The 71906-nt window shown below is 46.8% G+C and overlaps 1 protein-coding gene and 1 long non-coding RNA gene across 2 annotated transcripts; one reads left to right on the forward strand and one right to left on the reverse strand.

Annotated features, from left to right (window-relative positions):
* The first annotated feature begins 10011 nt into the window (after positions 1 to 10011).
* LOC143845122 (uncharacterized) lies at positions 10012 to 28456 on the forward strand. The gene is made up of 3 exons (XR_013234286.1): positions 10012 to 10200; positions 14330 to 14368; positions 28247 to 28456. It is a non-coding gene; the product is annotated as an uncharacterized LOC143845122 (long non-coding RNA).
* Positions 20730 to 47511, reverse strand: ADTRP (androgen dependent TFPI regulating protein). The gene is made up of 6 exons (XM_077353205.1): positions 47089 to 47511; positions 44695 to 44829; positions 34223 to 34324; positions 27676 to 27791; positions 23947 to 24098; positions 20730 to 23309 (listed from the first exon to the last, which is right to left on the reverse strand). Exons 1-6 carry the CDS (start codon positions 47248 to 47250, stop codon positions 23263 to 23265), a joined length of 714 nt encoding a protein of 237 aa, XP_077209320.1. The 5' UTR covers positions 47251 to 47511; the 3' UTR covers positions 20730 to 23262.
* Between the last annotated feature and the right edge of the window lie 24395 nt (positions 47512 to 71906).

A 71906-nucleotide genomic window follows, 5' to 3' on the forward strand; every position in this document is an offset into this window, starting at 1 on the left:
CTCCTTCTCCTTCTCCTTCTTCTCCTTCTATATATTTTTCCCCACTGGCAATATATGTCTTCAACAGCAGTGAGTTAAACGTACAGAGTGAGTTAAACGTACAGATACACTGTCATGTACACATGGAGCATGAAATTTATTTTATTGACTCCTATTTATAGTCTGTCTTTTTCACTGAGACTCAAGTCCAACTGCACAGTGCGAGTCAATACAGTCAAAGAGGATGTGACGTCTGAAAAGCAACATGACCTGACTATGATTACAGAAATTTGAAACAAAGCACCAAATAAATCCAAATAGCTAATATCTATTGATGGAAATACAGCTAGCTTTGACCCCACCCCGGTGAGCTTTTAAAATTGGGCTTCAATTGTGCTGAGCAAGCCATTTTCCAGAGAATTATGAACAAATGGCTCTTTCAAGATCCCCTGAGTTTTTTGCATCTCCTGTTTCCAGGTATATCCCAGTTCCTGCTGCCTATCTCTTCCTCCCGAAAATTCCTAGCCATAGGTGGGCTTACATACTAGCCAGATGCTCCATTTTGCCATCTGCAATGTTGGAGGGTAAATCTAAGAAGATACCTAGAGAGGCGTTGCTGTTGCAAGTCAGGGGCAACAGAAACGATCACATTTTCTTTCAGTGCCCCTTTTATAACTGTCCATCAAAAGACTACCAGTTGTCTTCTGGAGGAGTCTATTTTTTATTCGGAAGCAGTTTGGCTGAGGAAACTGCCCTGGGACTCACTAAGATGGGTGCAAAATTCTGTGCAACAGCAATTAAATTATATGAATGAATATAAAATCCTAAACGATTTTAAACAAATTTAACTACTTCTATTAGTTTTATTAAATCATATTAAATTACCCAAAACCAGGTAATTCATATACATGTTTTTTTCCATTTTACCTGTTTTTAAACCATTTTCTTTCAAAATCTGTTTAAAGGTTTTGTGCTATTCCCCATTATTTTCCCCTCTGTTTACAAGTGGTTATTGGATTATAATTTTTTGAAACTATTTGCAGTTCTAATTAAAAAGGTAAAGGTAAAGATATCCCCTGTGCAAGCACTGGGTCATGTCTGACCCTTGGGGTGACGCCCTCTAGCGTTTTCTTGGCAGACTCAATACGGGGTGGTTTGCCAGTGCCTTCCCCAGTCATTACCGTTTACCCCCCAGCAAGCTGGGTACTCATTTTACCGACCTTGTAAGGATGGAAGGCTGAGTCAACCTTGAGCCAGCTGCTGGGATCGAACTCCCAGCCTCATGGACAGAGCTTCAGACTGCATGTCTGCTGCCTTACCACTCTGCTCCACAAGAGGCTCTGCAGTTCTAATTATAGTGCAGCAAACAAATTTTTTTGTATCCCTTTTCAAACTGGATAGACAGCTGCAATAACCTAAACTGGACGAAGCTGAACACAAAGCATTAGATACAATACGTAAAGCAATGTAGAAGGCGGCATTGTGAGGGGGACATAATAATACATACAGCAGAAAGGTGCATCATGTATACAGTGGTCCAGTCTACTGTTAATCTGGAAGTGGGTCTCAGGTCAGCCCTCTCCCGTGGCTGCCCCTGTCTTTCCCCCTGTTCTCTTTTGCATTCTGGAGACCAAGACTCGACACTGGAAACAGTATCTTCATTAACTGGTATTTTTTCTTCACTGTATATATGTGTCAATAAAGCAATGGTTCTCAACCTTCCTAATGCCACTACCCTTTAATAAAGTCCATCTTGTTGTGGTGACCCCCAACCATAAAATTATGCAAGTGCTCTTTCACAGAAATTAAACCGAAACTGACCAATGGTGTGAAGATCCATTGTCCACGATTGCATATATTTTTTTTTCTGGGGTTTCTCAGTTCAGTTCTGCCTCTTGTCCCACCATGCCGATCTCGCTCTTTTCCATTGTTCCAGACAGACGAACGCTCTATCTCAATCTACCCCGCAAGGCTGTTGTGTGGATGGCATCCCCTCCCCTGGCCAAGCTGCTTGCCCAGCCACAACCCCTGTGAAAGGGTTGTTCGATCCCCAAAGGGGTCCCGACCCCCAGGTTGAGAACCACTGCGGATAAAGTAAACATGTCCCGATGTTTACTAGAGTGAGTTTCTTAGAATCATAAGAGAGGAACGAGAGGGAGAAATGGAGAAGGAAAGGATGGTCAATGCCTGAAATGTCACCTCCAGATGCAAATTGTTTCTCGTTGGCAAGTGTCAAGATGACTGAGGCGTTCTTCATAGAAGTGTTCAGAACTGTTTGTTGTGTCCAAGATAGTCATTAAAGCCCCGTTCCGGGTGAAGAGAGAGGAAGGCATCTTCAAGGGTGGTCACTGGAGCTGGAGATCTGGCTTCTTTGGTAATGCACGTGTCTTTTGCTCCTGGCTTGCTGGCTGCTCTCATTATGGTAACACTACTTGGCAGGGGTCATCCAGTTTTGTGGATTTCCTTGCAAGCGCTTTAAAATGGAGGATGTAGCTGCCGGTTTGCAGATGTCATGCTGGATGTTCACGATGTCATGCAAAACGGCCAAAAATGACATTTACCAACGGTAAGGATTTCATTTTTTTTAACGAGTGCCAAATGGCCCTATGTTTTTACACCGAGTGGCCAAAAGGCAGCCAGAACTACTCACTAAAGTCGTAACGTGCAGAATAAGAGATAGCATTGTAAAGGACATTCTCTACCTCCTGGGAACAGACGACGGGGTGCAGATGTTGAAACCTACATGAGGAGAAGGGGTGGAGGGGCAAAAACTGAAAACAAGAGTTGAGCCCAGTAACTCCTCTCTACCTCCTCTTTTCCAGGCTGAACATTCCTAAGTCCCCCGGTGTTTCCTCCTAGGGCTTGGTCCCCAGGCCCCGGGTCATCCTTGCTGTTCTCCTCTGAACCTCTCTAGAAGTGAGGCCTCTAGAACTACCCAAGGTACTCCAGCTGAGGTCTGGACAACACAGTATACAGTGGGGCTGTGAAATCTCGCAATTCTGATGTGATGCCTCTGTGGATTCAGCCCAAGACCGCATCCGCCTTCTTCACTGCCGTATCACACCATCTGCTGATATTTAGCTTACGCTCCACATGTACCCCCAAGATCCCTAACGTGCGTTGTGGCTATTGTGGGGAAGATATGCCCCTCTCACCCCCATTCCAGGATTGCTGCCTGGTCAGTACAAGGACGGTGTTATTTAGGCCAGGGGAAATTACCCCCTAGCCCCTCACAGACAGACTTTTCTCTTTTTAAATAAGAGCTGTTCCCTCTCCCAGCTGCCCTGAATATTAATACGCAGGGCTTTACAAACTGGCTTTCTATGTGGGTCAAGATGCACAGAGGCCTTCCTCAATAGGACCACACAGCTCTGGAAGCTGTTTGTTTTCGGCAGCTGTCACTGTGCCAGGAGTGGGTGTGCGCACACAGCAGTGCCTGCCAAATATTGTTTTTGGCAGTGCTCGGAAACATGCACAAGGGCAATTGTTGGCTTCCCGGTAACAAAAGGACTGTTTAGAAGAGGTGGCGGTTTAGAACCAGCAGGAGGCCTTGTCTTGCCAGGTCTACCCCCGGGGGCAAAAGACCTCTGTCCAGGACCCACACCCTGCCTGGACTTTGCCCTCCGGCCTCCTGCAGCTGTGGCCAGGCTCTCTTGGTGGCCTCAGGATCTGCTCGCTCTTCCTGGGGGGCTGGAAGGAGTGTCACAGTGACATGGAGTCTACTGGCCAAATGGCATGTGGGAAGCAGCCAGAGACTTCCCTGATAACCCAGTGAGGAGCAGGGCAAAATGTCTGAAGCCAAGAAGGGCTGCAAGGAGTATCAGGAAGAATCTGCAGCTAGGGATGCCCTGGAATTACAGCTACTCTCCAGATAGAAGAAGTATAATAAAGTTTGTTCTTATACGCCGTTTTTTCTCTACCTGAAGGAGCCTCAAAGCCTTCCCTTTCCTCTCCCCACAACAGACACACTGTGAGGTGGATGAGGCTAAGAGAGCCTTGATCTTACTGAAGAAGAGTTGGTTCTTATATGCCGTTTTTCTCTACCGGGAGGAGTTTCAAAGCATCTTACACGGGTCTTTGCTTTCCTCTCCCCACAACAGACTCCCTGTAAGGTAGGTGAGGCTGAGAGAGCCCTGAGATTACTGAAGAAGAAAAAGAGTTGGTTCTTATATGCCACTTGTCTCTACCAGAAGAAGCCTCAAAGTGGCTTACATTCACCTTCCCTTTCTTCTCCCCACCACAGACACCCTGTGAGGCTGAGAGAGCCCTGATATCACTGCCCAGTCAGAACAGTTTTGTCAGTGTCGTGGGGAGCCCAAGGTCACCCAGCTGGTTGCATGTGGGGGAGTGCAGAATCAAACCTGGCATGCCAGATTAGAAGTCCACACTCCTTTGTTGTTGTTATGTGCGAAGTCGTGTCCGACACATCGCGACCCCATGGACAATGATCCTCCAGGCCTTCCTGTCCTCTACCATTCCCCGGAGTCCATTTAAGTTTGCACCTACTGCTTCAGTGACTCCATCCAGCCACCTCATTCTCTGTCGTCCCCTTCTTCTTTTGCCCTCGATCGCTCCCAGCATTAGGCTCTTCTCCAGGGAGTCCTTCCTTCTCATGAGGTGGCCAAAATATTTGAGTTTCATCTTCAGGATCTGGACTTCTAAAGAGCAGTCAGGGCTGATCTCCTCTAGGACTGACCTGTTTGTTCGCCTTGCAGTCCAAGGGACTCGCAAGAGTCTTCTCCAGCACCAGAGTTCAAAAGCCTCAATTCTTTGACGCTCGGCCTTCCTTATGGTCCAACTTTCGCAGCCATACATTGCAACTGGGAAGACCATAGCCTTGACTAAACGCACTTTTGTTGGCAGGGTGATGTCTCTGCTTTTTAGGATGCTGTCTAGATTTGCCATAGCTTTCCTCCCCAGGAGCAAGTGTCTTTTAATTTCTTTGCTGCAGTCCCCATCTGCAGTGATCTTGGAGCCCAGGAAAATAAAATCTGTCACTATCTCCATTTCTTCCCCATCTATTTGCCAGGAATTGAGAGGGCCGGATGCCATGATCTTTGTTTTCTTGATGTTGAGTTTCAAGCCAACTTTTGCACTCTCCTCCTTCACCCGCATCAACAGGCTCTTTAGTTCCTCTCCACACTCCTTACCACTACACTAAGAGATCAGTTCCCCTGGGGGGGAATGGCTGCTTTGGACTCGGTGGTCCTGTACCCCACAGCGCTTAGCTTCCAAGTTCAGAGGCGATCAGCTGTCGAGGTCAGGGACAAAGTATGCCAGAGTACAGATGAATGCAGGAGTTAACTTCCTCTGAAGTTAAGTGCACTCCCAACAGAGGCCATAAATTCTGACCCTCAACTCTTATAATGAAATAAATTCTCATCAAAAGGGTATTGGGTTGCTGGATTTTTAAAAGAAGCATGCTTATCCCTAGCATTCCAATTGGGGTGGTGAAACTACAAGATGTCTCCATTTGAGCCTTATGTCTGTTAAAAGAAGGCACACACACACACACACACACACAGAGGTCCATAGGTGAAAGCCTATTATCAGATCTAATTTGTTATCAGGCAGAGAAGAACGGCACAAGCTCCTTGGGGTCTCCAAGTGAAATGTCAAGGAGCAGCCAGCCAGTTCTTCGAGGAATGTCACACTCCTGGCCTGTAGATGGTGCTGTGTGCTTGCCAGGAGTAAAAGAGACCTGCATGGTGGTCTCTGATAACAGAAGGGGGGGGGGGGGACAGAACGGAGGCCTCTTGGAGGCAAGAGAGGTCAGAAATGAGGGTTCCAAGCAGAGGAGGAGATGAAAGAAGCAACTGATGGCGGCTCTGGATCTAATGGCCAAATCTGTACCAAGTTACAGCTACTGATGTTTGATTGCTATTCCTAGTTTTTGCATAAGTTCCTTTTAAAACCTGCAGTGTCCTTGGCCTTTGTTACTGTGTTTGATTTCCATGCTATTTTTTTTAATGGAGTTTTAAGACGGGACACTTCTCTGATGCTACATAACAAACTTGAAACCTGGGAGTGAGGTGGGGGGGGGGACAAACCCTTCCCTGTGTCCATGGTACATAGTCTCCGTTTCTGAGCAAAGTTTGTCCTGGGTCACCTTGACAACCAACACATTTTTATGCCTGGTTTAAGCTTTGAGGTGCTCACACAGCTGCACACAAAAGCTCCTACCTTGAATAATGCTCCGTGGGTCTTCAGGGTGCCGCTGGACTCGAACTTTGTCCTGCTGCTTCCGACCCACATGGCCAGGGGTAGTCAACCTGTGGTTCTCCAGATGTCCATGGACTACAATTCTCATGAGCCCCTGCCAGGGGCTCATGGGAATTGTAGTCCATGGACATCTGGAGGACCACAGGTTGACTCCCCCTGCACATGGCGACCCACCTGAGTCTCTATTTCAATTAGGGTTGTCAGGTCTGGATTGGGAGCAGTGGCTGAATGGGGGTACGGTGACCAGGGCACCAAGGATACTGACCCCCCCTGCACACACCCGGCTCAATACCGAGAGTCTAACGTCTAAGAACAAATGCCTTATAAGTTCCTACTGGCTCTTTATTCTCTCCCCTCACCCCAAGGAAGGCTTGAAGCTCCAAGCACATATGAGCTACCGCCAGAAATGTGAATGTATTAAACAGGCTTTTAGAACCATAATCACTTTATGGTTTTATGATTGTGATTGCGATTTTTTTCCTGCATGTTGTAACCGGCCCTGAGCCCACAAGGGAAGGGTGGTATACAAATGTAATAAATAAAATCCTTTCTTGTTAGCCTTCCCTTCCTGTCTCCATCTTCATTTGTTGTGGATCCCCAAGAATATTTCCAGTCGCTCTCCGTCAACTGCAAAGTACTCTCTGAGAGGCAAATTTGACATTACTTTTCTCTTCTTAATATTGAGTATTAGGCCAGAGACTGCACAAATCTTGCAATGCTGTGGGTACAAGTGATTGCTCTTGTGCTGTCTGGCAGCAGACTTTGAGGGGGCAGCTGCCCAGGCCTGGGGCTTCTGGCAGGACCACTTCTCTCCCCCCTCTACACACACACCCTTATTTGCTATCACTCCGTCATGATCCCAGCAACGCTCATGGCCTAGCCCCCCCAGGAAAAGGGATGCAGGCAATTGTGACCATGGGTCCTGGGAGAGCTCACAAGTGGGTCAGAGGGGCAGGCGGGAGTGAGAGGGGAGGAGGGCATGTAGTGGCCTGTGAGTGGTAGAAGAGGGGCTGGGGAGTGTCTGCTCAGGGCCCCACAGAATGTTGTACCGACCTGACGGTGACCCAGGACCATGGAACTTTCTTCCAAATAATGTCTTTGCAAAGCAGGAGAAAGCCCCCCCACACACACACACACACCCTTTGCAAAAGTTTTAAATGATCTAGTAAGCACAGGAAATAATATAATGTGAAACTGCAAATTGCCCCATTTTCTTGTCCATCTTATTTTGGTTGTGCAAAGGGCTGCTATACTAATTCCTGAATAATACTCTGATTAATAGCAATAAGAATTCTTTTAAATTGACAGGAGCGTAATTCAGCTCGGTGCTTTTGCAAGCAGAATACGGGATTGTGGCCTGACAGGCATTGTGGCCATGTCACCGGAAGGTGGTGCCAGAGGGTGTCCCTTGACTCTTGAAAGTGTTGCGTTATTATTTCCTGCAGGCTCAGCCTTACCCGGCTGTTGACCTTAGCCAGGAGTGATACACTCAAGATGTGGATTACATTTTAACAAATTAGATCAGCATCCATTACAGAAAGTGAAAGGGACCTTATTCAGCTATGGCACATTTCTAATAAGCCTGTTTCCTCTGGCCGATGATTAATCTGTGGTTCATTGACAAAACTTTTCGGATGTGACACAATCCACCCTCCTCCAGTTCCCATCCCAAGCACCTGCCAAGCCAGGCTGAGCATGCGATAGAGGAGGGCAGTGCCAGTGGCTGCCTGTGGCCGGGGGGCTTTTTCCAGGGGGTGGATCGAGCAGTTGGAAACTCCAGTACACCTGCGCTTAGATAGAGTCTGCTTTGTGGTCATCACCCGACTTGAGTTCTAATCCTGGTCAGTGTCCCTCCCTGCCTGTGTCTCTGGGTTTTCTGCAGTCCTCTGAAGTGCGAAGAATGTTTTTGAACAAATGTTGAGTCCAGGTTCCCCTTGAAGACCGACCAAGTTTTATTCAAGGTACGAGCTTTTGCGTACATGCACACTAAAGTGAATAAAACTTGGTCGGTCTTCAAGGGGACCCTGGACTCAACATTTGTTCTGCTGCTTCGGACCAACATGGCGACCCACTTTGAAAGTATGTGTTCGTTATGTTAGTGCCTTATCGCTCATTCTTGGCTAGAAGGTCAGCATGCTGTCCTGCTGATCTTACACCCAGTTGCCAGACTTAGACTAACTGTTTCTGCTTTTCACACTTTTCCAGATCAAACAAGTCAATTGTGGGAACAGATTTTTTTCCCCATGGGAATTATGGTGATTGGCAGGGGCAGGTTGAGGCATCGGTCTGAGGGTATAAGTGCCTTAGCCTTTTGGGGCAAAGGCATCTTTGACAATTAGTTTGCCTGTGTATGATTTCCATTTGACACTTCCTGATTTTCTTTTAAACAAAGCCTAACTCCAGGAATGGTTCCAATGCCTGGGGCTCCTGTTTGTTGGCTCTGAAGGGAACTGTCTTCTGTGGGTCGAGACAGATAGTCTGCCTGGATTTTATAGACCAGCCAGGCCAAGCAAGAAAGATTTGGGAATTGTGCAGCAAAATCGTGGGTCTGCCGCTGCTTCTATGATCGGCAAAAGAGGTACATTTTAAGATTATCTCCACCTCTGATTGTGCATCAAGGTAAGGCAGGGTTGCTAGCTGCAGGTTTGGAGATTCCTGGAGAAATGGCCAGAGGACCCTCCGGAGGGTGGGATTTGGAGAGGGGAAGGACCTCAGTGGAGTATAATGCCCAAAACTCCACCACAGCTATTTTCTGCAAGTGACATGATCTTTGCCAACTGGAGATCAGTTGTCATTCCAGGAGGCTGGCAATCCGAAAGGAGGAAATCGCACTGAGGCCTCATTGGCTGACCAGGAGGCCAACCCCCTTGAGAAAGCTCCTGGTCTGTCTCCCAGCTGACTGAGGGCTTGGATACAGATCCCCTAGAGCAGTGGTCCCCAACTTTTTTATCACCGGGGACCACTCAATGCTTGACAATTTTACTGAGGCCCAGTGGGGGGGGGGGAGTAGTTTACTTCTCTACTCTCAACCACTGCCCTAACGCTCTCTGATCGCTATGGTAATGTTTAAACATCCCTTCAAAATAAGATACAGACACGCCACAACAATGAACATAAGGAACATTTTATTTTCATGGAAATTTTAACTCATGACAATGACAAATCAATGGGAACCCTGAGCTTGTTTCTCTGCAACGAGATAGTCCCATCTGGGAGCGATGGGAGACAAGGACACCCGAAGTGTGTTGTAAAGGGCCGGGGGGGGGGGAGAAGGCATTCTTCGGGGGCCACCTCCAATTAGTTGAAGGACCACATGTGGTCCGTGGCCCACAGGTTGGGGATAGCTACCCTAGAGTACCCAGTACCTTTACGGGGCTCCTTGAAAACCAGCCCAGTTTTATTCAAGGTATATGCTTTTGCAAGTAAAACTTGCTTGGTCTTCAAGGTGGACTCAAACTTTGTTCTGATGCTTCAGACCAAAATGGCCACTGGTTCTGATGCTTCAGACCACTTGAATTTATTATACCATGGAACTCTTCAGTAGCAGAGCAGCTGCTTATGCAAATCTGACAATCCTGTGCTTGCTAACCTGGCTGGAAGTCCCACAAAACTCAAGGTGACACGTTGCTGAGTAAAGCAAGCATAGATCAGACGGCAAGGGTCATAGGCACTGCAGACAAAACTAGATAACGGAGCCCTATATTTAGTGATTCGACTTGTATCTCACCCCACCCCAGTCAATCACATTCCCTGGAAATGCACGCCCAGCTTCCCACCTACCTCTCCAGTCAGAACAGAGAGCAACTGATGGAGAACTTTCACTTGGAGCTTCAGGGGCTTCAGAAAACTGAAAGCAGAAACCAGCTTTCCGCCTCCTTTATCTTCGTTTGTTCCACAACTGTGTGTACACTGTCAAATATTTATGATTCTCTCGTTTGATCCAGAAGATGAAGCAGGCAAGGGAGAACCACAAGGAATCAGAGGCTGCATTTGTACAAGGTAGGGTTGCTGGTCTCCCTGATGACCGGCCAGGAATATGGGGGAAGGGCTGCCCACTTTAGGCTGGGAAACACCTGGAAATTTGGGGTGGAGCCTGGGGAAGACAGGGAATGCAGTGGGGTACAGTGCCAGAGAGCCCACTCTCCAGGGCAGGGGTAGTCAAACTGCGGCCCTCCAGATGTCCATGGACTACAATTCCTAGGAGCCCCCTGCCAGCGAATGCTGGCAGGGCCTCCTGGGAATTGTCGTCCATGGACATCTGGAGGGGCGCAGTTTGACTACCCCTGCTCCAGGGCATCCATTTTCTCCTCTGTAGGAAACAGTCCAGGGGATCCCTAGGTCCTGCCCAGAGTCTGGCATCCCTTCCCTGGGGTGAGGAGCAGGGGTTGCAATTGGAAGAGAGGCCTCGAGGATCCCCCCCCCCAGAGCAGGCTTCCTCAACTTTTTTACCATTGAGAAACCCCTAGAACAGTGGTCCCCAACCTTTCTGAGGCTGGGGACCGGCAGGCCATCGGGCCACGCCCGCGCGGACCACGCCCACGCACCGGGCCGCGCCCGCACGGGCCGCGCATGCGCGATGCGCGACCTGGCCCTGATTCCCTCTCCCCGCCCTCCCGCAGTAAGAAGCTTCCCGGGCCACAAGCTTGCGGCCTGGGAAGTTTTTTACTGCGGGGGGGGCGGGGAGAGGGAGCCGCGGCCCGGCGCCATGGCCTTCGCGGCCCGGCACCGGGTCGCGGCCCGCAGGTTGGGGACCACTGCCCTAGAACATTCTTCATGTTTCAAGAAACCTCAGGAATGACACAATTGTGCAGGATACGGTTGGGAAGCAGAGCTGTGTACGTGCCCCTCCCTCTCCCACCCCCTCCAGGCCCATTGTTGGTCATTTTGGAAGAGGGGGGCAGGTCAACATGACCAATAAATGTTTAACAAATTTTAAAATACCTATTAAAAATGAATTAACTCTCACCCATTCAGGAAACCCTTTGTTGAGACAGTCGAAAAAGCCTGCCCTAGACATTTTTCATCTCTAAAGCTAATACATTTAAATTCCAGTTTTATTCAATATTTGTGGATGTAGAATCACAGAATCATAGATTTGGGAGGGACCTCCAGGATAATCTAGTCCAACCCCCTGCAGTGTGCAGGAAATTCTCAACTACCTGCCCACTCACAGTGACCCCAATTCTATGCCCCAAAAAACCCAGAATCCGTGGCCAGTCTGGCCTGGAGAAAATTCGCCTTCCGGCCCCAAAGTGGTGACTGGCATTTCCCGGGGCCTGCCTGAAAGCAAGAACCAAAACCCCTTCTGCCCACCGACTTACAATCTGCCTAAATTTACAGAATCAGCATTTCTGTCCGATGGATACCTAGCCTCTGCTTAAGAACTTAAGAACCCACCACCTCCCGAGGAAGACTGTCCCACTTATGAACCGCTCTGTCAGGACTTGTAGAACTGTTTGGAACTGTATTACTTGTAGAACAAGTAATAGCAGACAGCTGTTCGAGATGTTGCAAAATCACACGTGCTACACACCCTTAGGGGTATCACCCCATGGCAGGCCTGCTTTTGTGCAGCCACCGTTTCAAGTGCTTATAAAGAACGTTTGTACGGAGACATTGTTGTGTTTCAGTAACTGGGCTCCAGGAGGCAGGGCCCGGACAACCAGTGGGAGAGCTGTGGGTGGCGAGTTTTTATGTGTGTGTGATGCTGTCCGTGGTGTTGTCACTTCCAATAAGGGGGAAAGGACGTGACAGGTGACTCTAGGAATTGCCAGAAGCTCTATGATTCGACCTAGACCTGGCATATGTTATTTCTGTATGTTGGACTAAGGTGACATGATTATTATTCTTTTTAAATTCTCCCTTGCCCCAAGCAGAGGGGGGCAACAGGATCTGGGGAGGCAGGTATTGTTCCCAACTAGGAGCTGGGCAACCCTGGTGTCCTCCCATATTGTCCTACCTTCTAGTCGCAGTCCTTTTCTCAAGCCCTGCTCTCTTTGCCTTGGCGTGCAGGAGGCAGGTGGAGGGTTTACCAGAGAAGGTATTTTTTTTCCAGTGGGGCCACCTGGCTTTTGGAATGTCCTCCCGCTGGTGCCCGCGTCACTAGGACAAACCATTTCTCTTTACCCTGACCAGTGTAGTGTAGTGGTTAATCTGGACAATCGGGTTTGATTCCCTGCTCCTCCTCCACAGGCAACCAGCTGGGTGACCTTGAGCCAGTCATGGTTCTCTCAAAGCTCTCTCAGTTCCACCTATTTTATGGGTGTCTGTTGTGGGGAGAGAAAAGGGAAGGCAAATGTCAGCTGCTTTGAGGCACATGAGGTCTGCTGGGTGACCTTGGGCCACCCACAGTTCTCCCAGAACTCTCTCAGCCTCACCTATCTCACGGGGGAGAGGAGGGGAAGGCAACCATCAGCCGCTTTGAGACTCCTTCAGATAGAGAAAAGCAGGGTACAAAGAAACCCAGCTCCACTTCTTCTCTGCTTTTAACTCTTCAGGTGTTTTCTGGTCTGTTCCTAGCCTAAGGACTGCCTTGTAGTTATTTTAGGACTGCTCTGTTTCATGCACTGGTATGCTCGATTCCTTTTGATGGTTGTTTTATTGACTTGCTTTATTGATGTCTTTATTAGTTGTTGTTGTTTTTTTAACACACGGTTTTCATGGTGTGGTTGGTTTAGTTCTCTTGTTGTGAACCTTCTTGAGAAGTTCTGGACAGGCAACACAACTGAATGAGCCAAGGTTAGGTTCTGTTTGCTGGTTTCTTACTGTATTAATAAATCTGCATTAGAATTGGGGGTTAGGATCTGTTTCTGCACACAGATGCAGGATTTTGCAGCCACTGGTCCAATCCAAAGACCTGTCTTTATATTATGTAGGGATGCCACCCTCTATGTGGGACCTAGGGATTTCCAAGAATTACAGCTCATGCCAAGACTACAGAGGTCTGTTTTCTTGGGGGAAATGGATACTGGAGGGGAGGGGGACAATTCTGTGGCCTTGTACCCCACTGAGTTCCCTGTCCTCCCCAGGCTCTGTCCCCAGATCTCCAGGAATTTCCCAACTGTGATCTAACCCCCTCCCCTCCTGCTGTTGATAGCTGGGAGGGACCCGGGAACCCTAGCAATGAGGCCATTCAACTCCATTGAGTTCTGTGATGTGGAGAGATGGCCAAGTCTTCAAAAGGATTTCACTGGGTGTCTAGAAGGCTGACAGATCTGCAGAGACGGCTCCATGCCGAAGGCCGCACAGAGGCAGAAGCACGTTCAGCATGATGAAGGACATGCAATATCATCATAATAAATACATTATAGAACTCAGTATGTTGCATTGAGTGATAACGAACTCACCAAGTGCTGTGAATGCTGGTTTAACTGCCTAGGAAAACCTCCTTTAATGGACAGAAAAAGACGACCATCTTAGTGTCTGCAAACGCAATTTACAATTACTGAAAATGAACAAGAGCTCTCAAATATTTGCGGGATTCAAACGTACATTGTTTTAATAATAAAGGGAACCTCTATTGCTTGAACAGATAGCTTACTAGAATGACTTTTCCTTGCTGTCATTTGGGTGAACATCAGTTACATTATCAAAAGGAAAATGCCTACCAGGGGTCATTTCTGCTGGGAGCATATGAATCCGTCTCCTCCCTTTATCACCCGGATCCCTGACTATAAAGTAAATTCCCTCTTTGAACCAAGAGTTTTACCGTGCCGATTCTGAATACACAGAAACGGATGATCATTAGTGCATGTATAAACCAAATACTCGTTTTGGGGGGTGGGGGGAGTAGTAACCTAAATTTCTGCCTTGAGAATCTGTGGCTCTGAAATAAGGATGCTGGGGAAATGATCTGATTTTAATTTATGTCATCTCCTTTTGAATGACTTTATCTGTAGCCCTAGCAACATTGCAGGCTTCGTAGATTAGCTGGGGGGAAACTGCAACCAAGATCTGTGAGGAACTGAAAGACTTAACTACAAACCGGCCCCTCGCTTTCTTGCCTCCCACTCCAATGGTTTAAATATTAATGACTGGGTTGTTTTTGCAATTTGCTCTCCCCCCCTTCTTTTTATCATTCACAAAGCCTTTTATTGCACTGTTTGCATTCTGCCTTTTCCTTTTACAGACAGCAGATGTTGGGTCACCCTTACAACAACCCTCTGAGGTAGGTCCCAGATGACCTTATAAGGATCAAGGAGTTGTTGTTGTTGTTTTTCTGCCAACGACTTCTGGTGACTCTGTAGGGTTAAGACAAGCGGTGTTCGGAAACTATTTATTGTGTATTGTATTATTGTATGAAACATGCACAGTATAGGCAGGAGACCCGAGGATTGCCTGGGAGCTGGTCAAGGGACTTTTGGAAGCCATTTGCCATTTCATGCCTCCATGTCATGATGCCTAGCTCTACCCAAATCCTTGGGGGTCTCCCATCCAAATAATAACCGGGGACGGCTCTACTTAGCTTCTGAGATCTGACGTGATGAGGCTAGGCTGGGCCATTCAGGTCAATCCCGAGCTCGCCCTCCTATTTGTTGAGAAAACTCTAACCTCCTAACCTCCTCATTCTCAGCCACAGTTCCCAGTTGCTTGTGCTTACGGCAGCTTGCAATCTGTGCGGCTAGTCTTCCAAATCCTATTTCCGTCTCCGTATTTCGATGCAACGTGGATGATGGAAGCCAAGGGCAGGAGCTGTTCCTCGCCGAATTGCAAAGGTTCCACCACCAGAGGCATGCGTAGAAGCTGGACATCCAGAAGCCTCCATGTGAAATGAAAACGAAATGTTTATACGGTTTCCAACCATTTCCTTCTCCGAACCCATGCAGGTTAAAGGAACCAGCCAGAGGTGCTGTGGGATTCTGTAAAGCCCGAGCAGTTTGGGCAAAGAACAGTCTTCCACCCGCCCACACTTTCACTGTTTGACGAAGCATAAAGATTCCTTCCTGGGGATGAGAGAAGAAGAGCTGGATTTTTGTGCCCTGCTTTTTTACTACCCGAAGAAGCCTCAAAGCAGCTTACAATCACCATCCCTTCCTCTTCCTGCAACAGCCACACTGTGGGGCAGATGCGGCTGAGACAGCTCTGAGAGAACTGTGACTGGCCCAAGGTCGCCCAGCTGGCTTCAGGTGTCTCAAAGCAGCTTAAAATCACCTTTCCCTTTCTTGCTCCACAATAGACACCCTGTGTTGTAGGTGAGGCTGAGAGAGCTCCATGAGACCTGTGACCAGCCCAGGATCATCCAGCTGGCTGCCTGTGGAGGAGGAGTGATGAGTCCATCATGGAGTATCAACATGTTTATACTGTGGCAGGAGCTTCCATCAGTGTCATGGGACAATGCCTGTTTCTTTAAGAAACTGAGTGGGGCTTTTGCCCATCAAGGCAAAAGGGGGATTGGGTTGGTTGCACCGACTCTTAAAACCATTGCTTTGGCAGCAGTTGCCACCAGAGCCCAACGGTCTTCACCGTGAGGCTTGAAGGTCAGCTGTGTCAGCCATTTTGTGATTTGCTCCATCTTCTGAGGCCGCCATTTTGGGCCATCCATTTCATGGCTGTGTCTACCACACAATGTCAGAATTCCCAAACTGCCTGCAGGCTCAAAAAGGCTGGGGACCCCATTCTATAACATTCACTTGCCTCGCTGAACATGTTGCCTTTGCTTGCCCCAGGCTTTCTGAATTAGGGTTTCATGAAACCCTAGGGCAGGGGTAGTCAAACTGCGGCCCTCCAGATATCCATGGACTACAATTCCCAGGAGCCCCCTGCCAGCATTCGCTGGCAGGGGGCTCGTGGGAATTGTAGTCCATGGACATCTGGAGGGCCGCAGTTTGACTACCCCTGCCCTAGGGTTTCTTGACGGCCTTAGAAGGGTTTCCTGAATGGGTGGGAGTTAATTTTTTTTAATTGTTAAACATTTATGGGGTGATATGTCCACATATGGTCATGTTGACCTCCCCCCACCAAATGGCCAATGCTGGGCCTGGAAGGGGTGGGAAAGGGAGGGACCCCGCATGAGCCATGCTCCCCAACCATATTCTGCATGATCGTGCCACTTCTGGGTTTTCTTGAAGCCTGTTGAATGTTTTGGGGTTTCTCAATGGATTTCCTTGTGGTTCTTCCCAGTCTGGATTGCCCACAGCCTCCACCTCCTCTTTCTCCCCTCTGAAATGCTGGGTGGTGCGTTCACAGTGGGAAAGGCCTTGGAATTCAGCATGGCCTCGTGAAAGCCCATCATACAGATCTTGGGTGCCCATGCTTTGTTTAAAGGACAGCATTTCTTTCTCCTCTGACTTCATGAGTTAGGCAGCCAAGCAGCATGGAAGCATCCCTTCACAGCTGGGACGCAGGAGCATGTGGGCGTCTTGCTCAGAGAAATCTTCTGATTTATACAGACGCCAACTAAAAAAAAAACAACTGCCGCTATAAATAACTCATGCAGTCTTGAGCTGCGGTGGATAACTGTGCTGGCCTTCATCCCTAATTTTCATTGCGGAAGTTAGTCATTGGAGAGGTTATTCTGGGACCAAGACAACCAAGTTGTACGATTGCACGTGTGCGGCTTTTTATTTTATTAGCGCTATTCCCCAAAGAGCTATTTGCTCGGAAAACATTGGGACAGTATAGTATTACTGCTGATACATTTGACTACTGCAGCTGTAGGGGTTTTTAAAACCTTCTACTGGCTTCTGTGCCCGCCTAATTTTCTTTGTTTTTAAAAAATCAGACTCCTAACTTTACAGGCTTGCCAACCTCCAGGAAGAAAGGAGCCAAACAGAATTCCGGTGTTCAGTCTGATGAGAAAAGTGTTCAAAAGTATTTCATGCAGTTAGGTTTGTTCTGCCAGGAGTATGCCATGGCAGGAATTCACTGGGTTCAACAGACTTTATTGTACAGCCTATTTATGATTTTTCTGTTCGGCTTCAATCTCTAGGAATCGATGGTTCTATCTCAAACGGCCAGGTGCTGGCTGGAGATCTCCTAGGATTACAGAGGATCTCAACACAACAGATCAATTACCCTGGCGGATATGGCTGCTTTGGAAGGTGGCATTATCCCCATAGAAGTCCCTAGTCTCCCCAAACCCCACTGCCCTCAGGATTCAGCCACCCCAAATTGCCAGGTCTTTCCCAACTTGGACTTAGAAACCCTATGAGATGGTAAATGGTCTTGTATATCAACTTGGAAAAGAATTTTGAGAGACCAGTGTTTAAAATTCTCCTCTGCCATGACATTCACAGGTGGCCTTTTAGTGGGTCATAATTTCTCATCTTAACCATAAAGAATAAATTAGGAAGATCATCATTTACAACAAGTCCAACTCCTTGGATGAAGGAGAGGCTCAAAATCTAACCGTCCATTTTCAATGTGGGGGGAGGTATATAGCCCGCTGGGGGACCCCGGCACATTTGAAGGGGGCCACAGGCTGAAGGATGTGAGAAGGGGACCCCCAAAGGGTTTAGGGGGGCTGGTAACTGAACCAAAGAAATACCCTTTTTGTCAGGCATGATATCATTAATTGGTAGAAAGTTCGACCTTCGTCAAGGGAAAGAAATCATGTAATCCGTGCCTTTATTAGTGTGCTTGAATTAATGCATTCAAGAAAAAAAATGAATTGTTCTAGAAATCTGTCTCATGTATATATAAGACAAGGTATGTCAGATACAGTTATTTCACTCTTAGCTTAGGCCTTTTTGAGCCTAGCTCATTGCACACACAGGTGGACAGCCTACTGCAGGGGCCCTGGAACCTGCTGGAAAACTCCAAAGGACCCAGGGCAAATAAAGACCAAGAAGAGCTGGTCTGTGTGGCATGTTCCCTGTTCTGAATGCTCTGTGCTTGCCTGAACCTCTTTCACTCTTTGTTGTTTGGTCTGACTTGCAGATTAGAATCTGTACTTTGAATTTTGTTTTAAATCTCTTCTGTTGGCAGAATAATTAACACAGTTAGCAGAGTAATTGATGCAGCAACGGTGTTAACAACCTGATTAAAGGGCACGTAAAACTTTATTTAGGAACTAACATACTAGACAATGAAAAGAGTCAAGGTCCAAGTGATATGACGCTAATCAGGGAGCTTTCATATACACTAAAGAATGCGCTTTCAATCCACTGTCAATGCACTGTACAGAGCCATCTTGGTGTAGTGGTTAGGAGTGTGGGCTTCTAATCTGGTGAGCCGGGTTTGATTCCCCGCTCCCCCATATGCAGCCAGCTGGGTGACCTTGGGCTCACCACAGAACTGATAAAGCTGTTCTGACCTAGCAGTAATATCAGGGCTCTCTCAGCCTCATCTCCCTCTCAGGGTGTCTGTTATGGGGAGAGGAAAGGGAAGGCAACCGTAAGCCGCTTTGAGACTCATTCAGGGAGAGAAAAGCGGCATCTAAGAACCAACTCTTCTTCTTTTACTTTGTGAAATGGCAAAATCCACTCACAAAGGTGGATCGAAACAGCATTATTTATCATTATTTAGCATGTGTGAAGAAGAATTGTTTTTTATACTTTATTTCTCAATGACAAAGGGTTATATACACCCTTCTCTTCCTCTCCCCACGGCAGATACTCTGTGAGGTAGGTGGGGCTGAGAGAGCTCTGACAGAATGGCTCTGTGAGAACAGTTCTGAGACTGGCCCAAGGTCAGCCAGCAGGCTGCATGTGAAGGGGCGGGGTATTAAACCTGGCTCTCCAAATAGGCTGCTGCTCTTAACCATGACAACAAGCACCTTGGACATGAAACTTCTGAGAAGAATCTTAACACCGCCACGGGCGCCACGGACTAAATAAAACTGTAAGGCGTTCTGAGGCGGGTTGTGTCCGGGATGAGGAAGGGTCCGGATTGGACCCTTCCTCCGAAAAGACAATCGGAGGGACCAATTGGCAGGCGCAAAGCGCAAAGCGCCTGCCGATTGGTCTCTCCGATTCCCAGCCCCGCGCAACTGCGAGCCGCGCTCAGCGCGGCTCGGAGTTGCTCCTTTGCGCCACTGCCGAGGCCTACCTGCTGCCACCGCCGTCGGAGAAGAACAGAGCCGACGCCCCACGGAGCCCCTGGCTGTCGCGCGACGCGCCACTACCAGGACCTACCTGCCGCTGCCACCGCCTCCTCAGAAGAAGAGAGCCGACGCGAGACGGAGCCGCCGCCCCACGGAGCCCCCAGAGCCGCGGATCGCCTTCCCCGGGGCCTGGGGAGCTTTTTTCCGGATCGGGGGGGAGCTCCCCAGGCCCCTAGCGCCCGCTGAATTTTAGTTTCAGCGGGCTCTACTACTAGTATTGTAATAAGAGTAGAAGGAGAAGAGTTGGTTCTTATACGTTGCTTTTCTCTACCTGAAGGTGTCTCAAAGAGGCTTACAATCCCCCTTCCCTTTCCTCTCCCCACCACAGACACCCTGTGGGTGGGTGAGGCTGAGGGAGCCCTGATATCACTGCTCAGTCAGAACAGCTTTATCAGTGTCATGGCACGTCCAAGATCACCCAGCTGGCTGCATGTGGGGGGAGTGCAGAATCGAACCCAGCTCGCCAGATTAGAAGTCTGCACCACTAACCACTACACCAAACTGGCTCTCCCGGTGTCAGACGAAGAATGACACTTAAAAATACAGAAGATTCCAACTTTTCTAGCCTAGGTTTCCTTGCTGCTCCGTTTTCTTCTCTTCATTGTGGCACACCAACGCCCCCTGGGTCCTGCACAGATCCTACTTGATGCATTAAGAACTGAAGCCTTCTGCAGCAGTACCCTAAGCAGGGGCTTCAAAGCTGGCTTGTCCCTTACATTCCTCCCCTCCCCACAAATCCCTTAAGCATTCTCCCTCCCTAGGCATACGTGCTGACGAATCCCATTTCGATAGACTTGTTTTTAAGGAAGGAGGCACATACGTGGGCTGTTGTCGATTTCGTGGAGGAAGCTGAGGGCAACCTTAAAAACCTTCCCGCCGGAGTCAAATGAATCTAAGCACTTCGCTTTGGATCGATCGAGCCCATGGTCAATATTTCCATTTATACAGGTGCGAGTATAATAGATCAGCCCCCTACCGTGGATGCCCACATAGAGTGTGAAAGAGCTCCTGCTGATTCAAGCAGTCCTATTGGCCTTAATGGGGGGAGCTAAGACCCAGAACCCAAAAGCAACAGGTTCATGGACTTTCCCTCCCCGCTGGAGTTAATGGGAAAGGCTTTCTGAGACACGCTTTGTTTGCACAGGCGCAGTCCCCTTGCCCCCTCAGCTGACTGCTGGATCAGGATGTGTCTCTCTTTAGATCAGGGGTAGTCAAAACTGCGGCCCTCCAGATGTCCATGGACTACAATTCCCAGGAGCCCCCTGCCAGCGAATTGTAGTCCATGGCTCCTGGGAATTGTAGTCCATGGACATCTGGAGGGCCGCAGTTTTGACTACCCCTGCTTTAGATATTGACAGTGCGATAGAAAATACACAGTAAACTCACGAGCAATATAGTTACGTGTTCTTTGCCTCTCCAAAGAAGAGCTTGGCAGCATTAGAAGGCTTTGCTTCCTTGGGATGAGAGATCACTGGAGGCTTCTGGCATCTTTTTTGCAAAACAGGCTTTATTTACCGTTGCCCAAGCACAGCCTCCCGGAAGGAAACATTTTCCCTGACTGGACAGCAAAGTCGCCGATCCTGTTCTGGATCCCGCAAAGGAACAGCTTGTCCCATGTGGCCCCCAGAGCCTTTCTAGTCCAGATTAGAGCCCACCGCTACCTGCATCGGTCCCCAACCTCTAAACTGCTGAGGCCTTTGAATTCCTCCCTACCCCGAAGTTCTGACAGGCCGAGTTGCCAACCTCCAGGCGTTGTCATGGATAAGACTACACGTGATCTCCAGGTGACAAAACAGCCGTCTACCTGGAGAAAAGGGCCACTTTGGAAGATGGGCTCTCTCTACCCCCAAAATCTCCAGGTATTTTCCAACCCAGAGGTGGCAACCTTACTGACAGGTGTGGCATGGCCAAGACTAGAATGAAAGACTAGAAAGCCCTAAAACCCTCTCTCTAAATCTCCGATTGAGAATCCATAGCCATAGGCCCGTTCATGCCAATGCAGGTAGTCAAAAGCAGGGATCCTCAACCTGCGGTCCTCCAGATGTTCATGGACTACAATTCCCATGAGCCCCTGCCAGCATTTGCTGGCAGGGGCTCATGGGAATTGTAGTCCATGAACATCTGGAGGACCGCAGGTTGAGGATCCCTGGTCAAAAGGATAGATTTTTAAGTGGCTACATCAAATGTAAGAAGGTCAGCTGTCCAAAGGACACTCTTTCGTGGCCACGTCTTCATCCCCCCACCCCCTTTAAAGCAGCTTTCCGTTGCACTAAGGCCAAAGGCTAATGGCAAGTGAACAAGCAAGCGAGGTTATTCACCGATCATAAAAAAAATGTGATAGGAAGAGGATGTTAAGCGATTCTGTAAATGATATACTTTGTCAGCTCATTCATGGAGTTGGTGTAATTAGATTACTCAAGGATTACCATATCTGAATCCTGAAAGAAGAAACCATGTGACTGTCAGGAATCCTGTTAGCCCTCTTCTTTGAAACAAAAAAGGAAGAACTGAATGCATGTTAATAACATTGCTGCAGCTACACTGAAAACAGGGAGCGCAAATTAATGAAGGCTTCTTCAGTGAGTTTGGACACCGTCCGTGTCTTTATTACAACTTTCTCTCCTCTTATGTTAGTGTGGAAGATTCACGTAAAGAAGGCCAGTGTGGGGTAGGCTTAACGTTACTGAGACGAATAACCAGACAAGCTCATTATCCCGAACTCCAAACTTATCAGAGCCCTGAGCCTTGTCTCTGTCATCCGCACATTCAAGAGCCTATGCCCCCAAGTCTGCAGGGGCTCCCTACCCCACCCCACAGAAGAAGAGCTTATTTATTACACTTATTACCTGAGGGAGTCTCAAAGAGGCTTATAGCCTTCTGCCCTTCCTCTCCCCACAACAGACACCCTGTGAGGTAGGTGGAGCTGTGAGAGGTCTGAGAGAACCGTGACTGTCCCAAGGTCACTCAGCCGGCTCCATGTGGAGGAGCAGGAATAACACCCGGTTCTCCACATTAGAGATCACCCCTTAATCACGACACCACATCCAGTTTGGAGGCCAGATCTACCCACACCAGCCTGGAGGCCAAGTCTATCATGGCTTAACTCCAATCTCCAATTCAGAGGCCAGGTCGACCCACCCAAGTCAGCTCCAGAGGCCAGGTCTACTGTGGCCGGGAGACGCGCCTGCCACTCAAGTCCCCTTGGGAGGTCAGATTTACCCACCGTGGCAGCCCCAACACAGTGTGCTCGGATGGACAAGCTTATCACGGCTTGGCTCTAGTTTTCTTTCAGAAGTCAGCAGCCACACAGTTGTAAAAATACACGGTGGGGTGTTCTGGGCCCTTCTTTTCATGCCTAAAGAAAAAGACAGTGAGGTCAAGTGGTTAAGAGTGGTGGACTCTAAACTCGAGAACTGGGTTTGATTCCCCACTCCTCCACATGACCTTGGGCCAGTCATGGTTCTCTCAGAGCTCTCTTAGCTTCAACTACCTCAGAGGGTGCCTACTGTGGGGAGAGGAAGGGAAGGGGATTATAAGAACTTTTGAGACTCCCTTCAGATAGTGAAAAGTGGGGTACAAAACAGCAGCTCCTTCTTCTACGAATAGCCAATGTGAAAGAGAGCTGTGCGTCCTGAAGGGCTACCACAGTCCTGGGAGATTCCATGTTCTGGCACAGGCTGACTATTTTCTTGGCTCACAGAGGCCCAAAGAGGCGTTTGAGTCAATCTCCTATAGGAGGGGACTGTTTGCGAACAAGAGGAATACTCTCCCCCTTGGAGGTCAGGCGAACTTCTCCTGAAGTCTTCCCAGCTGTTCCACCCAAAAAGTTGCTGTTCAGTCACACAGCTCCAAGCAATCTATGAATCCAGCATCTGGTGGCGTATTTATCTGGAATCTTTTGGAGGAACTTCAAAATGTTGGACAGGGTTGTGGAGTTGGTTTCACACAGAGATGTCTTCTCCTCCTCCTCCTCGAATTTCAGGATATCAGCAGGGCTTGTTCTGGCCTCTGAGGAAGTTTCATTTGCTTTTCTTCTTGGAAGTGTCAGATATTACTACCGTATCACCTGTGCAAAGCAAAGAATGCAGAATCTTGTTTATTCAGGCCCATGCACAAAATTTTTAAATTCGGGGAGATTACAATACCTTTGCCAACGTCTTAATTCTTTCTCACCATTTCTTGAATATTAAACTCTTTTCTATTATTTTTCTATTGTGTGCCATTGTTAATAGGTTTTCATTGATTCAGTGAGTAGCTTTTGGCATAATTTCTTTTATTTAATCTTTTTGGGGGAGGTAACTCATCCCCCCAAAAAAAACCCTTGTTCATGGCTTTGTGTTTATTCCATTTCTGTTTCTCTCTTTAGTGTTTTATTTGGTTTTTCAGGACTGAGCATAAAAATATTAACATGATTTTCTCCCTCCTCAATGAAATAAACCACATTCTATCGTGATAAGTAAACGTACTAACAAGTTCATCTGAAATATGAAATGAAAAAAACAAAAGGAGTCTAACTCAGACCAGTCATCAACATGATTGTCACTTAGAAAGAGTAAAAATCCCCTCCAGGTGAGCAGACAGGGAGGGTAGGAGAATTAATATGCTTCTCCTCCTCCCTTGGGCACGAGGTCAGCTGATGTATCCAAAAACAAGTAAAACTGTTATGGTCTAGAAATTTTTGAGCAGTGCAAGGACACACTTACCCCAAATCATGCGGCAGAGAAATGCTCCCATATTGCTGTAAAATACACAGACCCCGATGGCACCCAGGAACAAGGCTGCTATGCCAACTGAATTCAGGGCATGGAAGATAGGATAGACCCATTTCCCAGTTTTCTGGTAAATATGCACCGTCCTAGGCAGGGAGAGAAAATCTTGTAAAATAAGCTTGTATTTTGATGACTGGACCAGTCCATCCCACAAAACAAAGGGAAGAGGGATGTGCATCAATTGCTCATCCCACACCCGTTGGATCAGGGGTAGTCAAACTGCGGCCCTCCAGATGTCCACGGACTACAATTCCCATGAGCCCCTGCCAGCGAATGCTGGCAGGGGCTTGTGGGAATTGTAGTCCGTGGACATCTGGAGGGCCGCAGTTTGACTACCCCTGCGTTGGATGATGCACTTTCAATGTGCTTTTGCAGCTAGATTTTCCTGCGCAAAACAGGAAAACCTATTTCTAACGTGCACCCAACACGTGTGGAAGATTGCAGACCCCTCAAGTGAGCAATACAGAATAGGGGCTCTCCGGCCCAATCCCACTTGGGGACTGGAAGAATGCACGCCTCTGCTAGAAGGGAGGGAGGGTCTACATGAAAAGAAAATGCAGTTGAAGTTCTGGGACAGACAGAAAGGGGAGAGTGACAACAGAGCCTGCTCGAGCACGTTGGAGGTAGAGAGGCTCTCTGAGTTCCAGTGCAGGACGCTGCTTTGCTGAGGCCCTTCCCCTTCCCACACCCTCCAGGCCCATCACTGACCATTGGAGGGGGTCATGGTCATATCACTAGATAAATGTTTAACAAATGTAATGACCAGAACAATGGCCTACTCCCTGACCATCTATTCTCCCAAGGTACAAAGTGCTGGAAGCCCACTGAGTGGGGAGGGGGGGGGTGTCAGTTTTCACCACTGGAGGGGGGGAATAATTTCCATTCTGTTTTATTGGGGTTTTTCCTGTGGGGAAAACTCCTTGCCTGGCAGTGGCAGGCTTATATATATATATATGGAGGTTTATCTTAAGAAGGTTTATCTTTCCAGGTAAACATTTCTGTATTAGGAGATGGTTGAAGCCCCTCCCCCGCTCCCCTGACAAAAGCCTGAACAGGCAGATTAGGATGTTCAAATGTGGCTTTGTTGTTTCTGACCAGATGAGAAACTTTATTCGCAATCTTGGCCACCGAGGAAAGCTTTTGAAAATGAATGAAATCCAGAAGGCGGTCTGGCCAGACATCAAGGGAAACATCTTGCAAGACATGGAGTGTTTCCATTCTTATTGCTATTGCATAGAACATTTGACCTATCATTGGTCGCCTTTTGCGCAGGTGTTTCCATACACTTGGACAAAAGACCAGCTTACAAGGCATTTATGGGTGTGGAACGTGGTTCCTAGTAAAGAGGATAAGCACGGCAGCATCCAGGAAGTGGTTAAACCCAGAATTCTGAAACTAGATTGGAGAGGCCAAATAGTCCGTCTCCTACCATCTTATATACCAGTACGTTTTCTATGCAGAGGTTCTATATTTATCTGATACCCAGTTTTGTTCCCCAATGGGGACCCAAAGCTGCATATCGCATCAATTCTCCCTCCTCCAGCTTGGTGTAGGAGAGCCAGTGTGGTGTCGTCACTAAGAGCAGCAGTCCCTAATCCAGAGAATGGGGTTTGATTCCGTCCTTCTCCTCCACAGGCAGCCAGCTGGGTGGCTTTGGGCAGCAAATTAGCATACCTAATAACATCATTTTAAAGGTGTTCAGGACCAAACTAGAACAAAAAGCCTAATTGATATTTCTGTGGGGAAATATAGTGAAGGAAATATAGTGTATCAAAAAATTGGGGATTGATGGGCACATATACCCTTCTTGGTGTAGTGGTTAAGGGCGGCAGCCTCTAATCTAAAGAACTGGGTTTGATTCCCCCACTCCTCCTCCACATGCAGCCAGCTGGGTGACTTTAAGCCACTCACAGTTCTCTCAGAGCTCTCTGCCCCACCTACTTCACAGGATGTGGGGAAAGGAAGGGTAGGTGATTGTAAGCCTTCCCTTCAGGGAGTAAAAAAAGCGGGGTACAAAAAAATCAGCTCTTCTTCTGGCTCCATTTTTCCTCACAACAATTTTGTAAGGTAGACTAGGCCGAGAGACGGTGAGGGGTTCCGGATCACCCGCTAAGCTTCCACAGCCAAACAGGGATTCGAACTTGGGTCTCCCAGATACCGATCCAGCCAAAGTACCATGGTGCCTCAAGATCCACCTGGAAAAATAGCTGTTTGCAGCAGTTAAGAATCCCAGCAGCTGGAGTGTCTGAAATTGTGCACTGGGAAGAGAGCTGTGCCCTGGCCAACCATGTCAGCAGCAGCTCACACTGGCCAAGTTTAAGCAACATGCAAAACGAAACTCAAAACAGACTGTGATTCCTCAGGGAGAGAGGAAACGGGGACTGTCCCTGGTAAATAGGGCATAGGTCCCTTCTGGACTGTGGACATCATTTATGCAAGAATTAGGAGGGAATCTGAGGGGTCAGTCTCAAGGTCACTACAGTCCTACTTGTAGGCAGTGCCCCTCCCAGCGCGCTCCAGTAACAAAGGAGAATGGTACATGAGAAAGGAATTTTGAAAAGCAGCACACATAATCCCATTAAGTTCAGGATTTGATAAAGCTCAAGGATTGCTCACATGCGGCCGCATAAAGCAGTCGTTCAAGAGTGCCAAAGCAGCTCCCAAAGTCAGGTCTAAAGAGTATTGTGGTTTAAACTGATGGGATTTCTTAACCTTTTCCGCACTCAGGGCCAAATCGCGTGATGTCTCCTGCCCGCAACTGCGGGATAGTAAATGGCACTATTTCTCCCCTCCACACTCCCCCCCTCCTCACTAGCAGGAAAAAGGCACCAGAGAGAGCAACACGCTCTTCTATTCACCTGTCCTCGGCCTGTCAATCAATGGAGGCAACCAATCAGAGGTTTGTGGGTCTAGCGATTAAAAAAAAAATGAAACCTACGCGTGGCAATACATACTCACTACTATGCATATGCATTGCCATGGATATGCACCTGGCCCTCAGCCCTTCCCTCCAGCGAGCCCGAGCTGCTTTGCGCAGCATTCCCCCCCCCCCCCCGGCCTGGACCAGCCTCCTTTCCCTGCAGAGCCTGTGTTCCTGCCTCCGGTCCCAGCCCCAGCTGACATCCTAGGGATGGAATCTTTTAAGGATTTGGGGGGGGGGGGTGCCAACAGGATCAGCAGCTCTCCAGCTCACTTCCTTCCACAGACCTGTTGAAATGCAGCTTGGGCTGCGTAACGGCGAGTGGGGAAGGGAATGACTGAGCACCTCAAGAGAGGTGAGCAAGCAGTGAGGACGGGAAAATGCTCAAGAGACTCTTGTGTGTTTCCTCCTCCATATGGTCTTATCCCTGGCTGCTTGCTGGGACGTGCAATAGAGTGGTAAATCCACTTTAAAAATGGCCGCATTGTGAAACAGCATCGGGAGGCTGCTGACATCATTGGGGGAGGGGGGCAATAAGCCACCCAAATTCAGAGGCTGTGACGCCAAATATCCCTCGTGCGGAAGTTGCTCTCTAGTTTGAGAAGAGAGCCATTTTCAGCTAAGGACTTTGCGGCTGTTGGCAACAGCGGGAGAAGAATTTCCCATTTGGCTTCTTGCCTGGGGAAGAGAGACGCCAAGGCAACATGTGATAAAGATTTGTTTCCTTGAAAGAAAACGCTTACCAGGAGATATAGCCCAAGGAGCCGATTCCCAACAAAGCCAGTCTTTTCCCCTTTGATGGGTAACGGCGAGGAATGATGCAGAGTTCTAACAGGGCTAGTGGAAGTATCAAAGAGTGCTGGAAAAGAAGAGACAACGTGTCACACGCAGCCGTAGTCAGGCTGAATTCCCTGCTGGCAGTTCCTACTAAATGACGTACAACGACAATTTGTCAACATCTCATGCCTGGCACTTCCTCACCAGTAGTGGACCAGTAGATGCTAAACAAACAGGGTTGATTGTGGAAGCCCAGAAATGGATCGGCAATCGGCTGGATGCATTTGTTGCTAAGATCATAATCACAAGTATTACAGTATTTGCTGGCGTATAAGACTACTTTCCCCCCCTGAAAAACATGCCTCCAAGTGGGGGGGTCGTCTTATACGCCGGGTGCACTTCAGTTGGAATAGACATAGCTGCCTATAGTGGCCCATAGTACTGTATTTTGAGTGGAAATGTTGGGGAGTCGTCTTATATGCCCAGTCGTCTTATACGCCGGCAAATACAGTAATTATTATTTCTTTGAATTTCTAGGCCACCCTCCTTGCCAAAGCGGACTCGGGGACGTGAACAACATGTATAAAAACAACACGGCTAGAATGTTCTTCTTCCCAAGATGTTCATTTATTCATTTGATTTATATACTGCCCTCCCTTGTGGCTCAGGGCAGTGTACAACAGCAATAAGAACAACAGTATGTATATTGCCGTTAAATAAACATTAATAAAAGCATAAAAACATTAACCCATCTCAGTGCACCAATGTAATCTCCAGGAGTAGCCTGACTATAGCATTCATCCTGGGTTTTTTTTTTCTCCAGGGGAGGCCCAACTGATGTTTCTGATCACTGCCCCCAACCAAAAATTGGTAGAAGAGCTCCGTCTTAAAGACCCTGCAGAACTAAACTAGTTCCAACAGGGAGCTCCTCAGGGAGCTCATTCCACCAAACAGGAGTCAGGACTGAGAACGTCGTGGCCCTGGTTGAGGCCAGGCATACTTCCTTGGGGCCAGGGATGACCAACTGGATGGACACAGGCAGATAGGTGGTCCCGTAGGTACCCAGACCACACATGGCCTTAAAGATAAGACCCAATGCCTTAAACTTGATCTGGAATGCAACTGGGGAGGCAGTGCCACTGCTGAAGGATGGGTCAAATATGAGCCCTCCAAAGAGTTCCCATGAAGGATTGAGCAGCTGCATTCTGGACTAGTTGTCTTTTCCAGGTCAAGGATAAGGGTAAGCCCACACAGAGTGAGTTACAGAAGTCCAATCAAGAGGTGACCATCACATGGATCACATGGCTAGATGATCCGGGGCCAGGTAGGGTGCTAGCAGCCTGGTTTGGCAAAGATGGGAAAAAGCCATCTGAGCTAGTTTCGTGACCTGTACCTCCACTGTAAGGGAAGCATCAAAGATCACACCTGCATCAAGGCAGGATAGGAACACTTCCCCACTTGGCCCTTTCCTATCTAGACGTCTGTCTTCAAAGGGTTGATTTTCAGATGACTCTGCTTAATTCATCTCATCACTTCTTCCAGGCAGCTGGTAAAGGACTCTGGGGGTGAGTCCAGGTGGCCGCTCATCAGGAGATAGAGCAGGGTGTCATCAGGGTATTGATGACACCCCAGACCAAGCTCTCAGAGAAGCCGGGCAAGAGGGCATATGAAGATGTTAAATATAGTTGGGGCGAGAACCACATTCTGCAGCACTCCAACATTCTGCAACGCTTTCCCCAATTGCAACCCTCTGTCCATAGCCCTGATGGAAGGAGATCAGCCACTGAAAGGCTGTCCCTTGTATCCCCGAGTCAGTGAGGCAGTGAGCTAAAAGCTCATGATCGATTATATCGAACACTATTGTAATATCTAATATCATGAGCAGTGCTGATCTGCCTTGATCCATCAGTGACCAATATAATCTCTACCGCATGGCCAGGCCAGAAACCAGACTGAAATGGATCCAGGACTGAAGCGGATAAGAAGTTTCCATTTCTAAGATGATAAGTTTCCATTCCTAGGCAAAGATATTTTGAGTTGTCTCTTAGATCGGTGGTCCCCAACCACCAGGCCGGGCCGCAAAGGCCCCGGCACTGGGCCGCAGCTCCCTCTCCCCGCCCCCCCGCAGTAAGCTTTTTTTTGTGGGAGGGAGGGTAGAGGGAAGCAGGGCCGCGCATGCGCGTTTGTGCCATGCGCTGCCACAAATGCGCATGCACGGAGTTTTGCGCATGCGTTGCATCTCATGCATGCACGGGAGTTTCGTGCATGCACATTTGCGGACGTGCATGTGCATTGTGCATGCACAGCATGAGCAGCCGCGTGATCGCCCTCCCCACCACTGCCGGTCCGCAGCTTTAAACAGGTTGCGGACCACTGTCTTAGATGAGAAATAAAGGCCAGAAAAAAGGCGTTGAAAATACTATGTATTTTCTTTTTGTTATTTTAACAGCACACTTCTATTAGAGGATTTCTCCTCTCAGGTAATACTGGTAAAACAAGCCATTTTTTAAGTTTGAGACTCCCAACAAGGCATCTTTGCATCCCCCAGACAAAGGAAAACCATACAAACCCAAAATACGGGGGGGAAGGGCAGTGAAAGGTGAAAAATGGCACTCTTTGTTGCACTGCAAGGTATGGCCTGCTTTTTTGCACCTGTTCTTTCTTGGACAGTCAATATAGGCTATGCTGAAAGAAGTAGTGGCATTGCCAATCTCCAGGTGGAGCCTGAAGACCTCCCGACATTAGAACTGATCTGCAGTCAACAGAGATCAGTTCCCCCAGCGAAAATGGCTGCTTTGGAAGGTGGGCTTTATAGCATTGTACCCCACAATGTACCAATGAGGTATATCCAGCTCGGGGGCTGTCAGTGAAGCTCTCACCACCAGGTAGCAAGGAGACCATGTAGGTCCCTCCCTCTCCTCCCCACCTCCATCCCTGAATCTCCAGGTATTTCCCAACCAAGACCTGGCAACCCTTGGGAGCAAAGTATCTTTCTTTTTTTGACACCTGCAAAGTTGCCACTGCAGCAAGTGGGTGGGTGGGGGATGGTTTCCCCCTTACACTCTCATGGCATCAGGAATGACAGCTACATTGAAGCAATAGCCCACACCGAAGGCCATTAACTCTTCCATCTTGTTGCAGCAGATCATACAGGCCTTCCCAGCATATACTACTCCCCCTAGAGGATAGGAGGAAATGCTACACCTAAAAAGTTTCCTGGGTAGTGGGACTCCAAAAACTGGAGGAATTTGCTATTTTAGAGAGACGTGACGCAGCTTTCAATAATAGTTTTAGGTTCCCTCTCATCCAGCAGCTGTACTGCTTCTAGAAAGCTTGTATACATGAGCTGTTATGTGAATCAAGGGGAGGGAGGCTGGCCCCAGGTCCTGAAAGGACCACGCCAGGCCAGTCAATGATTTCAGACATCTCGTTTGAGCCTTTCCATGTTGCCACTTTTCCCACTCGTAGCAATTTATAGCGCAAGAACAATGCACTTCGCAAGAGTAAACGAGCTCATGGTGATTCGTGTTGACAAAGCAAAATGTCCAAAACGTCGCACGGTTGACCACTCACCGCAATGTTTCCCGGTTGCAAAGGCTTTCAATTAGCTCTCCAAATGAACTCCTGTTTTGCCAGACAATGGAAAGTGGACTGTAGTGATATCCATTAGTAATGGGCCATATACCGCAATTTAAAACTAGTTGAAAGCCCTTTAAACGCACTTTGTTTTCTTCTCCGAAAAAGGGCCTCTCCTCATAGCTGTTTCTAATACGGCTGCAATCGTACCACATACCACGAGCTGTGAAAGGGCAATTATACCTTCCACTCTAACAAATTGTTTAATCGGGCTCTCATTCAAATAAGATGCAAGCTTTGTGCTTTTATCAATTTTTTAAAAAAATTAGTGTTTAAAAAGGCAAATCTTAATCATCAACCTTGGACTGACACCAATCTTGAACGGCTGGCAAAAAGGACCGGTAGCTGTGAGTCATTCTGGTGTTTTCCATTAGCAGTTTTCTTTTCGGTTTCACTTGCAATAAGTAAAACTGACAAAGGAAAACGATTATCACAGAAGGAGGAGAAAGCAGTTCACTCTCAGGGTCTCCCCCCCCCCCAAAAAAACCCCTTTGCTCCCTGAACAAATGCCCTATTAGTCAATGGCTTTTCAGCAGACAAAAACGCATGAGGCATTTCACTCTGACTGGGTAAAGAATCCATCACTTTAGCCCTCTGTGTGATTAATCTGCAATTTTGATTTATTTATCACGGCTGTTTAATTAAACGAGGGGTAGTCAAACTGTGGCCCTCCAGATGTCCATGGACTACAATTCCCAGGAGCCCCCTGCCAGCGAATGCTGGCAGGGGGCTCATGGGAATTGTAGTTCATGGACATCTGGAGGGCCGCAGTTTGACTACCCCTGAATTAAATGCTTGGTTTTCTGAATACAGTTCATTGGTCTACCGGCTTAACGGGGATAGCAGGATACCAAGCACATTTTCAACTTGCATGTAGTTAAATACTGCACAGAAGGTTTAATGCTTCCCCCCCCCCCTCCCACAAGTCTACTTTTTTCCTGAGGTGGTAGTTTTTTCAAAGATAAGACTTTCCATGTTGACTCAGCTGTATTGCGCTCTCTCTTAGGGTGTGATGGAACTCCTGGATGTGGCAGAAGATCCTGAGGAATGCTTTAATTCATGGGTAGTCAACCTGTGGTCCTCCAGATGTTCATGGACTACAATTCCCATGAGCCCCTGCCAGCAAATGGGTATTTAATTCATGCTTTAATTCATGGGTAGTCAACCTGTGGTCCTCCAGATGTTCATGGACTACAATTCCCATGAGCCCCTGCCAGCAAATGGGTATTTAATTTATGCTTTAATTCATGGGTAGTTGACCTGTGGTCCTCCAGATGTTCATGGACTACAATTCCCATGAGCCCCTGCCAGCAAATGGGTATTTAATTCATGCTTTAATTCATGGGTAGTCAACCTGTGGTCCTCCAGATGTTCATGGACTACAATTCCCATGAGCCCCTGCCAGCAAATGGGTATTTAATTCATGCTTTAATTCATGGGTAGTTGACCTGTGGTCCTCCAGATGTTCATGGACTACAATTCCCATGAGCCCCTGCCAGCAAATGGGTATTTAATTCATGCTTTAATTCATGGGTAGTCAACCTGTGGTCCTCCAGACGTTCATGGACTACAATTCCCATGAGCCCCTGCCAGCAAAAGGGTATTTCATTGATTCAATTATCAAGGACCCCCATAAACCTTCCTCACATTTTTCAGTTTGTGGCCCCCTTCACATTTATTTATTTATTTAATAATTTAATTTACACCTCACCACTCCTGAACCGGCTCGTGGCGGCTAACGGTAGATAAACCCATGGCCCCAGAGGAGAAGGGCTGGTCTAACCTCTTCCACAAGTTTGTTGTGAGAATGAAACAGAGCTATACATGCTTCCCTGAGCTTCACAGAGCGCAAGACCAAAACGTGGCAGAAAGCACAGTGATTCTACAGAGCTGCTGAATGGTTTTTCTTGCTGGGAATTCTCATGGCACAGAGGATATTTCTGTAGCACAGCACAGTGCTGCTGGAGCCAGCAGTACAATGTTGTGATGTGCACAGAATGGTGAGTGAATCTAGGCTGAGAAGGAAGATTATTTCATTCATCCCAGCTCTTATGACTCAGTCTCGCCCCGAACTTCTCTTCCCACCTAACCCCAAGAGGATGTGCCATTAACTTAATACACACCCACACTTTCTGCAGGACCAGAAGCATCTGCGCCTTCAACATCCCCCTTTTTGTTTTTGACAAAGGTAATTCAAAATGAAATTTCAAATGCAGGATGGCACAGAAGCATGTAACCAGCCCTCCAACACGCCTTTGATGCCTCAGCATGCATTCACTGATCAGTTGATCTGCTTTGACATACTTTCAGCTTCTTTCACCAGTTCCAAAATCCCGTCATACATCCACTCGTATCCCCAGACCTTCTGTATTGTATAACATTCTGTTTACGCCAACAGAAGTTTCCATTCTTTTTGTCTGCACTGCAGTAACCTAGAAAGTTTCTCTCTACTTCCCCATTTAATGACTTCATGTCTTTCCACTGACTTAAACTTGGCTAGCAACGATTCACTGACATTTCCCTGTGGGCAACACACACAGCCCAGTTTATGGAGATAGTTCTTGCTAAGCAACTGGAAGGATCCCACTCCCATCATCAGAAAAGAACTTCATTAACTGAGTTTAGTCTACAGAATGCCCAGCAGAACCCAATGGCAATGTAAACCAAAGAGGTATGATGTCAGGCCAGAGAATTCCTGCTGTACAAACTGAAGAGAGGCATTTTTTCAAGCCCAGCATAATTAGTTCAGTGTCCAGAATACCCAGCAGAACCCAATACCACTGTTGTACTACAGGGCAAACTCACCAAACTCAGCACAACAACAACAAAAAATCTTTCTGCTTGCAAAAGTCATTTGTTGCAAAGAATTATACTTACCATAGCATGATTCAGCCACTCAGGAATGACTGCTTCAATGCCCTTGGGATAAATCAGCTCCCGGTCATAAATGCATACTATCCAAAAGAACATGGACACAAACTGGAACAACAAAAAAATTAAATTCATTTTTGTGAGTGTAATGGTGTTAAATGATTATTTATCATAGGGTGTGTGTAGTGTAGCAGCCAGGCAAGAGATGTTTGGAGGTGGTCTGCCTCTGTGTCATGACCCCTAGTGCTCTTTGGAGGAACTACCACTCAACTACTTGGAGGTCCCCCATCCAAAGCAGGTTGCCCCTGCTTAGCTTCTGAGATCTGATGGATAAGGCTTGCCTGGGTGATCCAGGAACAATGACTCAAAGAAGATAGAATGTTCCATTTGGTGCATTTTCCACCTACTACTACTACTACTACTATTATTATTATTATTATTATTATTCAAATTATTTCCCGCCACTTCCTTACGGCTCGTGGCGGGTTACAGTGTCTTAAAATCCCCATTAAACCCAATTAAAAGACATAAAACATTAACAACATGGCGGAAAATCAGTAAAACCCGACCCCCCCCCCACTACTAGCGGGTGGAGAAGGAGGTCCTGATGATGTTCACTTCAGATCCCAGATCCCAGTTCGATCTTCTCTCTGCAATTTTGCTTTTCTGGTGTCAAATTAATTACAACACAAAAAAAGGACCATTCCCCTTTGACTTACATTCCCTGATACCTTTGAGCTGATATCCTCTTGATATTATTAAAACACTAATATAAGGAAATACTGTAGGATTTTTCCACACTAATATTTCACTATTGTTACAACAATCGTATATTGGAGGACTCAACCACTGAAGAAGATATTGAAAATGGAAATTATCTAGAAACCATTATGGTTGATTCTTCCTGTATATAAAAGTTGTATTAAAATTGAATGTATATATTGTTAGAACAAGAATATTGCCTTGGATAGGTAAAATTAATTATAGCAATCTTATAGCAGAGAGACTGCAGTAATTAATTTGGGTAAAACAGAAAAGCAAAATCACAGAGAATGGTGGGAAATGGGGTGTACATACAAGTGGTAAAAACTAGGAAAAAAGCTTGAATACTGATTCAGCCCCCCCCCCCTCAAAAAAAAGTTTTTACCTAAACTGAGAATCCCCAGTTTTTGGACTTGAATCACAAAAGGCCAAATCACTTGGCTTTTGCCTTGAATTCCTGAATCTGCACAACAAACAGCTGATCCCCAGAGAAAAATCTCTCTGCTGGATCAGCTGAGGGCAGCAATTCTGGAAGAAGACGGCTTTCCCAAATTAAGCATAAACTCAAATCTCAGTATTGAAACTGGGATTCAGGTTATCCTGAATCAGTTTGGGTTCATTTGACCCGAACTTGAAATCTTCCCCACTTTTTTTACACATCCCAAGTCTGAAATGCACTGAATTGAATGCTGATAAACACACAAATGGCAGACTTTTATCCACGGGCAAATGAAGATTATGGCTCTAGATCAGTGGTTCCCAAATTTTTTCAAGCCACTGCCCTTGATTTTATAAACTTACCTACAGTGTCCAATACCCTAACCTACTCTTAAAAGGGATTATTCAGAACAGCAGGTTGCAGGATCCACTAAGGAAGATAACAATAAAATTCAAAACAGTAACAATTAATTTCACATTTATTCAAAATCCCATTAAAACCCCTTAGTTTAATTTCTTCAATAAAACTGATAAACTTGATCTACTGACATCAGCTTTTCAAAGTCTGATAGAATTTTAAGAATTTTAATTACTGCATTTAGTAATGCAGCTTCACTGTTCAATAAATTCTTGACGTTACCGACAAACTTGATAAAATGATACCAGTTGCCCATGTTTGGTTTAAAGTCCCTTAGCAGGAGTTTTAAAATCACCATGTTTAGTAAACTGGAGTCAATTTTGTTGCTTGGAGAGAAATTGGATGGCCACACTAAATCCACATTTCACTAAATATGATGTTAAACGCAGAAATGAGCTTCTTAACTATGGTCCACAGTGCAGGTCAGTGACCAGATATTTCCTTCTGTAATCAAAACTCTTGGTACAACTTGTTAAAATTTGGCTTCAGCTCTTCCTCCAATAACCTCAAGATCTGAAAACGGAATTTCCATGAAAAGAAAATCCTCAAATTGGTCAGATGTATCTTCATCCAGCATATTCAAATAGTCATAAGAAACTTGAAGATTATCATCTTATACCCCAAGTTTCTCTTTTATTTCAGACAGGTGTGGAAATCAGTGTAGCTCATGACCACATATATTATGTTCGAACAGAGCTAACGTTAAAATAAACATCGAGATGACAGATTTGGCCTTAATAAGATTGACCTTGTTTCCTTGGAATTGCAAACGCATTTAACTGAACTTTGCAAATGATGATGATGTTATCCGTTCAGTCGTGTCCAACCCTCGGCGATTCTATAGGAAAGTTTTTGCCATGCGTCTCTGTCAATGACCGCCTCTTTCAGTTGGTTCATGGTCATCCCTGTGTTGGCTTTGATTGTGTTGAGCCAGCGGATCCTTTGGTGACCACGTTTCCTTTTGCCGCTGACCATGCCGAGCATCAATGATTTTTCTAACAAGTTTGATCGCATGATGTGTCCAAAGTAAGTGAGCTTTGGCCATAATATCTTGTCTTCTAATGACATAGTTAACTTGCTCCCCTCTAAAACTGTCTTGTTGAAAATTTTGGCTGTCCGTGGTATTTGCATCATTCTAACACCAGAATTCGAAAGCATCTATTTGCAAATAGTTCTGTTAAATAAGCTACGTCATGCCGGATCTCTTTGAATTCATCACTGAGCAAAACATTCTAGTGGCACACCAAGGGGGTGGGGGATGGGGGGGGAGTTCACCCCAGGCACAGGTTGACCTTTGAAGGAGGCCCTCCAAGCAGGCATCATCCTGCTACCTCCAACTGAATGCCTTCCTTTTCATTTTTAAAATGCAGTTCTCATTGCAGCCACTAAGGGCACAGGGAAGCCTGAGCACAGCAAAAAGTTCTAAGATCCCTTTCTTCCAAGACTCAAGCAAACTTCCTTAACAGATCCTACTGAGAGCTGCAACAGTAATTGCCAGCCTGCAGGTCATATTCTCTAACAGAATAGTAGCTTTTCTCTCTCCCTTTCTTTGAACCTAGTTCCTTGCACCCAAATCTTGCAAAGTAGTTAGGTTGCTGCAGCAAGGGAACACAACCTTTCCCTCTCTTCATTTTCTCTCTCTCTTTACTACAAGTTTCTCATTCATTTCTATCTCCATTCACCTAATTTCCCTATGTACCCCCCCCCAGCCCTATCTTACTTGGTGACAGAATTCATTTAAGAATAGTATAGTACCAGTGTTAATATAATGCTGGAGTACAAAAATACCCCCCCTTCAGTTTCTACTGCAGATTTTTTGGTTTGACTTTAGTCCTTTGAAAACAATGGAGGATCAGGCACATTCTCTTTAAAGGTAATGTGATTTCTAACATCCAGTCTGGTGAATCTTATGAGCAATATTTTGTGATGCTTTGGCTAGCGTTAGTAAAAGTTAGTACAAAGGTAGACTCAAAGCTCTCAAAAATGCCTTGTAAATATTTGGGACAGTCATCTCTTGGACTTCAAAATGGAGAACAGAATCTTTCCAGAGTGTCTGTTCAGAAGACGAGTGGTGTGATAGAATTTATTTATTTTCGCTGTCAAGTCACAACTGACTAATGATGACCTGAAGACCAGTCGATCCACAAGACGAGAAAAAGGTCGACAAGAAGGCGAGTCAATTGGAAACCACGGGCAACCTTTCAGGGACCTTTCTTGAAAGAGACTAAAGATTGTTCCTTTAATTATGAGCCCATGATCAATGATTCACTGGCATTTGACTATATGAAATAAGCAGGCAACTGTTTCTATAGAACTGCCTTATTGACTCACCTTCTTGTTGACCTTTTTCTCGGCTTTGGAACTTATGTCTTTTCAGACAAAACATTTAGTTCAACAGTGGAAAATGAAAGTGTGACCAAAATAAATTTGATTGAGAGAAATTCCATTGTGTTGTAAGCCTATTCTATGATGTTTGAGAAGTGAAGCCGGTGCTTAACTATTAAAATATTCCTCAATAACATTCTATTTTTTTTTAATTCTTATAAAAATATTTTCATTTATTTCAGGATTTCTGTACCACCAACCAGGTCTGAATGTAATACTAGGAGCAAAGCCCATTTTGAAAATGGGCATCGAAAGGGGTGAAGGGAACAAAGGAACAAACAAGGAACGAAGTCTTTAAAGCCACATCAGTATCATCCTTATTTACAACAAATTGGCCATACTCTTCGATAGGAGTCCGCAGGCTTTTTCAATATGGTGAAACAAAGGTCAAAACCATCATCCTCATTTACAACAATCATTGAGAGCATGGGCCTTGATTTTATTCACTGCAGTAGTGACAGCAGGGGTGCATGGTAATTGGTCCATGGACATCTGGAGAGCCAAAGTTTGGCCACCCCTGCCATAGTGAATGAAGAAGAAGAGTTGGTTCTTATATGCCGCTTTTCCCTAATAGGAGGAGTCTCAAAGTAGTTAACATTTGCCTTCCCTTCCTCTCCCCACAACAGACACCCTGTGAGGGAGGTGAGGCTGAGAGAGCCCTGATATTACTGCTCGTTCAGAACAGCTTTATCAGTGCTGTGGCGAGCCCAAGGTCATCCAGCTGGATCCACGTGGAGGAGGAGCGGGGAATCAAACCCAGCTTGCCAGATTAGAGTTATAGTTAAAATGTTATTATATTGGCCACTGGCTGTCACAGTCATATGAAAACAATATCATACAAAAAGGTATATAACCAAACAAATGGTATATAACAGTATGCACAAAATGATTAAATCTAAAATAGTGTGATCAATAAAACATAGAAATAAGTTTGGCATTTTAAGAGAAGACCGTCTGACGCTAGAAGTGCTGTTTGCATAAATCGGCCCTAGCTTTCCTGGCAGCCAGTGACAAAGTGCCACTCCAGTGGAGACATAAGGATCTTTGTCTGACAACAGAAAGGTCAAGGTTCTCAACATTGTAGTGCCCCAGGGCAGTCGTTTCCGAATAAATTTCTTTCTCAGGTCATCACAGAGAGGACAGTCCTGGACACAATGTATGGGGTCCTCAACTGCCATATTGCCACATATACAAAGCCAGTCTGAAACTGGAGTGAAGAAATCTTCCCCTGCAGACTGCAGGCGGCATGCTTGGAACCTCAGGTAGGTGAATGTCATCCTTAAGGCTTCAGGCACCCTAGTCAGTCACTAAATACTGAGCAGCATACACCTGAACTGTCAGGATCTGCTAGTATAGCAACATCCTACCAGGGGTTCAGCATGTGTGTGTGTGTGGGGGGGGGGGAGGTGGGAGCTTCACTGCTCTAGCCTGGGAAGGATACGTTCTTTTACTCATCTGTGTTGTTTACTTTGTGCTGTGCATTTGACCTGTGGCGTAGGCTAATGGATAGGGTTATCTTGGCAGGATGGCACCGGAAGATGCAGAAGCTAAGGTGTTAGCTTGGCCTTGGGTGCTGAAAGTAGCGCCTGGGTGTGACTGTGTTCTTGGGGTGTTTTCATGTCATGGGGGGGGGGGTGCGGTGACAGGGAAATACATTGATCCGTATTTACCCAACAAATCAAGTTGCAACACGAAGTATCATGAGCTCTATTTCACTTTATCAATAGACCACTTTTGCTGACATATCGGTTCATTGAAGAGTCGGTGGGGACATGATATTAATGTACAAAACTGCCTTATACTGAATCTATCCTTCAAGGTCATTATTGTCTACTAGGGCTGACAGCAGCTCTCTTTCACATTGCCTACTGCCTGGGCCTTTTAAGCAGGAGGTACTGGGGATTGAACCTGTGACCTTCTGCATGCCAAGGAGAGGTGTTTCCACTGAGCCTCAGCCCCTCTCCAGAATCCCTGCTCCACCTATAAAGTTACCTTCACTGTTTTTGCATCTCCACCTGCTCAGACTGAGGGCTGTCAAGGAACAAAGGTTGATGTGTCTTTAAAGCCACACCAGTATCATCCTCATTTACAACAAACTGGCCATACTCTTCGATAGTAGTTCCCAGCCTTTTTCAATATGATAAACCAAAGGTCAAAACCATCTGGTATGATGGTGACCCATCCAATGTTTGTTTTTTTGGTACCTTAGGCAAATTACAACCTCAGCACCTTGCTAATTCAATATTCCATTTTCTGCAGTGGCATGTCAGATGTTTTTGAGAAACCTACAAACATTGTGAACCCCCCTAAAACACGTGACTCTCTGCTTTGCATTTGAACAACCTGTGCTTCTCCATTACTCCCTCTCATCCCCCCAGGGGGTCTAAGAAACTCATGCCAGTAACTATCAGGAGACATATATAACAAGCTTTGTTGTTAAGATGTTTGAAATATTATTTAAAAATCACATGTTTATGCAGTGAAGAAAACTATCAACTGATATATGACATGGAAAATACTGCTTCCAGGGCCAGATCTTGGATTCCAAAATAGAAAAGAGAGGGCGACCATGCGGAAGGGCTAACCTGCAACCCACTTTCAAGAGGATTCATGACACACTTTTAATCCCAACCCATAGGCTGGGAAACACTGCTCTTGGGAAGTATTTGTGACAGGCAGATTAAAGTGCAAGGATTAAATTTTGGTTATCTGATCCTTCCACCCAAAAGCTGTTTTGTATCTTGTTGGGCGTGATTCTACTCAGAGCACAAGCGCTCCACCTTGGAGAAAACCTGGGGCAAGGCTGCTGAAGGATGCTGTCCACTAAAAACATTATGCCTTGCTTATAACAACAACCACAAAAACAGCTTCCTTGGTTCAGCCCTTTCCATCTCAAGTTTACCTGGAGAAAGGGGCAAGCATTTTCTCATGTGGTTGTAGATAGGATGGCACCAAAAATGTCCTACTCTCTTTCTGTCAAGGGTATAACCAGAAATAAAGGGTAACAGTTACTATGTTTGACACCCCCTCAAAAAAAGAAAAGAAAACATTTCTATGCCCAAAAACAGAGCTAGCCTGGCTTTCCAGTTAAAAATGACAACAAGGGAGCTCAGTTGCCCAGAACAGAACAGCCTTGGAGGTCAAGAAACAAAATAGTAAAGCCATTATATAGCCTCGTGTAGGTTAGAAGCCATCAAGCCTCTGTCTATTTTCTTTCTCATAAAAATAAAATTAACAGAGAAGAAAAATTATTCACATGAAATGAAGGGCTGTTATATAATTAGGGGCTGCAATATAATAATAAATAATAAATAATAAATAATAAATAATAAATAATAAATAATAAATAATAAATAATAAATAATAAATAATAAATAATAAATAATAAATAATAAATAATAAATAATAAATAATAAATAATAACCGATAACCGATAACCGATAACCGATAACCGATAACCGATAAACGATAAACGATAAACAATAAACAATAAACAATAATCTACTGACAGTCTGACTCTCAGAGAGTATGTGGGACACATACCTGCTCTGGGGCTACTTGGTCAGGTCCCCCTCCTTCCCTGGCAAACACGCACACACACGCACATAAACAGATATACAAAGATGCCCTTCCCTTCCTCCCCAACCTCATTTCCCCCCTTACCTGTTGGTTTCCCAATCTCTCTCCCTCCCTTATAAGCAAATGCACACACAAACACACACACACAAACAAACAAACACTCCCTTCCCCCCTCCCTCTTCCTGCTTACATTCTCCATTGCTGTCTTGGACCCTGCTGGTCGCACAGAAGCTGCCTAGCGCGGCCACTGCCAAGGCCTTGGGTGCAGGGCAGCTGCTGCCTCGGCCCCTGCTGGGTGTGCAGTGGCTGCCTAGGTCCCTGGGACCGGCATGGCTGCTGGCTGGGCCCTCTTTACCTTCTGGCACACTTTGTGAGCGAGACAATGTATGTCACATCCATATTCATTCCTGTTTGGCAAAGAGTGCCAGAAGATCTACCCCACATTAAAAATTAGATACATAAGCAACCAATTTTTCCCTGTTTCCTCGTTGTCCAAATCTTAACCATCTATCCATTATCAATAGGTATTGAGGCCTAGGAGCAGAGTGTATCGGAGAATGGAAAAAGTGCCCAACTTCAGATGATTCAAAGATGGGTGCGTTAGATCAGTGGTCCCCAACCTGCGGGCCGCCGGGCCGCGGCTCCCTCTCCCCGCCCCCCCCCCGCAGTAAAAAACTTCCCAGGCCGCAAGCTTGCGGCCCGGGAAGCTTCTTACTGTGGGGAGGGCGGGGAGAGGGAATCAGGGCAGGGCCGCGCCCGCGCGTCCCGCGGGTGCGGCCCAATCCACGGGCGCGGCCCGATTCGCGGGCGCGGCTCGCGGGCGCGGCCCGATCCGCGGGCGCGGCCCGCGGGCGCGGCCGGGCGCGGCTCGCGGGCGCGGCCCAATTCGCGGGCGCGGCCCGCGGGCGCGGCCGGGCGCGGCTCGTGGGCGTGGCCTGCGCGGTCCCTGCGGGCGCGGCCCAATGCCCTGCCGGTCCCCAGCCTAATAAAGGTTGGGGACCACTGCGTTAGATGACGACCAAAAAATATTCATAGGTAAGAGAAAACTGTAGTTGGAAGAAGAAGAAGAAGAAGAGTTGGTTCTTATATGCCACTTTTCCCTACCCAAAGGAGGCTCAAAGCGGCTTACAGTCGCCTTCCCATTCCTCTCCCCACAACAGACACCCTGCGGGGTGGGTGAGGCTGAGAGAGCCCTGATATCACTGCTCGGTCAGAACAGTTTTATCAGTGCTGTGGCGAGCCCAAGGTCACCCAGCTGGTTGCATGTGGGGGAGTGCAGAATTGAACCCGGCATGCCAGATTAGAAGTCCGCACTCCTAACCACTACACCAAACTGGCTCTCGTTGTTATTTTAAAATAGACTTTATTATGATAAAAAGGTAGCAAGAATGAATTAACAATTTTCTACATATTTTCAGATGACAACATTTCATATACAGATAATCTTATACGGTGTTTAAAATTATAAGATAATGACATGTTGCTCTGCAGTAGATGAGCTAAATTCAAGTCCAGGAGCAACTTAGAGAACAATAAGATTGTTGGGGGAGGGGGGATGAAAGAGCTATGAGAGAACTGTGACTGGCCCAAAGCCACCCAGCAGCCCTTATGTGTCTCAAAGCAGCTAACAATTGCCTTCCCTTCCTCTCCCCACAACAGACACCCTGTGAGGTAGGTGGGGCAGAAAGAGCTCTGAGAGAACTGCTCTGTGAGAACATCTCTAAAAGGACTATGACTACCTAGGCCACTGTAACCCAGCTGGCTGCGTATGGAGGAGTGGGGAATCAAACTAATGCAAGAACAACTCTGAAGAATCTGTGGCTGGCCCAACGTCACCCAGCTGGCTGCATGTGGAGAAGTAGGGAATCAAACCTGGTTTTCCTAATTAGAGGCTGCTGCTCTTAGTCACTACACCAAGCTGGCTCTCATGAACTGATACCCTGAAAATCTTGTTGGTCTTTAAGGAGCTGTCTGATAATGAATTAGCACCCTTATTTTGCAGTACGGTGAGATACTATTAGGCAATGATGTTAAAATCCTCCAAATACAGGCATTTCAATTGATCAAGGCTTCTTCTCAGAAGGAACTTCTAACCTGTGACCTGCTTTTGGGGGGAGTAATATACTTTTATGGATTCAGTCAACTGCTCTCCTTTAACCACAGGCCAGCCCAATCCGGTCAGTTCTTGGAAGTTCAACAGGGCCAGCCCTGGCTAGCACTTGGAAGGGCCACCTCCAAGGAATAACGGGGTGTGTGATGTGGGGCTGATAATGACTCTTGCCTGGGAGCTGGACCATCTCAGAGCTCCTTCAGCCCCACTGACCTCACAGGGGGTCTGTGGAAAGGTGTTCATAAGCTACTTTCAGACTCCTTTGGGTGGTGATAAAAACGGGGCATAAAAACCCCTTCCTCTTCTCTGCCCCAAAGATTCTCAAAGTGGCTTACAATCGCCTTCCTTCCCTCACCAATAGTCACCATGTTAGGCAAGTGGGGCTGAGAGATTTTTGAGGCAAAATGTGACTGCCCCAAAGTTACCCTCCAGGCTGCGTGTTTGGGAGGAGTGGGGAATCAAACCCAGCTCCCCATATTAGAGTCCACCATTCTTGACCACTACACCACAGAGTGATGACTTGACCCATAACCTACATGACAATATTACCTAAACCAGGGGTAGTCAAACTGTGGCCCTCCAGATGTCCATGGACTACAATTCCCAGGAGCCCCTGCCAGCATTCGCTGGCAGGGGCTCCTGGGAATTGTAGTCCATGGACATCTGGAGGGCCGCAGTTTGACTACCCCTGACCTAAACCATCAACTCTGGCTAAGAACCGCCATTTTGTAATAATTACAGTTAATACAGTGCTGTCGTCATGACGACGGCTTGCTTGTAACTTACCATAGAGAGAGGAAAACCCAGGGATCCGAAGAGCAAGTCTCTGAAAGGCAGGAGGAACTTGGCAGCTCGCTGTTTCTTCATTAACGTCAACACATCAACCAGCAAGGAGATGCCACACAAGGCAGCCTGAAGAAGCTAAATTAATTACAACTAATGAGCACATCTTCATCCAGTTTCAATTGTACATGCCTCAATGAACTCCCTTCTTGTACTTCAGGGAGCCTTTTTTTCCAGACCAAACCATGAATCAGCACATGGAAAACTGCTGCAGGCTTAATCTATCTTATTTACTAAAAGCGTTTTAATAAATTAGTTTAGGTGGCAAGCTTTAGCAATGTCTTGTTTAATGGACTTAAATACACACTGGGGAGAAGAGGTGGCTTTGTTTAGCCCAAATGTGCAAAGATTATGAAACTCATTTAAATACATACCTTTTCCCATTGGCATTAATCCTGCCTTTGGATGGGAAAGGCTGGGTTTAAGACTGGGTTAAGGCTAGGCCTTGGCCTAGCTCAGTCTTGTCAGATCTTAGAAGCTAAGCAGGGTCAGCTCAGGTTAGTACCTGGATAGAAGATCACCAAGGCAGTCAAAGAATCAGAGTTGGAAGGGACCATAGAGGACATCTAGGCCAATCCCCTGCTCAATGCAGGATTATGTAGGAGCTGTACTGATCCACCTTTTACTTTGGAAAACCCACAGGGGGGGCCAGATGTTGGCTGCAACTGGATGGCACCATATATACAAAGAGCCTTCTTCCAATTAAGTAGCTCTTCTAAGACAGGAGGCCAGTTAAACTGGAGGAAATCTCCTCAAGGGCTAGGAACAACGCCATCATATATAATGTATTAATCCAAAGGGATTAAAATAGTTTATCTGCAAAGTAACATAGCTCATCTGTGCTGTTATTTATTGATTCATTTCGTATATGGCGTGGGTATAGTGTAGCCAGGAGATTCTACTATTCTAGGATCATCTGGCAGCCAGGAAAGAGATGTCAGGAGGTGATTCGTTACTGCCTGCCCTCACGTCATGACCCTTGTGGCCCTTGGAGGTCTCCCATCCAAATACTGGCCAGGGCCAACCCTTCTTAGCTTCTGAAATCTGATGCAATCAGGCATGCCTGAGCTAACCAGGAAATGATTGTACAAGTCACTATCAAAACAAGCGGCTCTTTTACATGGGTAACTAGTTCCTAAGGGCTACCTCTGCTAACCAGTGCTGAGACATCTGACAGTCTCACCTGCACAGGGTGATAACATTGTTCAAGATTCCAATGTGGCTTTCCCTTGACAGAAGAAGTAATGTGCCTCTTTGTTAACAGAGCCAACTGGAAGTGATGTGGTTTTCTGTGTTGCGCTTAGAAACCTAATTTAAAAACTGTTGACAAGTTAACTGTAAAGAGATCCTAATTCACAGCCGTCTAAACTTTGAGATCCAAAAGGCTATATTAGGTATGGCCAAGGGTTTGAGCATACCACCTAGTGGGGGGGGGGGGCATCATCTGGGCATGGAACTGGGGTCACTGTGGGCAGGCAGGTAGATGTGAATTTCCTGCATTTTGCAGGGGGTTGGACTAGATGACCCTGGAGGTCCTTTCCAACTCTATGATTCTATATATTCAGTTTCCATGACCCCTCCTCCCAGCATAGCTGTTTACAACAATTAGAAACATGAAATTTAAACAAAAACATTAACAACCATTAAAGCTCTTAAGAACTGTAGCTGCCAGTCATTGCTGTTAGGAACCAAGGAATCCCAATGTTCCTGCCTCTTCAGTCACCTCTTTCCCCTGGTTTATAGGACGGACTCCTGCAGCAGGGCACCTAATTTTAGGATTAGGAACTTCTACCCAGCAGGAGGAACAAATAAGCAAGGTCCCACCCTATGCATAGTCTCATGAAAGACAACTTTTAGTTGTGAAATCACCACATCGGGAGAACACACCTGGAGGCTGAGCTGCTTTTCCCCCACCCCTTTCAAAGCAGCTGAATATATTCACTTTTGGGAAAGTCCCTGTAGGACAGAGAACACCGCCCCAGGGAGAAGAAAGTTCGAGTTCAGCGGCACCTTTAAGACCATTCAGGTTTTGTGCACTGGAAAGTTTAAGCTGTCCAGTGCAGGCACGTTTCTTCGGAGGTACTTTCAGAGGGCAGCCCCCCTGGTCTATAGTAAAGCCCCCTTGAGATTGGAGCAGCAGGGGAAAAATGTGAGGCCAGGGGCCCCGTAAAGACCAACACGGGTCTTTACCGACGCCTGAGCGGCTCCGGTCACCCTTGGACGGTCGCTGTGGCCCCTGCACGACCCGCGCGCAAAGTGGGTGGGTGAGTGGGTGTCCCTGCCTCCCCCCCCCCCCCGCCGCGCCTTTATGCCCAGCCGCCCCCCGGAGCTGCTTACCAGGTTGACAATGGTGAGGAACTTCCAAGGCCCGCCATAGACCACGATTTCCCGAGGCACGTCTAAGACCTGCGACAGATCAATGTGGACGGTCCTAGAGAGAACGAAGGCGAACCAGACGAAAACCAGGCCGTGCCACAGCGCGGCGCCGGGGGGCTGCATGGCGGAGCACCCGCGGACAGGCGCCTGAGCCCAGCCGAGCCGCGCACCTGGGACGGGCGAACTGCGCCGGATCCCTCCTGTCGGTGTCCCTGCGGCGCTCTGCGGTCTTTCTTCGCCGTGCAGAAGCCGCGCTGGCCCCGGGATTGCCGGAAGATTAGCGGGCCGGCGACGGCAAGTTCGGGCGCTTTATAGCGGGCGGGAGACGGCTGCTTTGCATAAGCGCGGCGCTGCCCGTGTTGCTCAAGGCCAAGCGAACCGGCTTCCCCAACTGCGTGACTTTCCTAATTGCTCCTGCGAAAGGAGGTCAGGTCAGGTTGAAATCACTTTGAATGATAATTTCAAAGGATCCTTGTTTACCCGCCCATCCACAGCATATATAAAAACAATAAGTGTCACTTTAAAACATTCTATAATCAAATTAATTTAAGGTGCAGACGGCAAGGGTAAAAGTTTGGCTGATGTTTTGAACAGGGAGGCCAGAATTATGGCATAATTCCTGGCCTCCCATAGGCTGGGGCACTTTGATTGATCTATTGAAGGATTTGGCAGTGTGATCCTTCCACTCAGCCCTTTGCACTCCGCATGTAAACCCCAAAAGTGTGGTTCAAGACCCTTAGAAGTGACAGAAAATTATTTTCAAATTGCCCATTACACTTATGTGTCAATTGCACTATATATTCAAAGCACCAAAGCTTTCTCCGTAAACGAAGCAAAATGCAATCTATTCATTGCTCCTATTCCCTGTCATCTTGGTTGCCCAAACCAAGGGAATATACTCACTTCATTACCACACACTGGGTGGAAGAAGAAGAGCTGGTTCTTTTGAGAGAACTTAGACTGGGTTGAGGTCGCCCAGCTGGTGGAATGTGCGGGAGGAGAGAGGGATCAAATTTAGTTCTCCAGATTAAAGGCCGCTTCTCTTTAACCAGTCCATCACACCGTCTCTTTACTACACCACACTGCCTCTCAAGGGAATAGAGGCCTGTTCAAGAACTGAGAACTTACCACATCATGGAAGAAAGGTTTGATTACCTGTGTGTTCATCTCCTACACACTGTATTTTTTCCACCACATTTCCTTGTTGTCCTCCATCTTAACTGATAGCCTTTTAATTGTTTTAATCGTTTCTTAAATCCTGCCTCCTGAAGCAGTTGTCTCATACTTCCTCATGGCAGAGAAGAAGAGCTATTTTTTCTTTGTACTTTGCTTTTTACTACCTAAAGGTATCCCAAAGTGGCTTACAAACTCCTTCCCTTTTCTCTCCCCACAACAGACGCCCTGTGAGGTGGGTGGGGCTGAGAGAGCTCTGTGAGAACTGTGACTAGCCCAATGTCACCCAGCTGACTGTATGTGGAAGAGTGGGGAATCTAACCCAGTTCTCCAGATTAGAGGACGCCACTCTTAACCACTTCCCTGTGCTGGAGCCCAGGGGTCCTACTAATGGGGCACTTTCCTCCGGTGCCTTCCAGAAGTTGTTCTGAACCTCTGACTCAGAAGAAGTGAGGTACCTTGTGCTTTCTGTATCTTTGTTACGGTACTTAACTAGTTGTCCCTGGGAATGTGAGCTTTGATTCAGACATGTAAATACCCAAGGACTCTGGACCTTGGCCTTGTTGATCAGGCTCCAGGAGTCAGCTGCTGCCAGCGTGTTCCAGTTTTGAAAGTGAGAGGCCTTGCATGGACTAGATTTTTGCAGTCCAGGTGCTGAGCGATAAACCCAAATATATTCCCTGTTAATTAAAAAAGGAGATGTTTAAACAAAATGGTGCTGTGGTTAACGTGACCGCCACATGGTACAGTGGTCAATGGTACATGGTACATGGTACAGTGGTGATACTAGCACTGCTGTGATGCTTGCTGGGTGGCTCCTCTGACCTGGAAATCCTAATCTCGTCAGAACTTGGAAGCTAAGCAGGTTCGACCCTGGCTAGTATTGGGATGGGAAACTTCTAATCTAAGGTGACCAGATTTTAACACTGGTAAAGCGGGACACCATTGTGTGTGTGTGTGGGGGGGGGAGGTTCTTAATATATATATTTTTAATTTCAACATAAGTACAATTTGCCAGGTGCCCCCAGATGTCCCTCTAAAAGTGGGACAATCTGGTCACCTTATTCTAATCTGGCGAGTCGGGTTCAATTCTGCGCTCCCCCACATGCAGCCAGCTGGGTGTCCTTGGGCTCACCACAGCACTGATAAAGCTGTTCTGATAAACCACCCCACAGAGTCTCTGTTGTGGGGAGAGGAAAGGCTTTGAGGAGCACAGAGGCAGATAGTGGCAAACCACCTCTGAACATCCCTTGCCTGGCTGCCTGATGGTCCTTGGATTTCCTGGTTACACTACACATGCCATACAGAGGGCCTGCAAAACGCAGCTTGTCCGCCAGGTTATTGGATGAGGCTGAGCTGTGAGGATGATCTGCCCCCCCTTATAGCAACAGTAGTGAAGACCAATGAGCACCCTCTTTCTCCCCCCCCCCCCCTCTAGGATGGGGTATCGAGGGATGGTTTAGATAAGGCTTGAGTTTTTTGTCGCATCTTGGTTTATGGTGTTTTTACTTGTGTGTATTGTTGTTCTGTAGGTTTTAATGTATGGCTTTATTTACTGCTGTTACTCGCCTCGAGCCTCCAGGGAGAGGTGAGTAACAAATTTAAATAGTAGAAGTAGTAGTAGTAGTAATAATAATAATAAATAATAATAAATAATAATAATAAATATGCTGGGTGACTTTGTGCCATTCACATTCTCTCTCAGCAGCACCTACCACTCCTTGTCATGAAGATAAAATAGAAGAGGGGAGAACAATAGTCTAAGACAGTAGTCCCCAACCCCTGGTAATGGCCTGGTACTGGCCCGTGGATCAGTCGGTACCGGGCGGCAGCTCCTCCTCATCCTCCTCCCTGGCTGCTGCCTCGGGGGCTGCTCTGCCACTCTGCCACTGGCTCACCTTTGGTGCTCTCCAGTAGCCACCATGGCTGGGCTCCCCCTCGTCATGGCACTGCGCAACTGCTACTGCCAGCGCCCCACAGCGGGCGGCGGGAAGTCAGGGGCGCCGGTGGGAAAGCAAGTGGAGCAGGGGCTCAGGTGGCGGTGGTGACGTTCCTTCGCAAAAGACTACCACCCTCCCGGGGCCTCAGTAAAATTGTCAAGTGTTGACCAGTCCCCATGGATAAAAAGGTTGGGGACCAATGGTCTAAGACAGTGGTCCCCAACCTTTATGAGGCTGGGGACCGGCAGAGTATCGGGCCGCACCCGCGGGGACCGCCGCCGCACGGGCCACGCCCACGCGACGGGCCGCGCCCGCGAGCCGCACCCGCGGATCGGGCCGCGCCCGCGGGCCGCGCCCGGGGATCGGGCCGCGCCCGCGAGCCACGCCCGCGGACCGGGCCGCACCCGCGAGCCACGCCCGCGGACCGGGCCGCACCCGCGAGCGCGGCCCGGCCCTGATTCTCTCTCCCCGCCCTCTCGCAGTAAGAAGCTTCCCGGGCCGCAAGCTTGCGGCCTGGGAAGTTTTTTACTGCGGGGGGGGGGGGCGGGGAGAGGGAGCCGCGGCCCGGCGCCATGGCCTTTGCGGCCCGGCACCGGGCTGCGGCCCGCAAGTTGGGGACCACTGGTCTAAGACACTTCAAATGTCCCTTAGGGTGAAAAGTGTTGGCAGGGCTTACGTATGCAAAGAAGCAGCGCACCAGGATGAGTAAAAGAAAATAACTTTATTGTGAAGAGAAACAACTTTGCATAGAAAGAGAGAAGAGAAAGTTGTAACTGCCCTGTTGTTCATTCAGTCTATTGTGGAGGCAAGCAGGGAGGAAGTGTACTCAAAGGAACAGGAAGACTCCCCTTGAGCCAACTTGAATGATGTTACCTGTACTATTTTGTTGTTTCCTGTAAACCACCCTGAGCCTTCAGGGAGGGCGGTATAGAAATACAATAAATAAAATAAAATAAATCAGGATGCTGGACGAGCCTATTTGAAAAATATCAGGAAGTTCTTAGTCCAGCTATGTTAAAAATACATCTTCTCCAGTGCCTCCTACAGGACATCCTTCATATCCTGTTCAGTCATGCACACTGTAGAGTTTGCATATTCCAACAAAAAGTAGGGTATAAATGTCTCGATAAATCAATCTATGCAGCCTGTTGCCTTCTTCCCTTAACGCGGATGCAAACTTGGGTCCACGTTTTCTGGCCTGCAATAAACCACACTTGGCACAGGCTGTTTAAACCCACTGATCTGAAGCTATAGGCACACTATACTTACCTATATACTCGCGTATAAGCCTAGTTTTTCAGCACCATTTTTCACATTGAAAAAGCCCTCCTCAGCTTATATGCGGGTATATATGGTAATTGAAATAAAAGCCTGCTCCAGCCAATCGTTGCTCTGGCAGCTTGTAGGGCATCAACAGTTTCACTAAGAAACTCTGATATTTTTTTTCCCTTTTGCCTTCTCTTCTTCCTCTTCTTAATCACTTCTTCCAAACTATTATTTTGGCTTCTGTGGGTGAAAAGCGGGGTACAAAAACCTGCAGCTATTCATCCTCTTGATTTTTCTGCATATGTTGGGGGGGGGGGGGAGGCTGGATGGGAGAGCCTGTGATGATGGAGCATTTCCCACCCTTGGCTTAGATGCGAGTCAATAAGTTTGCCCAGATTTTATGGTAAAATTAGGTGCCTCTGCTTATATGTGGGTCGGCTTATATGCAAGTATATACGGTACTACGGGGCGGAACTGCAGCATGCAGTAAACAAAGGAGTGTCTCTTCTCTCTCTCTCTCTCTCTCTCACACACACACACACACACACACACAAATTAGGGAGGTTTGGTCACTGTGACTTTGTGAGAAATCTGGGGACTAACAGCCAAGGAGAAGCACTTTCATGTCTGTAAATCAAAGTCCAACTTGATGAAAGCCTCATGGAGATTTTCTTGTGTTTTTAAACAGCTGGTATGGGGCTGCCAACATCCAAGTGGTAGCCAAAACATACAAAAAGGGAACCACAGTTATACGAAGAACAAAATCTACTGTGTAAAGACAACACAATAACAATTAGTACAATATTTCCAGTGGCATTTCTACAGCTTTATAATATACAGCTTTTCTTCATATTATCCCAATTCTTATTGTGTTGTTTTTACACTGCGGATGTTGTTCTTTTGTATAACCACCAGGCGGTGGCTGGAGGTCTTCTGAGACCTCCAGGTGACAGAAGTAAGTTTGGAACCAAACAGATTGATAAATCTAAAAAATTCTAATTACGAAAATATATTAAAGGCACATTTTATTGCACAGCGCTAAACAAGGTCAATTAAAAACAATATGTTAAAATCACAGTAGAAAATCTGCAAGAACACATTGGACAACACAAAGCCAAAAAATATGCCACAGATACCAAACAACCAGACGTGTTTCAACCCAACTGGATCTTCTTCAAAGGTCAATTATCGACTCACATCTGCTTGGTGTGGCCGTAGATCCTCATCAGAAACATTGTCCAAATGATCATGCAGCTGCAAAGCAGATATTATCTATGGGGACCTATGTGTGGGTTGATAACTGACCTCTGAAGAACATCCAAGTAGTGAAATGCATCAGGTCAGTTGGGGAGTTGTGTTGAACTTTGGGGACTGTATTACTCAAAGCATTCCTACATATTTTTACTGTGGTTTTAATGTATTGTTTTTAATTGACCTTGTTTAGCACTGTGCATAAATAAAACATATATTTAATTTATTTTTATAATGAGAATTTTTAGATTTCTCAACCTTTTTGGTTCCTAGTCTGTTTCATGGGATGGATTTGTTTCTTTTTCCTTCTGTTTTTGTTTTCAGTGGAAATAAGTTCACCCGGGGTAAATGGCTGCTTTGGAAGGTGGACTTTATGGCATTACTAAGGGCAAAGCCTGTTGCATTCGAGAATACAACGGGCGTGAGATTGGGGGGGTGGGGTGGAAGAAGGTGGTGGTGAGATGTTCTGCATGGAAGGGCATGTAGCTGGAGGGGTGTGGGGACAAATGAGGGTTTGTTAGTGGAGAGATGGAGGATGGCGGCCATGCATGCTCCAGGGACGGATGGGCTCACGGCCATCTCTGGCAGTCCCCCCTGAAGCACACGAGGAAATGTTGAGGTGGGGATGGTATGGCCTCACTGGCAGGGACTATACAGATGGCCTGCCCCTCCCCCAGGACCTGGAAAGGCAGAAGGTGGCTGTTCTCTGGATGGCCTCTCCCTCTCCCCAGGACCTGGAATGGCTGCAGTCTAGGGAGGCTGAGGCCACAGCCAGTTGGTTCAGTTGTCTAGGCGCAAGGTGCCCTCCTGGGGAGCCCCAACACCCAGGCAAAGAACTCACCGGCAGGGGCAGCTCTCACGTGGCCGGGATCTGCAGTCTCCAAGCCTCAAAGGGAAGTGGAAGGAGGGTGGCGGGGTCAGGGATGGGGAATGGAAGGCGATTGGCTGACTGCTGGACATACAGGCAAGCCGGTTGGAGGAGGAGGCACTTGGGGGTGGGACAGCTACCCTGAATGGGTGTTGAGCACTGAGCGGCACTTAAGACATGAGATTACGCTCCACCTCCAAGCCCTTACCAGAAATATTAAGTGGAACAAATACCGTACTGAGGTCCCTCCCCTTTCTAAACCTTACCCCCTCAGGCTCCAACTGCCAAATCTCCAGCTATTTCCCAACCTGGAGCTGCCAAACCTACCCACGTGCCTTATAGAACCGTGTTCCCCAACCCCCAGGCCGCGACCCGGTACTGAGCCGTGGAGCCCTCGGTACGGGCCACAGTGGCAGGGGGGGAGGCGTGGGTGTGCCTCCCTCCCCCCTGCAGTGCGGCACTCAAGCCTAGCTGCACTGTGGGGGGAGATGCGGGCATAAACGTTCAAGAGCAGCAGCTCCACACCTGCGCATTTGCGCTCGCACCTCCCCCCCATAGCCCGGCACTTGCCAGCGGGCGCAGGGGCAGAGCTGCCGCTCCTGCGCGTTTGTGCTCATGCCCCCCCCGCAGCGCGGCTAGGCTTGAGCGCTGCACCACACTGCAGGGGGAGAGAGTGCCACGCAGCAGGGGAAAGGGAGGCGCACCCGCTGGCATGCCGCTGCCTGCGCCTTCCTCTCCCATCCCGGGCCTCCCTCCCCCCCCAGCCTGAAAAAGTTTGGGGACCACTGTTCTAGAATAGGCTGTGAATTCTATGGAGAACTGAGTGCATTTATTTATTATTTATTAAATTATTTATTTATTGAATTTATATACCGCCTGTCCTACATAAGTTCACGACAGTTTACAACATGTATGATTAAATCACAGTCATAAAAACAGTTAGTTGCAATCATTAATATTATTACAATCATAAAATTCTTTATTATAATTTACATTCCTAGCGCTAATTTGTGTTTGCTTAGGAGTTTGTCTTCCTCAGCGGTGGGGGAGAGGTGCCAGTAGGATGTTTTGGTGGCATTTGATGTTACACACTTGCCTATCAATACATATCTAAATATTTGTTTATGGAGTCCAGAACCTTAGATGCTCTCTGGGCCTCAACTATAGGCCTGGTAGAGCAATTCCATCTTGGAGACCCCGTGGAACTGTTTTAGGTCCCACAGGGCCCAGATCTCACTTGAGAGGTTGTTCCAACATGCTGAAGCCAGGGCACTAAAGGCTATTGGCTCGTGCGTGGCGTGGCGTGGCGTGGCATGGCGTGGTGTGGCGGCGGAGAAGTGTGAGTAGTGGCAGCCTGGCGTCTGTGGCCAGGTATCCTGAGAGGTGAGTGGGAAGTCAGGGTGGGCAGGAGCTGCAGGGGCCGGCCCAAAGCCAGCCGCACTCTGATTGGGCCAGATTGGAGCTCAGACACCCCAGACATGCTCCACCCTGGGGGCAGTTTCCCAAATATGTAGAGGGACCATGGGTAAGGATGATGCGAGAAAGGACAAAAGTCTGTCAGTAACTCCTCGTGACAATATCTTCCGCATTATTTCCCCTACACACCACCCTTTGACAGCTTTATCTCTTCTCCTCCAAACAAGTGTCTGCACTTCTACATACAATTGTTTAACTTTAATATACAGAATACATATCAAAAGCAATCGGATAAAAATAGAAACACCATAACTTGGTGCCAGGCCAAATTTACAATGTTGGTCATGGTGGGGCTCCATCCTGAGAAAATATCCCACCAATGATAAGTGGTCATCCCCTCAATCTCATGGGTATTTCTCACTAATTCAGCTTGCTCATGTTTAATTTTTAAAATCATACCTTTGTCATTTTTAGACAGGGCTTTCCATTTAGCCTGAATCTGGTTACTAATTGAGCTATAGAACTCACATCAAATCCTAGGGGGAAAGTGAAATTCCACTCTTTAGCTTCCCAACCTAAAGATTTACTTTCATAATTATTGGCCATATAATACCCAGCAGCTGTATGAATTTGGGATACATTAAATTCCCTAACTGGGGGAGGTGGTTAAACCAAATCTATTGAGGCAACACAAATGCACCCTCTTCCATTATTTGAGGGGCATCATGATTTAATTGAGTCCATACACAGGTGGCACTACTAAAATTATAAGGGTTCAAATGGAGTTGTATGGACTGGGCACAACCATCTCTGAAGGCCCCATTGTTCACATTGAGCAGACATTATAAAATATTGCTCAGTGGCTAATTGTGAATTGAAATGAGGTATCCTCAGGTGGTTGTTTATAATCTCTGAAAGTGGAAGGTAAGGATGGGCAATTATAGGGGTCCCTTTGGCAAGAACAGTGACAGAAAATTTCAAAAAATTTTCAACCCTTGTTGCCCTCATCCATTCCCCATCTATATCTTTATCCCTAATTATTTATTTCATTTATAAACCACGCCATTTGACCGATCTTGCATATCATGTTCCAATTTAATGATGTTTACCAGTTGCATCAGGGCACATTGTGTTATGGTAGAGAGAGTTCACTGGCCTTGCCTGGTTGCACTGAGTAAATATGAAGTCAAATTAAAATAATTATTATTATTTATATATGCTTTGATGCAATACATTTGCTTCTTGCAATACTTGTCTTTCAATACTATAATCAATTGCTTTTATATGCTGACCTTTTCTATAGCCTCTACACTTATAGCATTAGCAATTCCAGCTCCAGTACCTATTCCCCCTAAAATGGTTTCAGTGAGAGATCGTGCAAGCCTTGTTTTTACCCATGACTCGTAGAACAAGAAGGAGGAGGAGAGGGGGTTGGTTCTTATATGCTGCTTTTCTCTACCCGAAGGAGTCTCAAAGCGGCTTACAGTCGCCTTCCCATTCCTCTCCCCACAACAGACACCATGTGGAGTGGGTGAGGCTGAGAGAGCCCTGATATTACTGCTCGGTCAGAACAGCTTTATCAGTGCCATGGTGAGCCCAAGGTCACCCAGCTGGTTGCACGTGGGGGAGTGCAGAATCGAACCCGACTCACCAAATTAGAAGTCCGCACTCCTAACCATTACACCAAACAGGCTCTCATAGGTAGGTACTGCCCACTTCTTACATTGTAGTTCTATTCTAGAAACATTATATGCAGTAATATTAATACTAACATGATAAATGCACCTTTCATAGGCTTCCATCACTAAACGTGGCTGATCTCTTAACAAGAGAATAGTAAAAGGATATGCTTCATGTATCTGATGCGCTCTAATTAACTTAATATAAAAGGAACTATAATTGTAGTAAGATATTTTGTCCCCTCGCAATCTACCAATCTGGGGATTACTCCAATTGTTAATATTTGGCCAACTTTTTTTGTGTGATCCACCTTTGTTTCTCAAAATATTGAAAGGTAACATTCCTTTTCATAATCCAATACAATTCAAAATCATTCTGATTTCAAGCAATAGACAAATACAGGCAATAGCCTGATTGCATCCAGGCTCCATTCCCGGTTACATTTATACAGTTGCCCGTGGTGCCTGGGAGCCACCTCTTCTGTGACTGGACTGGTTGCTCACACAAGGATAAGGTGGTTACATTTTCTGCATTGTCAGTTGGCTGGCAAAACATCCAGAAAGTCATCCACAGCATGACTCCCCACCACTCCATTTTTCTTGGATCATATAAGCAAAGGGGGAAAAGTGATCCTTTTCAGTTCCAGCACAAAGGAGGCAACAAACAGCTGGTAAAAGGGGAATTGCCTCATTTAAGTACCTAATATTTATTTGGTGCCAAGGAAGATTTAAAATTTTGTCTGGAATGTCTCCTTGGATTGCAGGAGTCAATGCTATATTAGGGCCTGTCCAGAGCCCTTCCCACAAATTAATGGAAATTAAAGCTGGTAGTTATAGATAACTCCCTTGACCTACTGCCACCCAGCCCCATGAGCCTCTCTAGCATGTGATCCACAGGGGAGCCCCATGATCACATCCAACCCATTCCGAGGCGCATACATCCCCAGGTATTTGCTACCAGAGTACTTTGATTTAAGAAGTGCAACCAAGTGGGGATTTCAGCATTGGTCCTTGAGGCATCCATTTGTGACTGTAGTGGGTTTACCTTCTGTAGAGACATAAATACTATTACTCTCTCTGTTTTAGTCTCATGCACTAAATATGTTTCAAAACTGAGCTTTCCAATATTTCTTCCCCTGTTGGGGTTACAGCTAAAACTTGTTCTTGCAAGGCACTCACCTCTTGAGGTCCTGTTGGTGCTCTTTCTGCAGTGTACCACTTCTACTTAATTAGAGAGGGCTGTTGAGCCCTCCCAACTCTTGGGCAAGCAGATTCATCTTTTACCCAAGTCTTAATAGGTATGGCAGGTCTCAGTACTACTGAGTCTTCCTCTCTTGTCTTGTCCTTTCTGTATCCACAAGAGCCCAACAGCATGCTAAAAGTTGCTTTTCAAAAGGGGCATACTCAACATTAGGAAATTGACAAGACCAAAATCCCAAAGGGATCTTTTTCTCGTGTGGACCCTTCTGCCACAAGCTCCACACAGCAATTTTCTCATTTGTTGAGACCTGGGATTTGAAAGGTTGCCCTTTTTCATAAGATCCCAGAGGCAAAGCAGTTGTGACTGTGGCTTTTGCATCACACAAGGCTTTTTCCTGCAATTCTCCCCACTCAAAGTGGGCTTTTTTATGTGTCACATTGTAAATGGGCCTCCAAATCTGAGCCAAATGTGGAATGTGTTGTCTCGAATAGCCCATCAATCCCATTATACGTTGGGTTTCAGTCTTGGAAGTGGGAAGTTGCAAAGCAGAGATTACATTCAGAACTACATTCAGGAATATGTCTCACTGGTCCAGCCCAAACCACCCCTAGTAACTGCACCTGCTGGGCTGGCCCTTGAATCTTATTGGGATTGTTTCCCACCCCCTTGACTTCAAGTATTCACTCAGTGTGGCCAGCCCTTGTTTCACTTCTTCCTCAGTTGGCCCTGATACCATAATATCATCAATGAAATGGGCAACGTACAAGGCAGGACTCAGAGTAACCTACTTCAAATCACTTGCCACTATACTATGGCATACCTGAAATGTGTACTGTCTTCCCTCCCAAGTGAATGCAAACTGATCCTGGGAGTCTTCATCAATGCCTATTGAAAAAAATGCCTGTGCCAAATCAATGATAGCATGCCATTTCTCAGCATTCTTCTAAATATTTTCCATTACAGTTACAATATCAAGAACAGCTGTGGCTAAAGGTGGGACATACTCGTTCAATTGTTCAATTGTTCAGTCCACTGTCATTCTCCATGTCCCATCTGGCTTTTTCAGCGGCCACACAGGGGTATTAAAAGGAGAAACTGCAGGTCTGATAACCCCTACTTCCAGCAATCCTTATATAATTTGAGATATTTCCTCATGTCCTCCTGGCAACCAATACTGTTCGGTATTTACAGGCTTCTCAGGTGGATGTATTTATATTGGGTACTAACCCCCGGTTCGGAGACCGGGACTGGTCCATGGATCAGTCAGTACCGGGCCGTGGCTCCGCCTCGTCCTCCTCCCTGGGTGCTGCCTCAGGGGCTGCCCCTCCACTCTGCCACCGGCTCACCTTTGGTGCTCTCCAGTAGCTGCCATGGCTGTGGGTCCAGCACCCCCCAGTGGGCAGCGTGAAGTCAGGGGCACCGGTGGGTAAGCAAGTGAAACAGGGGCTCAGATGGTGGTGATGTCCCTCGGCAAACGACTCCCCCCCGCCTCAGTAAAATTGTCAAGCATTGACCGGCCCCCGGTGATAAAAAGGTTGGGGACCACTGCCCTAAATCACCTCTTATCTGCTCTCTCTCCAGTGCCTCTCTCAAAACAGCCTGTGGATCTTTAAGGACAGCTGTTTCCTCGGTCTTCTGAGTGACCTCCAATTCTCGCATTTTACGAAGTGCAATTAGAAAAATCCATCCAAATTCTACCACTAACTTCTGCTCCCTTCTTCTGTCTCCAATTCCTAATGGCATTTCAACACGGCCGAAGGTGTCAGACCACCAAACTCAGCCATCTCAGATTCCCAAGACACAGGTGGGGTTAATCAGTTCAAGACATGAGCTACAAGCGCCCACTCAGAAGAAAACCAACCTAGGAGGAAGCTCTGGTTATCCTCCTGTTCACTAGGTTTTCCTCTTCACCAGGGCATTGTTTCCAAACCCTGCTGACTATGCCAGTTGTCTTGCCAGATCCTAGTGGCAAATGGTTCTTTGATTAGGATTTGAAAACGATAGGAACACCAGTGTTGGGGTAGGTAGGTTGTAGTTTATTACTTATAATAATAATTATTATTAGCAGGCAGTTGCAAAATAGGTGTTCCAATTTCACAGCAATCATGCATACCTAAGGAGACAGGTTCTAATTGCTAATCGGCTGCTGGAAAGTCCGGTCAGCAGCAGGAATATGGGCCCCGGCCTGGGGTGTACAGCATGCAGCGCTAGATCTGTACTGAGCTTCCAGCGTCCAGCTAACAGCTACTTTTTAAGCTCAAGCTAAAAACCTAAACAAGAGGGGGCCTCTTACTACCCAACATGTCAAGTAAAAACTCTTTTTTCCTAATAAAAATAGAGGCTGGTGAAATCTCCCAATTATAATGCACCACCTATTTTTTTATATATAAATTTGTATTTTTTCCAAAAAAGGTAGAAACAGAATAGATACGTATAATAAACATTTGTAAAACAATTATTTAGAATCTAAGCATATTAGAACCCCCTCCTTTCCCCGTATGTTTTACTTAAATAGTTCAAGTAGGGACCCCATTGTTCATGAAAGGCTTCTTCTGATTTTCCATTAACATACGAATCTTTACCCAGCTTCCTGGGTCCAAGTTCAAAAGATTTAGATAAGCATGTTTACATGTGAGCAATGCTCACCCATTACAAATACGTTTCAGCCAGGGAGCAAGACAGCTAAAAGCAAGGCCTCTTCATATATTTAGACCCATACAAAAATGTAGAGAATGTGTCTATATGATGTGAGAAAGGACAAAAGCCTGTCACTAACTCCTAGTAACAATATCTTCCGCATTATTTCCCTTACACCAGGGGTAGTCAACCTGTGGTCCTCCAGATGTCCATGGACTACAATTTCCATGAGCCCCTGCCAGCGTTTGTAGTCCATGGACATCTGGAGGACCACAGGTTGACTACCCCTGCCCTACACCATCCTATTCTGGTAAGAAGAAGAAGAGTTGGTTCTTATATTCTGCTTTTCCCTACCCGAAGGAGTCTCAAAGTGGCTTACAGTCGCCTTCCCTTTCCTCTCCCCACAACAGACATCCTGTGGGGTGGGTGAGGCTGAGAGAGCCCTGATATCACTGCTCGGTCAGAACAGCTTTATCAGTGCCCTGGCGAGCCCAAGGTCACCCAGCTGGTTGCATGTGGGGGAGCGCAGAATCGAACCTGGCATGCCAGATTAGAAGTCCACACTCCTAACCACTACACCAAACTGGCTCTCAGGAGTCGGGCCACTGCATTTTGGACCAGTTAAAGCTTCCAGATCAGATACAAGGGTAGCCCTGCATAGAGAGAGTTGCAATAATCCAGTCTGGAGTTGACCGCTGCATGGATCACAGTGGCTAGGTCAAGATGTTGACAGACCTATCCTTCAGCCTGTTCAAACAGAGAGTCCCATCCTACAACATGGACCTGACTTTTAATATTTGACTATCCTTTTTTTCTATGCACACCAAGCTTTCTTAGTCAGGGTTTCATGAAAACCTGCGGTTTCTGGATGGCCCTGAAAGGGTTACCCGAATGGGTGGGAGTTAATTAATTGGTAATATTTTTTAAAAAAATCTTAAACATTTAACAGGTGATATGACCATATATGGTCATGTTGATTCACCTTCCCCCTCCCAAAACGGGCAATTATGGGCCCAGAGGGGCTGAAAAGGGGAGGGGCCCCAGGTGTGTGTGTGTGGGGGGGTGCACACAGCTATGTTCCCAATCCTATTCTGCACGATCATGCCACTTCTGGGGTTTCTTGAAGCCTGAAGAATGTTTCAGGGATTTCTCAATGGTAAAAAGGTTGAGAAAGGCTGATGTAGACCTTGCCTCTTCCTTTCTGCTTCCATTTAAAAATGATGGTGTGCACACAGGTCTAGTAGTCAAAGAACAGTGAAAAGAGGAGTGAACTCTAATGTGGCGAACTGGGTTTGATTCCCCACTCCTTTTCCACATGAAGCCTGCTGGTCACGGTCACAGTTCTCAGGGGCCTTTCAGCTCCACCTACCTAGTTCCAAAGCGGCATATAAGAACCAACTTTTCTTCTTCTTCGTCTTCTTCTTCTTCTGTGCCTGTTGTGGGGAGAGGAAGGAAAGGCAATTGTAACAAATTTGAGGCTCCTTCAGGCAGTGAAAAGTGGGTATAAAAGCCAACTCTTCTTCTTCACCATGGGCATGGCTCACTCGTAGTTTCCCTCCTACTAAATTGGGGGTGATCAACACCCACATGAATGCCAGATGGCAAAAGAAGAGCATTTCTGTCGGAACCAGACCAGGTCTCCACCTGTGGGTCAAATGATCTTGCTGGAACTGGTTGAGAAAGATCCAACCTGGATTAGCATTATTTAATCAGCTGGTGTGGCTACACTGTGTATCTATAGATCTGGTACGGTAAGGAAAACAAGCAATTAAAATACAAACTTCACTGCCATGGCCTCATTCCTTCCAGTGCTGATAAAATAGAAATCTGCAGGGGAACACTTCAGCCTTCTAGGGCACTCAATGAGGGACCTCAAAGTAGCTGTTTTATTGAAAATAAACTTCAAGAACAGACTCAAAAGGGAGATTGCGGAAATGTAAGTTATTACAACACTCAAAACAATGGAATCCCCAGGACTCAACAGGAATATTGGTTTCTTATCTCACATATGCCAACCTCAATCAACTCTTATATCTATATTCCTTACAATCCCCTCTTCATTTCATTTGGGACTATATTATGATGTAAATAGAATCTAACTCTCTGGTCTTTGGACAGGAAAACAAGCACAGCAGGACTTGTCACTTGTGGGGATTCTTCCATGCTTGGGTGGAGATAGATGGAACTAGCAATGAGTCTATTTTAATTCTTTCCCCAAATGGGAAAGCATCTGCCATTAATCACTTAACATTTTTATTCCCCCTATGTTTTTGTGAACTAACAACTGAACCCAAAGGTCAGATTTTGTTATTCTAGCAAGGAACTATCCAATCTTAATTCTCATGCTGCCTATTTGTTGTGATGCTGTCTGCTAATTTACGACCATTTACTCTCTCCTTCTATCTGTGCTCTTATGATTTTTATTCTATTGTCTGAGGAAAGCTCATACCTAGAATAAAACTTTGTTTGTCTTAAAGGTGCCTTTGGACCCACATTTTGTTCTGCTATGAGACCAACATGGCTACTCACCTGAGTGCCGATAAAAGATGACCCTTTCCCAAGCCACAGAGTGTCCTGGCCCTGAGGCTTCACACAGACTCACGGTTATTTTGCCTTCCCCCCCCCTTGATGAACACTTTTGTATTTTCCTCACGTACATTATCCGCTTGCCTTGCTTGGAGCGTAATTCTGTTGTTTTCCTCCCCTAATAGTTTTGCATGCACTTTCTGTACTTTGCCTAAACCTACACTAATCAGAGGGGCAAAGGAATGGCGGCCACAGAGACAGCTGCTTCGGGGCCTGAAAACCAAGGGTGGCTGCTGAGCAGACTTGATTGGAGCTCTTTATGGCTGCTCCGCTGTGCTGTCCTGTTTCTTGGTGCTGCTTTCTGACAAGCGGAAGCAGTTAAACGCGAGCCAGAAGCTTTGGCCTGGAGCCCCCTTTTCCAGCTAAGAAAAAGCAAACAGTCAAAAAGGAGAGTGCTTTTCCTCCCTTTTCTGTCTCCCTTGCTGATGGATTCTGTGAGAGAATGACTGTGGCGGTCAGTGATTCAGTGCTCCAGCTGTCTTCTCTTCTCCTATTCTGCAGTGGCGTCAAAGACCTGCTTAGGGGGTCCGGAAAGCAGGGCTGCCAATTCGCCACTGGCAACCAGTCAGAGTTGTTGGGGATGGGGACATGCAAAATAGTTGTCATGGCACAAGTTATGACCTCACGTCTAGAGCAAGCCCAGAAGCGAGGTCAGCATGTCAGTGTGAAGTTCTAGGATCTCGCCCAAATACTAAAGTTTTATCGTAGAGTTTGGTGGAGTCCTAGAGTGACATAGCCACCCTAAAGAGAGAGAGTTTCGTGTAGTGGTTAGGAGTGTGGACTTCTAATCTGGCATGCCGGGTTCGATTCTGTACTCCCCCACATGCAGCCAGCTGGGTGACCTTGGGCTCGCCACAGCACTGATAAAACTGTTCTGACCAGGCAGTGATATCAGGGCTCTCTCAGCCTCATCCACCTCACAGGGTGTCTGTTGTGGGGAGAAGAAAGGGAAGGCAAATTTAAGCTGCTTTGAGACTCCTTCAGGTAGAGAAAAGCAGCATATAAGAACCAACTCTTCTTCTTCTAAAGCCCATCAAGAAACAGAGCTTCCCAGCTTCCTACCTGTGGCTGGGGAGCAAATAGCTTATTCTGGTAAATGCCCCCTGCATTAGTCCAAATTCAGGCAGGGAGTGCCCCGGGCCGCCTCCTCTGCCTGCTGTGAAATTCCTCTCTTCCTGCGCGTGTACCTCTCCCCCATCTGTGGATCCTGCCTTACCCACTCACTCCTACTGCCCACTCTGTAAGCCAAATGCACTGCATGCATCCTTTTGGCCCCAGACCGGACAGGCGGTGAGCAACACTACTAAACACCCGTCAACGAGGATCATGAGAGGCAGGAGGACTCGTGTATAGGTCGGTGGGAGTGCTTGTTGGTGCCAGGAAACATGGGCAGGGGGCTACAGCAATGGGCTCCACCAGAAACCCTGGGCCACAGCAGCTGCCCCCCTCTGTGTTTGTTGATACAGGCCCTACGCACTTATTTCCAGGGTGATGGACCTCACTGCCTTGTGGTTTCTTTCCTCCTCAAAATGCCAAACTCTGGCTTAACCTACAGCCTGACAGAAACCAAAGGGGGAGGGGGACCTGGAACTGGAACTATAAAAACCCATCTGATGATAGTTAGGACTTTCAAAGGCCCATAGGCTATTGCAAAACTGTATGTGATGTACTATAATATGAGGGCTCTCTCAGCCTCACCTCCCTAACAGGGATTTATTCAAGGTGTGAGCTTTCGAGTGCAAGCAGTCTTCGTCAGACTGTGATCTTCTTACATGACAGGAAATATATAGCAAAGATCAATTCTGTTACATCACTAGACTGTCACGACCATTATACAGCCAATGATAATCCCTTGTCAAAACAGCCAATCAATCCCCTAGAATTCAGTGTACTTTACAAAGAGAAACCAAAATGCTGCTATTAGAGATCAAAGGCTGTCACCTCCCCATATGTTGCTTGTTCCATGCAAGAATTCCTTTAGGCGTAGATGTCGGAAGAATGATGGTTCAGTTTTCTGGAGACCTGGAGGCATTCTTCCGACATCTACGCCTAAAGGAATTCTTTCAAAACACACGTGCACAGAACAAGCATGAACAGACAGCATCTACACACCATCCCATCACAGGAGCCACTGGAGAACAAGTACCATCCCTAACAAAACAACACTACAAGAAAAGAGACCCCACATGGACTCCCCCAGAGGGACGCAATGCCACACTGGACCTCTACATAGATTGCTTCTGGAGCAGGGCCCAAACCGATGTGATCAACAAACAACATCGCACACAGCAGAATATCAGCTATGCTGAGATGAAGGCCATAGAGAGCCTTAGGAACAATCCAGATATAGTAATCAAGGAAGCTGACAAAGCAGGAGCTGTTGTCATCATGAATAGGTCAGCCCACATCCAGGAGCTCAAAGACAGCTCTCCAATACCACCTGTTACAAACAACTGGACACAGACCCCACACAGGAGTACAAAAAAGAACTACACAAGTTTATCGAGGAATTACCCCCATGCATTCAAGAATAAATCCTTTCAGACACACCAAAGAAACCACGTCCAGGTACCTTTTATCTTCTACCCAAAATCCACAAACCTGGCAACCCAGGACACCCAATTGTCTCAGGCATAAACACTATCACCACAGGGGTATCTGGCTATATGGACTCTGTACTAAGTCCCTATGCCATCAAGGCTCCTAGTTATGTTCAAGACACCACAGACTTCCTGAGGAAAATACAATCTTTGAACAACCTTCCAGAGAACACCATTTTAGCCACCATGGATGTGGAGTCCCTATATACCAACATCCCACACAAAGATGGATTGCAAGCCATTGGGAATACAATTTCTAGCAACACCATAGCTTAGCGATCCCCAACCTGTGGTCCTTCATAATGTGTATGACAATCTCTGTATGCCTGGTACAGGGTGCTGTGACTGACCTTTTCTTTCCACTTGAAGGTAAACTGTACCCCATTGAAGCCCCTCCCCGAACTCCGCCCTCAACTGGCTCCACCCCCAAATTCCCCAGGGTTTTCCAAACCTGGAGTTGGCAACCCTAAGGGCAAAGGTGCATTTTCCTCCTAATTCCCTACCTCTTGTACATTTATCAATGGGACCGAATGCATTTTTTCAGGTCCCCTGATAACTATAACTACTAACCATGTCTTTTTGTTGTAATGATGGGATGTGTAGTGTTAGGTTATGCCGTGCTTTTGAAGGGCTCCTGCTTTTTCTCTGTTCCACAGCAAAATATTCTGTTTCCTCGGCACGATTCTCTGTTTCCAGTGCATCAAATTCCAGGCAGCAAAGCAAGGCCGTTCTTACGCATTTTCATTCACTGAATTAATCATCAAAGGAAGAGACCAGCTCAGGTCTTGCCAATCAATATTGTGCTTCTACTGTCCTGGAGTCTCTTGTGCTCCTTCTGATTAAGAAAAACTAGCTCTGTACATGTTCAAAAACACCACACAAGCTCTGTGCTCTCCCTGCTGAGTTTGAGAAACAGCAACCTGAACTTTTGCAGCAAACTTCCCTTGTAAACAGTCCTGATGAGGGACAGCAGAGCTGCTTTTATGCCCATGTTTGAAGTCCCCAAGCTGTGTAAGCAACCAGGCATGAGTTGAAGGAAGGCACGTGGAAACAAAACCTTGTATTTTGAGTGTTTGGGTAGATTGCACCCCCAAAATACATATATTTCCCGATATTCCTGAATCCAAATACTTGTATGACACTGGGGTTTAGAAAATATTTGGGAAAGACAAATTTTTCGAGCTCTGAGGCATTTACTGAGGTCTATTTAAATGCCCGGCAAACAGCTGATCTCGAAGAGAGAACTCCCTCCCTGGGTTGGGCTTGGTGTCTGCAAGGAAGTCCAGTTTGACTCCTCGGGACAGTTGAAATGGCTGCTGCCCATTTAAACTGAACAGCTGACCAGCAGACCTGTAAAACTGGTAGGTGAGGAGATAGAACAACCTTGTTACTTTTATAGATAAAGATGAATGTGGTTTTCCCTGTTTTGTTCAACATTAATGTTTAACAAAGTTTTCCTTGTAAAATGCTCTTCATAAAAAACTGAATGTTTATGTGTGTGTGTGTATATATACACACAAACATACATAAAGGTATCCCCTGTGCAAGCACCAAGTCATGTCCGACCCTTGGGGTGACGCCCTCTAGCATTTTCATGGCAGACTCAATACGGGGTGGTTGTTTTTGTTTAGGTTGTTTATATTGTTTTTGTTTAGGTTTAAAGGGCTAACAGCCATTTCAACTATCCCTTTCTATGCCTCCCGCTTAGAAGCTAGTGGACAGCTGATCAGTACAGCTGAGTAGGCCTGAGTAAAAGCTGGAAAAATTGGGCTTTTATTCAGGTCAGCTATAGAAATAGAAATACTGAAAAAGTATTTATTTCGGGTGGGGGGGTGCACATTAGTTGAATATTCTCCTCAGCTCCCACATGCATGGTGCCTGATTCCGACTGGGACCGCAGCCCAAGCGGAGAATGGGTTTCAGTATCTCCACCACCACCACCTTTTTGCCAAGCTGGAATGGTTCCAAGGGATGCAATTTCAGCTTGGGGAGATGGCGCAGGAGGGAAGTTTGAATCCTTTTCCAAATCTGAATCAAGCACCACACACAAGGGTTGAGGAGATTCCGTTGTCTTGTCTCTTAGGAGACTAAGGTGGGATAGAAATGTTTTAAACTGATAAGTTTAACCACCTCATGTTTAATTGTTGCACAGAGTAGGGACCACAGCACTCCATAACATGTGACTCTGCCAAGCTACTGCAAAATATTTCACTTGTAAGAATGCCAAAAGCAAGCTTCTTTGAGTCCTAAGGGAACTTCCATCAGTCAAAGGAGATAATGTTCACCTAGTGGACCAGTAGACTGGCTCAGGAGAAAAGCAACTCCATAAGAAAGCTTCTTAAGATGTGAAATGCAAGCATGTAGGAACGGGGGTTTTAGCCTACAGGGAACTGCTCTGTTAGAGCCATCTAAAAATCTGCTAATCACTCTAACAGTGGAGTGCCATAAACAGGAAAGATAAGGGACAGCATGGGAATGAAGTTTTGCCCGCACTTTTATGTAAGTCTCCATTTCAAGACTGTGTGTGTCTCAATATATTTTCCCATCACCATCACTACCCTGTTTCCCGCGATAGGAAAAGGATACAGGTATTGATTTGTTTTCCCAATCAAGGCAGCTGATCAAGGCAGTGAAGGGTTAGTTCTGCAACTGGGGAAATGGTAGGGCAGCAAAGATTCAGCACTCTCCCCTGAGTTGCAGCCTCCATCTCATGTCTCATCTTAATACAAACAATAGCCGATCCCGTTACGGATCTCCAGCATCTTCTCAGCTTCAACCTGAGAATGAAGCGGTGGTCAATCTGTTTCCTTGATCTGCAGCAGGGCCTCCGCGCTCATACACACTTCTTGCTAGACTGAAGGGGTAGTCAAACTACGGCCCTCCAGATGTCCATGGACTACAATTGCCATGAGCCCCTGCCAGCATTCGCTGGCAGGGGCTCATGGCAATTGTAGTCCATGGACATCTGGAAGGCCGCAGTTTGACTACCCCTGTCTAGAGCCTTCTAAATCAGTAAGCTTCAACACACCATCCACCCCAGAGCCCGTTTGCTGCTTTTCTGATGCATCTCTTCCCCCAAACAAGAAGCCAAACCCGGCTTTTGCCTACCTCCTTGGAACACAGGTGCTTCTGAAGAACTTGGGAGGCATTGCCTTTGCATGTTCAGCGAGAAACCGTTTGGAAGCAGCTGCCGCTGTCGTCGGAGGATGCTTGCCTTGTGATTTACAAACATTTCACAATTTGTTCCTGTGCTTCACACCAGCTCTTCTTGGCCTGAGGCAAAGGTGCACCCTGTTCGCAAGCGAGTTTACCATGGCTCTTCTTTCTCTGATAAATATTTTATTCAAGCACTCCAACTTGTCCTGCAAAAGGCACAGACACTCTTCAAACTCACATTAAGCGGAATGCGGCTGAAAGAAATAAAAGTCTCCATGTAGAGTCCCTAGAAAGAGGCTGGAGGAAGAGTCCAGTAACAAGACCGTGCCTTTTCCCCAAGGGTGCAGCTCGGTTGTGGTCTTGCACGAATTAACAATAGAGCAGAGATGTCTTGCAAGAGCAAAGCAGCCACCAGATATCAGTATAAACTCTCCAGTGCCGAAGGGAAACAAGGACACCATCATAGGCAACTACACTACATTAACTAGAGTGCCCTAAATCTTAAGGATACGTTGGGCATTTACAGACAGACTGACTTCTTCTTCTTGGGAAGCATGGCAGCCATTTTGCGATTTCCTCCTTGGGACGCCATCTTGTGGAGGCATCTTGGCCTGATTTTCAACATTCCAGAGGTGCCTACAACCTCAGCAAGACTGGAGATCCATGTCCTGTATGCTGGAGGAATGGTGATAGCCATTACTTGGTGCGGCGCGTGATTCGCATCTAAAGTTTCCAGTTTATGGCAATTCTATGTGGAGAAACTCTTAAGTAATGAGGCTGGAGAATACTTAAGTCTATGAATCTGAGGACATAACTCTCACTTTAAACAGCAGCAGATTTTTTTTAAGTATTACAAAAAATTAAAACAAGGGGGAAAACTCTGGATCTAGTCTGGAGGGTTTTTTTTAAAAAAGAAATATACACAAAGGTGTGACACGGGGGTTTCTTGAAGGCCCTGGAAGGGTTTCCTCAATGGGTGGGAGTTAATTAATTTTACATATATTAATGTATTAAACATTTAACAGGTGATATGGGGATGGCAAGGCCACCCCGTATTGTGTCTGCCAAGAGAACGCTAGAGGGCATCACCCCAAGGGTCATACATGACTCGGTGCTTGCACAGGGGATACCTTTACCTTTATGACCATATATGGTCATGTTGACCCACTCACTCCCAAAATGGCCAACAGTGGGCCTGGAAGGGGTGGGAAGGGGAGTGGCCTCGGTATGTACACTGCACTGCTTCCTAACTGTATTCTGCATGATTGTGTCACATCTGGGGTTTCTCGAAGCCTGAAGAATGTTTCTGGGTTTTCTCAAGGGTAAAAGAGTTGACTTGGAGACTGGCCAACCTAGCTACAAACTTACCCTGACTGTACACCAGATTAATAATCATCATTTCCCCCACAGCATCTTGAGACGTAGTTTGGTGAGGATCTCAATTAGAGGTCTTTCCCCTACCTCATATGACTACACTTCCCAGCATGCTCTAGGGAAAGCAGAAGAACCATTTAAACAACTTACATTTTGTCATGTAAACATCCTTCAGGTTCCCAAACCTTTTGCAGTATTTTTTTACTCTGGCAGAACAGAGACTCCATCCTAGACTCTCCCCCCCCCCTCCCCGCTCAGTTTTATTTCCACAAACCAAGAATAGTCTGAATGGGTTGTACCCGGGCAAGTTAAGCGTGTGGCGTTGTTTGGTTTTCCTCGAGAATAAAGCTGCTGTACAGCTGTATGAATATTATGATTTCATGGCAAAAACTCCCATTTAAAGTCAGTGGGAGCCACGCGACTGAGAGCTGCAAGAAGCTATTTGATCGCTTACTCCTAATTTGCAAATTGATGAAGCAAATCCCCCGTACCTGGTGATTAGCCCCTTCAGCAGCAATTCCCATGCCATGAAAATAGAGGCAATAACGTACACATTTCTTGAGCGCTCCCTGTGAGCGTCTCGGCTCTGTGAGTCACGCGGGCCAGAAATAATGCACTGCCTTTAAACAATGTGAGCTTTGTGATGCAAACTGACAAAAGCCAGGAAAACTTTTAAGCCTGCCCGTCAAAGGGAATCTAAAATTAAACCTGCTGTCCAGCTGTGTTTAGGACAACCGGGGGGGGGGCGTGGTCATTTAATAAGGCAGTGCTTTTGCTCTTACTCTGTTCTCCAGAAAGTGGTAAACGGTCAGGAAAGTTAGGAATGATCCTGTCTGCTCCAATCGAGCCTGCAGTGAAGAGTGTGGCATCCTAACAGACTCAAGATTGAAGGACAATTTTTTTTTTGGGGGGGGGGGGTGTTGACAGGCACACAGTGACAAAAATTAATTTGCACCATACTAGTGTCCAGGATTGACATCACAGAATCATAGATTGGGAACCCCTGCACAGTGCAGGAAATTCACAACTACCTGTCCACCCACAGTGACCCCAAATGATGCCCCTACCCAAAACACCCCCAAAAAAATCCATAGGAACCACTATAAATAAATACATGCATGCATGCATACATACATACATAAAACTGTCAGGTACTTCTTCCGGATGTTTAGCCGAAAGTTCTTTGGAGTTAATTTCATCCCACTGGTTCTAGTCCGAACCTCTGGAGCACCATAAAACTATACGGCTCCATCCTTTATATCAGTGGTCTGCAACCTTCTTCAGGCTGCGGACTGGCGGCAGTGGGGAGGGCAAACGCGCATGCACGGCCCGGCGCAGCCCTGCAGGGAGAGGGAGCCGCGGCCCACTGACAGGGCCTTTGCGTCCCAGCACCAGGACGCGGCCCGGTGGTTGGGAACCACCAATCTAAAGCGTTTCAATTTAATGGGTTTAGAAAGGTGTAACCATTCTTAGGATTACACCATAATCACCAGGTGTGGGGGATTTACATTCTCACTTTCCTCACTTATAAATTCCTTTGGTAGGGCCATGGTCTGTTCAGCATGTGTTCTGCTCCCTCTAGTGGCCAATTCAATATTGTACTGGTTTATGTCTGGCATAAAACCCTGCAGT

This window comes from Paroedura picta, chromosome 9 (genome assembly GCF_049243985.1).
Source record: "Paroedura picta isolate Pp20150507F chromosome 9, Ppicta_v3.0, whole genome shotgun sequence".
Taxonomy (NCBI): Eukaryota; Metazoa; Chordata; class Lepidosauria; order Squamata; family Gekkonidae; genus Paroedura; species Paroedura picta.

Bases quoted from the DNA above. Each gene is read 5' to 3' on its own strand.
- ADTRP (XM_077353205.1), bottom strand. From the start codon at position 47,250: ATGCAGCCCCCCGGCGCCGCGCTGTGGCACGGCCTGGTTTTCGTCTGG. The intron at 44,830-47,088 runs GTAAGCAGCTCC...TAATTAATTTAG, and splicing joins TCCTCACCATTGTCAACCTG to CTTCTTCAGGCTGCCTTGTG. The intron at 23,310-23,946 runs GTAAGTGTGTCC...TGCTTTGCACAG, and splicing joins TCTCTGCCGCATGATTTGGG to GTGATACGGTAGTAATATCT.